A 72,089-nucleotide genomic window follows, 5' to 3' on the forward strand; every position below is an offset into this window, starting at 1 on the left:
CCTGCTCTGACATACTTGCACATAATTCTTACATTTGGGTGACTGAATTGTGACATTGCCTATCTCATTTTTTCATGCAAAATATCTTGTTTCTTCAGCGTAGGATGTTAGCTCAGATGAGCAAATTTGAAAAATAATATTATTGTAGCTTTGCCTGAGCACCTCTAAACACGGAAAGCAACAACACCGCCTCCAGCCCTTTTATTCTGGGAAATATGATTTAACCAAGCCCATGTTTAGCATAGCATAAGACGGAGAAACAATTAGAGATGTCACATGTATTTGCATTTTTGATAACATTTGCAATGTAAATGGCGGAATAATGGAAGACTTTGGGAGAAGCATTTGTTCCCTTCTGCGCCCCCTGTACTTTCCACAGAGGACACTGATTTGATGAAAGTAGAGGCGAAACAGAATAGATAATAGAGGTGAGAATGTTATTTTAATTTTGGATTAATGCATTCCAGTTTTATTGGATGAGCTAGGAAGGCACAGAATAAATGTCACCCAAGTGACAGGTGCTAAGTGACTTTCACATATGTGCATGTATTTGTCTGAGAGTGTGTTAGTTGTAGGGAAGGAGTGTGTCTTCAGAGGGATATTCATGTTCTGGGTGTTTGTGTCTGGTTTTGGTCTTTGAATGCACATCTCTGGTGTCTGGTGACAGTAGAGTGGCCTTTGGGGATGTCTGGGTGAAATCTTTCTAGGATATCTATGGCAATGGCATTTCTTGTGTATATATTTGTTCTCTGTGGGTGTATGAGTGGGTGTTTACTGGGAATGAGGATTTAAAATCATAATCTCTTCTAATTAGAAAGGCCTTTACAGGTCATTGACTACCACCTCCTGAAGTCATAATCTCCTGACTGTTGGGAGAATGAAAGACGAAGCTGGAATACATAGCAAAAGTGAGAGCTCCTTGGTAAAGATGGAGTAGAAAAGTGCCACCAGACTCCTTACAGGGTTCTAGACCAGAGGTTCAGTGATGGATAAGGCATTTGCTTCCCTGGGAAAGCTTTGTCCTCAGGAAGGCTTGGTGTAGGGACGAGGACAGCCATTCAATAAAATCTCAATGATTTAACTTTGTTGGCCGAGTAGTGTGGAGGAAAATACAGGATTCATGGGAAGCATAAAACAGGAAAGCCATGATAGATGGAGGGTTTAGTAAGGGCTGTAGTAGGAAGTGGTATTTGAATAGAAAGTTCCAGTCATCTTGCACAACAGCACTGTTGGGTGCTGCACACACCTCCTGTGAACAGTGATCAATGCTGTTCTCCAGTGCACAAGGGAGTGGATTCTGCTTCAGTGCCCCACTTTGCACAAGGGTGGTAATTAACAGCACCCACCTCCCCCTGCAGTGGTGCTTAAGGCCACCCTACCCCACTCCCCCACCAAACCACACAGTGACAACATTCATGTGAAGCCCACAAGTATCTTTTGCTTCTCTAATCATTCATATAAAGCCTACTCTGGTAGTCTGAACAAATCTTTGTGTTTTAGGGTAAACTAATAGCCAGAGCAAAGGTGTACAATACTTCACCCCAGAAACTTTTGATTTGGGGAGTAAATAATAATAGTAATAATAATAATAATAATAATAATAATAATGATAATAGTAATAAATACTCTCAGGTAGCCATATTATTGGACAGCTCTGTCATGATGAATATCTGCTATGTATAGGGCCTCAGAGTTCTTTGCTTGTCTTCTGGACAGAGGATCCAGAATCTGAGATGGTGTTATACACTGGGCCTTGGACTGGCATATCACACTGCTCCTCGAGTATTCCAGCACATGCCTGTTCAACTTCAGGGAAGAATGGGGAACACAGTCTAGCTGTCTGCTAAGAAGGAAGGCAGAATGCATCCAGGAGAGTACTTGGCAGTCTCCACACATACCTGTCCTTTTGCAATGCCCACAGGAGATCACAGCAGTGCCTTGAGTTTGACACAGGGAGCGAGCTACAGTTTTGTTTTAAGAAAGGGAATTGGATGACATAGGATATTGCAGATGGGAAAAACAACTTCTTTTGCACTAAGATGTGAACTAATTGCTATGACAGTACAGATGTCTTAAATTTCAGAGAATTTTCATTCTGTTCTATATCTTGTAAACACTAAAAATCATTGAGAGGAAAAATTCCGCAATCATTTGTATTTCAAAACTGTGATATACTGTGAACCAGATGGGAAGAAATTCCAGTAAGGATAAAGGTTGGTGCTAACATTATTCTAGTTATGTGTAAGTCTTTTCACAAATCTGTACTTAACACCTTTCCTTTTTCTCATCCTGAATGTTGGCCTGTATCCTAACCATTCCCCCAGTCTCTGGTTTATGAAGTTTCTCTGGCAGATAATGAGGTGATAACGTTGGCGACCTTGAGAAAACAATGTCTTCTGCTGATGAACAGAATTTCCATTAGGTGGGGCAGCCCTCGTGGTTTATTGTGTCAAATAGTGACAATAATACTACAAAGAGAGAAAATGTATTCCTGCTCATCTCCCTGGACAAAAGATTCTCATTTTGTAAGAATCCACTTATAGTTTCTTGGTCAAACATTCTCTGACCCACTTGGACAGAACTGAGCATTCCTTCCTTTGTGTCCACATTGTCCCTGGAAAATATCCAATTTCAACAATATATTTTTATATCCATCTTCACTCTCTGTTGACAATGAAAATATGCTTGTTTTTCATTTACTATTTTTGAATACCTCTTTCAAATTCTCCCTTTCCCCTTTCAAACATTCAGGAAGTACTTGCTGAAGAAATGAACAGGCTGATGAATGAAGTCCAGTAGCTCATATGTGGTGTTCATTGGAGAAAGGAAGCATTCTGGAGGGTTCAGCCCCTCTCCTGTTCTTGGCTTGGCTTCCTCTTTCCTTTGGGTACCAGACCTTGGAGACCCATGGTTTCCTGATGCAGCTACGTAGGTCTGCATTCAAATCTGCCTCACCTGTGCAAACAAACACACTTGCAGTGTCTCTGCATGCATTTGTACTGTCCTTCCTGGCAAATGATGTTCAAGAGGCTTGGCATTGCTAGAGAGAAGCCCAGCAAAGAAAAATGCAAGGAGCATGGCCTACTTTCAGGAGATTTTTCTTTCATGACAGTCTGAGGTGTTGCCAGATTTGGATGACCTCTAGCATAAAAATAGTAACTCCAGAGGAGGATGCCTGAAAGGATGAATATATATAAAGGGTTTAGCATAAAACTTGGCACAGAGTCGGTACTCCATCAAGACTGGCCAGTCTTCCTAAGTGGCCACTACTGCCTGTCATGCCATTTTGATGCAGGCTGTGTGCCAAGACCCTTTCTAATGTGGTCCACCCACGTTCTGGAGGACAGAAAGAATGACGTCAAGTTCATACCTTGCATTACATCAAAATTTATCAGCATTAGTTGTTGACCCCAGTACCATTCGCTACCTATAGCAGTGAGTCTTTTAAATAACAGTCTGAAGAAAAAAACCCAAGTCTCAGCTTGCCTATAGCCATTGGCTGGCTTCCTTATGGAGCATTTGGAAATGAGAAGTTGGCCTTTTCAAAATCTCACAAAATGATTGTTTCTGTGTAGCTTGTGACTGTGTTGAAATCTAGAAATTGTAGCTAGCCCCAAAGTTAATAAAATAGCATGACACGGGAAGCCCTATGATGGATGGCAATGGACAGCCCAACGCTGTTTTATTCTCTCTAATACACTGTTTCTCCGCAAAGGCCAAGAAATTAGAGATGAGTTTTCTTTTCCCCTTCCAGCCTGCACAGGGTAATTATGTATTATTAATAATGCAGCAGCACAAATGATATTAAATGAACTACATTTGTTAATGCAGATCTTATCTAACTGCTTTCTCCATCAGTGGGCTGCTTCTCATCAGGGGGTACTAATTAGCTGTAATATGTAGAAAGATGGGACAGAAATCCAATCAGATAAATGGGATCTATTTGGAGAGATCCAGGAAGGAGGAGGAAAGGCATTCATGATTCTGGGAGAGTTACGACAAAGAGAGAAGAGGAAGATTTTGACATTTTCAACTCCACTTACATTTTGTGGCCGTGAACGTAAGAACTGTTCCTAGATCACCCAAGCTGCAATGGCCTGCAGAACCTTGTATTCATCACCACTGTAATAGCATTGAGCTCTGCAGTAATAACAGTACACATGGCTCTATAAAAACCCCAAATTGTTCACACGGCCTTTACAAACACTGAAGCCCATGTAGGGTACAAAGTGATGTCATCCAGATTTCCTCAGCTAGTGTGGAGTTGTAGGGAACACTTGGGTACTCAATGTTCTTGGAGAAAGAGTCACCAGAAACCCTTCAGTGATTTTCATCTGGTAAACTCCAGGCTGCCAGTATATAGGACCTGCCCTTAGGAACTTCTCAAATCTTCATGTTGGAAGGTAGATGAGTCAAATCCTTCTCAAATAGCCCATTAACTATGCTGGATGTATGTATCCCAACACCAAACATAGCAATACCATGCACCTCGCCCTGGTCACCTTAGCTGGTCTTAAAATGATCCATTCACAAAAAAAGTGGCTTACCTATCTAGGGCACATTGCTTGTGGCTCTTGAGGGAGGGAATGAGTGAGAAAGCCACCCAGTCTCTTTGAGAAGGCAAGTATGAAAGTGAAGGATTTTATTTTGGCCAGTTCAATTCTTGGGAGGTGAAGGACTTGCCATACACTGCTCAAAAGCTTGTAAATACATGTACTGGTCATTGCTGTTGATTTCTTTTCTTTTTTTTTTTTTTTTTTTTTTTTTTTGGTTTTTCAAGACAGGGTTTCTCTGTGTAGCTTTGCGCCTTTCCTGGAACTCACTTGGTAGCCCAGGCTGGCCTCGAACTCACAGAGATCCACCTGCCTCTGCCTCCCGAGTGCTGGGATTAAAGGCGTGCGCCACCATTTTCTTTTCTTTTTTTGCCTGCCCCTTTATAGAGGTGATGACACACTAATCTGATGTGCATGGGTGAAGTTGACTTCTACAAATCAGAGAAAGAGATTTCTGGTAAATGCCATCTCCATCAAGCACACACAATCAACATCTGAAATTCCTGGTGAAACGGAAACATATTTGAACTTCTGAGAATTTGAAATTATATTACAAATCCTTAACCAGGATCATGAAAACAATTACTATTTAGCAGCACTATTTTGAAATATTTGAGCGCATGCTTTGCTTTTTAAAAGGTCACTCATCGTTAACTGATAGAGGTTTGGCATGGCCTCAAAAGATGACACCAGCTGTGACCCCCCACTGCTCTCCGGAAACTAGAGCAAGGAGACCTGCTAGGATAGAAGATCCAGTGCCTCAGCAACCTGAAAATATTCAACACGTTTTTCCCACAAAGTAATGATGAAAACTCAGGAAGCATCATTATAATATAAAATCATGCAGACATCCAGGGAAATATATTTGTATGCCTCCTGACAAAAGTTGAGAGGAAGCTCAGGAGTACTATTTACATTTATATGTACTTATATCATGTAATTAAAGCCAACAGATAAACACATCAATATGTTAAAACAGATGTAAAAATACATAGATAGACGTCTTGCACGGAAGCCTTGATATTGCATCCAAATGAAATCCTATATTCCAAATATGCCCCATAGGAGTTTTGCTCAAGGCTATGCTTAGGTATACTTGAAAATTCCCGATAGCGAGTCACCAGGGAAAACATGTTCTTTTACAGATAATTGCTACTGGCAGCCAGAGACCTAGAGAATTTGATGTGCAGTAATGTGACCTGACTATGTATTAAACTTTTTTGAAGGACATGTGTAAAGTAATTTTTATGTCTCTCACACACCTTACCTTTTTCCTCCCTACTTTATAGCACATTTAAAACAACTTTCCTATTTTTTAATATATGCGCTCCGTTTTATTCTAGTAGCTTTTAATCACAAAATGTATCCGTATTCTTCTTCTTCTTCTTCTTCAAAAAAAAGGGCAAAATAATCCAGACGTAGAGGAAAATCCCATCTGTATTGTAAGCAACATGTAAACAAAGCAAAGTTCTATTACTGGTAATGAACTTCAGGAAAAATGTGAGAAATAATAGTTGCTTGTTCACAGATAAGAGAAATTAGGCATTAACTGATTCCTCTAAGGTTGGAAGGCATCACTGCTGCTATTTAAGGCAATAATTACCAGCTTTTCATTAAATCTGGGAATGCTTAGAAGATGGTTCCTGAGGTATCTTAAATATTCTGCCTCAGAAGCTGTAATTAATAACTTGAAAAAATTATAAATTGGCAAGGACACATATGTGCAATGATACAATTCAATGAACAAGCATCATCACTGCTAATTACTTTGGTTCTATTTTTTCAGTGTTACTATGCTGTCCTCATTTTATTGTTTGGTATTAACATGTAAACTTTAATTAAGCACAATGTCAGAAGGTTCTGAGAACATTACTAAAGATTTCACAAGGTAATTCAGAGGCTTGTCTAGAAAGAATGTCCAGATCAACTGGGGAGTATAATCTCCAAATAATAAGCTTTTGTGCTGAGAGTTTCCAGAACTATTATAGACTGACATTGGAAATTAGCTTTTAAGAACAAAAATCCAAAGGTGGGGGAAGATGAAATTAAGTTGGAATGTAGTACAGAAATTTGATGTGGGAACAGGCTGCTAAAACCGGGAATGTCACTTCAGTGTCTTTGGTGACAGGCAGCAGTTCCTAGATTTACATGCTTGTATTCTAGTGTCAGGAAGATGAACGTGCATAATGACAACTTATCAGGAAAATGATACATTTCTGGTTTCCATTAAGATCATTAAAAGCTACATTCCTTCTTCAGATATGCAAATGGGTTGTCTATAGAAATCCATGAACAAGGAATGAAATTTGGCTTGTGTTCGTTAAGCTGTTGCAAAGAAAGTAAGCACAAAAAAGGTCTCAGTATTTTATGACTATGTAAGGCACGTCTTCATACCAATTCCTCCTTATATCTCAGTTATTCTAGGGACAGTTAGCACAAGGAAAATGGTATAGCAGAAGAGAATGGTTGTGTCAAGTGTTCATTTCCAGCAAAAGATGAGGTGGGAAAAAAATCATTGTGAAAGTGACATCATTTAGAGGATTAGACCTTCCAATTAAAGTGTTATAGACACAGCGAAGTTATCATGAGTCATCTGAGCCATGACAAACAACAAACAAACAAACAAAGTATGAGGCTGAAGTTTCAAGGCAGCTGTGGAGAGAACACTTGAGCAGGATCCTTGAGCCTTTCAAGTTCTCATATGCAAAGAATCCAGGATATCTGGCACTCGCCATGGCAGTGCTCACTGTTAGTGTTTTTCCAGTTCTGGAAACTTCTTTCAGGATCTCACTCACTTGTGATTTATGCCAAAGACAAGTTTTATGCTCCACACTGAAATCATTCTGTTCCTTTTGGTTAAACTTTATTAGAGAAATCACTCTTAAAAACACATACAAAACACGATGAAAAAATAATCTATACCACACCCCTGTCTTGGTGCAAGCACATCTTGCTCAACTAAAATTCAGTAAAAAGAAGTTTGGCTTGGTCAATTTGTGTTCGTTTAGAATATGTTCTCCTTGAGGGAAGGGAAGAGATTATTTTATAAGTTTTTGAACAAATGGGGGCACCTCGTAAATGTTAAACTAATCTTAAGACAGATTGAATTTATCAGATAAAAAGAAGTATATAAAGTGTATAAAGAAAAGAAGTCAGCCTTTATTAAAGACAATTTGCTTTGTAAAAATGAAAAACAGGCTTTTTAAAACATGCTAACTAAATTCCTGTTTGGAAAAAAAAACACATGTATAAATTTTATTAAAAACTCTGCTACTGGTCACCCAAATCATTTGAAATATCCCACAAAACAAAACAGAAGAAGATCAAAAAGCCGAATGGGCAACCAGACAAACAAGGCAAAAACAAACTAAAATAAATATAAAAACATGATAAGGTATTTTAAAACTATATTCCAGTACAGGACAGAAACAAAATCCCAATGTTATTCTTTACTAATTTCTACAGCTTCGCAATATAATAGAAAAACAATGTAAGCCATTATTTTTTGTCCACTATTTTTCTGAGACAAGGTCTTACTCTGTATCTCAGGCTGTCGTTGTACTTGCTATTTAGCCCAGCCTGGTGTTGAACTCTCAGGTATCCTCTTGACTTATCTTCCCAAGCGCTGGGATCATGTGCAAGAGCTGCCATCCCCAGCTCAACCTACACAGATTAACTGCTTCTGTTAGTGGTGCCAGGAAGAGTAAAAAGAAACAGGTGACATTAATTTTAAATAACATTCTATTTTATCCATATATCCATAATATTTTCATTTCACTTAGAATCTCTATAAAAAGCTATCCATGAAATAATTCACACCTATTTTTTCCCATGCTAAGTCTTTGAGATTGGGTGTGCCTCTTGCAATTAGTGTGGATTGGCTACATTTCAAATGTTTCAGAACCTCATGTGGCAAGGGGATACCAGAGTTGCCATACAGTTCCAGAATGAGAGATGTGGGGGGCTTTGGAAACTCGGCAGGGCAGTGTCTATTGGCCTCAATAAGGATCTGGGCTTTGAGCCTCTACTTCAAAAGAGATTTTACTAGGGCCTTTGACTTTCCGGTCATCGGCACTGGATGCATCGCCATTCCTGTTTGTTAATTTTTCTCTTAAGTGTGCTTGTGGACCTGTGTGCCTTTCTGATGCCTTGTCATGGGGTCTGTTCTGTCAGAACAAATGGAAATTGGCTTTGGAATTTGTGTGCCTGAAGAAAACTCGTCTTGACAGCTGCAGGGGCAGATTCAGGCACGCACAAGGTGAAAGGCGGTCGCCTGGGATGTTTTTTAATACTAGAAGTAGAAAAAAGGAGAGGGAGGAATGCCTCCTCAGAGTGCCAGATGAGACAAACAGGTGGCATAAGGAAGAAACAAATAAAGATGAAGGAAGGAACAGCAGGCTAAGGCCTCAGGCAGGGCAAATACAAGATTCAGTGGCTGCAGGTTCAAGCCTGAGGCAGGATAACAGAGCTGACGGCTGCATGAAGAAAATCAGATCTGTCAAGAGCACAGTTCATCCATGAATGTATACAACGGGGGCCTGTAGAAAGCCCTGCCTTGTCTGTACCATTCTTCATCTTCACCGCCCGTGATAGCCACACCAGTCCTGGGACAAGCTCGGAGGGGGGGGGGGGGGCTCCATTATTGATCAGATGATTCCTGTGCACACCCCATCTTCATAAGCACCATGGAATTTTCTATTGTTTAAATATTTCTTTCCTAACTTTGCACACTGAAGGGACACAGGCAGTCAACCCCCAAAGCAAGCAAATATACCACTACTGGAGAAAATACGGAGAGTTATAAAAAATGTTCCTAAAAATATCTCCCTGTGAGGGGCCCTACATATAAATGAGGAAAAACCAATAACCTCCCTCTTCAGCACAAATAAATCATCACAGGGCCCTACCCCTCTGCCTTCTGAAATGAAGCTTGACATAAAAAAATACATGTGCAAAACCCATCATATATCCGAGAGAAAAGCGTGTTTTTCTTTCTCTTCCAGTACTAATGTTTCCATATTCTCACACACTCAAGGGATAGAGTCACACAGAGTGAAAAAAAGAGATCTAACTTACACTGAGGTGCCTTCTGGCAGATGTGGACGGCTTCTAAGAGCTTTGGTGCCTTACTTTCCTTTAAGGAAATCAAACAACATGGAGGAGTCACACTGATGTCCTTCTGAATTGCTCTCACCAAATGTGATTGACAGTTACTCCAAATTGTTGGAGACACATATGAATGGAGTAACACTTAGAGAAATCACATGGTCAGGAAGTAAAGAAAGAATGAATGGCATTGAATTTTATAACAATTCTGGAAATTCTTCATGAAATTAGTTTTATTCTCATTGGTGTTACCTGCACAGAGAGACAGACAGACAGGGGTAGGAGGGGATTAGGAGAGGTGTGGCTAACCAGCTGCCTCTTACACTTCACTTTATCTCCTTTTTTTAGACTTCTTCCAGTTTAATTATGGCCTCTGAGGAGTGTCTTCAACTTAACGCATAAATCCCCCAAAAGAGGAATTCATCCTTAGACATTTTATCACAGCCACTGGAAACTGCACACAACCTTAAGGAAGAAATCTCCTTATCCGTCCATGCTGGAGGAGAATAGGCCTCCTTACCCACACTGCAACCATTCCTACCCTTACTGAAAGGCCAGTCAGCGCAGTATGAGCAAACAAAACAATAACCTTGAGCAGAAAGAGTGTCATTATTACTGGTGGTAGGAGGGACCAATGAGTGGCTGACATCTGTACACCCATTCCAGTGCCCTAGAGACCCGCCAGCCCGATGTGTTCCTCTTCTCCATCTTTGTGAGAAATTAGGGTATATTTCACCTTTCCTTACCTATAATCTTAATCTTTTAAACATAGGTTTTATTTTTAGTATTAATCTCTTTATGGATTTTAATTTTTTAAAGTCAAGCCTCATTGGAAGAACATGGGCTGATGTAATGTCATCAGAGTTAGCTGATAATTTCACAACCAGGAACCAGGTTTCAGGAACTCTTAGTTCTCATGGTTCCCTCAAAGCATATGAAGGGCCTGCCCTGTCAGAGCACAACATTCTTGGGTGTAGGGATGGGCTGCTGCCAAGTAAGGAGGAAGATCAAGTAAAATAGCCTAGGCATACAGAGGAGGGTCCTGTGTGTGTCCTGTGCCCAAGAATGTTACCCCACATGGCAAAGGGATTCACAGTGTAGTTAAAGTTAAGCATCCTAAGATGAGATTTTCCTGAATTTTGCCGGTGGGTTGGGTCTTATCACATAAATTCTTAAAGAGAAACTTTCCAGGCTGCACAGACCTGGGAAAACGGTAGCATGAAAGAGATTTTGCCATTGATTTTGAGGATGTGGGAAGGGAAGTGGTGCCTGCAAGAAAAAAAAAAAAAGGTGAGGAAACTACCCTCACCATCCCAGACTCCTAGAATCCTGAGAGTTATATTGCTCTTACTAATACCGTGATTATAACCCAGCAAGTGGGATCAGATTTCTATTCTACAGAAATGTGCGTGATAAAAGATCTGTATTGTTTTAAATAACTACCCTGGTTTATTTGTTATAGCAGCAAAGGGAAACTAATGCAGACTATATAATAGCCAAATGTCATTGAGGGCCCTTGTTTCATTAATTTAGTAATTCTAACATTTTTTTGATCATAGTGTCAAATCAGCACTGGATGGGGAAGTGGTGGTGGGGAGTGAGAGGTGGTTAGCAGGGTTGGTGGGACTAGGAGGGAAAGTTCTGGAAGTGTTGGATAGGAAAGCAAAAAAAGATAAGGTCTGTTGAAACTAGTTACCATGGCTTGAGTTGCAAGGGTAAAGGAAGTCATTGGGGTTGTAAGAAACGAGATGTCTTGATGGAGTCTGTTGGGTTTGAGCTGTGGCAGGAGTAGACTCTGGTTCCTTAGGGGGACATGATAACATTTGTCTTGAGAGTGCCATCGAGAGCTGGAGACTCAAGTAGCTTCTTCCACCAGATGGTGAGGACCCCCCTGACAGGAATAACTTGCAACTTGGTTGAAGCAGGTCCTTCCTTCCTTCTTTATCTCCTGTTCATTGGATTCTTCTGCCCCAGCTTATAACAAAACCCACAATCTGGACAGTTTCATCAGCAGGGATTAATTTCCCACATTCTAGGAAATTCAAGACCAAGGTAGACAGGCTTAGTTTCTAGAGATACATATTTTTGCTTGTAGATGGCCAGCTTCTCAGTGTGTGTACTGGCTAGTTTTATGTCACCTTGATAGGAGGTATAGTTATAAGAGAGGAGGGAGCCTCAATTAAGAAAATACCTCTGTAAGATTGGGCTGTAGGCAAGCATGTAGGACATTTTCTTAATTAGTAACTGATAAGGGAGGGCCCAGTCCATTGTGGGTGGTGCCATCCTCAGGCTGGTGGTCCTGGGTTCTATAAGAAAGCAGGATGAGCAAGCCATGAAGAACAAGTCAGTAAGCAGCACCCCTCCATCCGCTCCTGCCTCCAGGCTCCTGCCCTTTTTGAGTGCCTGTCCTGACTTTCTCATCCGATGATGAACAGTGATGTGGAAGTGGAAGTCAAATAAACATCTTCCTCCCCAAGCTGCTTTGGTCATTGTGTCCTGGAGTCTCTCTGTATGTAAAGGTCCCCTCTTACAAAGAGTCTAGTCAGAGTGGATTAGGAATTGACATAGTGACCCCAGTGTAAGCGCATTGCTTCTTTGAAGGCAATGTCTCCAAACCCAGCCTCATTCTGAGGTTCTAGAGGTTGGGGATTTCCCACATGGAATTTGGAGCCACACAATTCAACTACATTTCACTAGAAATGCCTGTTGGTGGGGCCTAGCAGCATACCAGCTGACACAGAGAAACATGGTTTTCAGTATCTTGCCCGTGACACAAGAGCAGAATTAGGAATCTATCATCCAAAACTTAGTAAATGGCCATGGAGGGGATAACAATGAGTAGAATGCCCTTGAGGAGTCCGGCTTTGGGGTGATAGATGGCAATGTAGCTTTGCAGACTTCCAGCGGGATCTGTGTATGTGGTGTGTCCACATGCCGTGTGTGACTGTAGGCATAGCTGCTGCTTGTGTCTACCATGTATATTTACTGCAAGGTAGGCAGGCTCAACTGCCTGGCTAGGTATAGATCTAAGACCCCATGTAGACATGGGGTATTTATCCCTTACTTGTGGTTAGCAGAGGCAGAAGGTGACTGCTGAGGCAGTTTCTGTGGTTGTAGTGAGGAATACCAAAACAAGACATTGAGATCTGAACCTAGCACCATGACACACAGCAACAGGGTCACAGATAGGAAGGACTAGTCTCTTAAAAGATCCAGGATTAATGTGGAAAACCAGGATACTAGGGAAGATACACATGGGAATCTGGTACACATTCTATGGAGGAGGACAGTGGAAATCAGAGAAGAGTATAGACCAAAATCTGTGTTGGTCCAACTTGTCTTCTGCTTCTGGGGTAGGGTGGTGGTATTTACCTAAAGCAGGAGAGTCTTTTATTCTTTCTTCTTCTTCTTCTTCTTCTTCTTCTTCTTCTTCTTCTTCTTCTTCTTCTTATTATTATTATTATTATTATTATTATTAACTTATTTTGGCTAAGGAGAAACTGCAGGAGGATGAAGAAAGCCTAAGATAACCAGACTGTTGACAAGTCTGAAGAAGCTTGGACTTAGATCCTATGAAGCTCCAAACAAGATGTATCAATCTGGGGCCTGGGATCCTTTCCCCAACACTCTTCATTATTGCTTCTATGTGAACTATGAACTCTTTACCTATAGCTTGGGGTTGTTGGGAATATTAAGTATACAATTTTGGAATACATTGTTTAAAAGAGAACTTTTATTTTTATTTATTTTATTTTACTTTATTTTAAAATAAAAACAAACCCAGGAGCCAGATATTGGGGTGAACACTGAGAGGTCAGAGAAACAAAACAAGCCACAGCCAACCTCACCTCGCCAATTCCTCAGCTAATCCTGTTTCCTCAAACTGGAAGCCTCTGAGTCATCACCTGAACGGATCTCAGCTGAACTGCTGCTAAAAGCCTAGAAGCTTAAAAAGACCTCTAGTTCCTGGTCCTCTTGCCTTATATACCTTTCTGCTTCCTGCCATCACTTCCTGGGATTAAAGGCATGTTTCTTTCCCAAGCAAGACATGAGATCTCAAATCCTGGGATTAAAGGCATGAGTGCCACCATGCCTGGCTTCTATGTCTATCTAGTGGCTGTTCTGTTCTCTGACCCCAGATAAGTTTATTGGGGTACACAATATTATCAACCACAGAAAACAACATTAACTCCATATGTTATGTCTCCCTTCCACAAACTGGGTATCTTGATTACATCCAAAGAAATAAATGCTGACATGAATTTTTTATTTATTATTATTCAATCAATATTTACTGATGATTGTGTGCTGAGTATAGTCAAATTGCCTCTCTCTCCTTTGCTACGTGCCTAACTAGCAGCTATTTTTGTCACATGAACCTAACAGCAGCAGATACTATTATTGAGAATATGCAATGTGCCAGGTTATGTGCTAAGCAAATTTTGTACATGACCTCTTTTTATCTCCAGAATACCCCACGGGAATCAGTTTAGGATTGTGTCCAAACTATTGGCTAAACTCTGTATTATCATCTTATCAAGAATCTCCTAAATAGTCACCTCCATGCACTTTCTGAGTAGACTAAATGTAAGTTTAAGCCCATGAACCAGAAGTAACTGAGGATAGCTTTCATAAAACTGCTAACAGTAAGTGAACAAATCCCAATAAATTCTAGAGGATACATTGCATGAGAACTGATTGGGGTCATGGGAGGGAAGAAAGATAGGATGGGGGAAGTTATAAAGGGTGAATTGGCCCATTTTGCACTGTAAAATTTGTCTGCTTATAGCCAGGTACTTGTAAAAAGGAAAAAAGAGGTTTATTTCTATCGTACTTATGGAGGTTGAGGAGCTTGGTGCCAATTTCTATTTGGCGCTGGTGAAGCCCCGCTAGAAGACAGCATCATGGTGGGGATGTGTGAAAACGACCACACGCAAGACAGGAAACCGGAGAAATTTAAGGGCAGTCTTGCTCTTCTACTCCTAAGGGAACTGCTTCATCCCAGTGACTCAGTCACTCTGCACTAAGCCCTACTTTTTGAAGTTTCTACCACTCCCTGATACAACCACACTGGGCACCAAGTTTCTCACACATGAGCCTTCAGCTGTGAACCATTCACACCACAGCCAAAGGTTAGGAAGAAATATTTGACAATGAATTTTATATTCCATATTCTGGTGGTGGAGCTGATTTCATGGGCATAGTCATCTGTGAACATTTATCCACCTTCTGCTTTATCTGTAGTTGTTGTCCCCAGAAAAGCTGTGAAAGGACAAGATACATGTGCTACATACATATCTGCTACTGTGGCCTGAGACATTGACATACTATGACAATCTTTTATTTGTTTTTCCCCTTCTCACTTTTTGTAGAACATACCTCTCCAAGTTGGCTGGAGTTTTGTTGATCAGGACATTAGTACTTCGTAGTTGGGATATTTTTGCTCTAGCCTCTTTCATCCTTCATCCATGGTTTGCCTAGGCTCTAAAAAAGAACTTATCAAAGTCATGACATAGACACAGGAGTATGAGGAGAAACGATGTAGAATATTTACAGTCTTAGCTTTGACATGTTACTTCCAAATTCATGCCATTTGTCACAAACCAAACTAAAGGCTGAGCCTAATATCAGAGGAGGGGGAGTACTCTCCTAGAAGAGACCAAGGACACGATGTAAGAAGGGATCCAGAGCTGTGTCCCTCAATTAATTCATTACAAAATGTTTAAGACTGATAGCCTCAAAGGCTTGGAGATATATGGATGTCATAATCTAGAGTCAGTGGTTTGTGTTTCTGAAATGTCATGTTTCAGGACATCCCTGACCTTCAGGAAGAGAGCCTTCATATCAAATGAATGTGAGACTACTTATATTAGGGTTGCCTCTCTCCAGTGGAGTGAGAGTGTAGGTATGGTCTGAGAGTATGTGTAGGAGCAGAATACAAGTCCATTCAGGGAGAGCTGAACTGTTATTGTCTCAGAAATGAGAAGAGTGAAGGCATTACCAAAAGCAATTAAAACAACATGGAGGCGCTGACTCCCTTGTTTAATTTACGCCAAGCAAAGAGAAAAATCTCAGAACGGAATTTAGTGTTGGAACCTTTCAAGTAAGTTTGCCTTTCTTGAACTGGATCTAATTTGTATAGTTTGGAATCATCTTGAAAGTTCCTTTTGTCATCAGTGACTTAAAAAATACTGCTACCGGGCAAAAGAAATCAATGATCTCTACATTGCAAGCTGAGTAATTACATCATAATGATTTGCATTAATGAAAGGACAAGTCGGTCCGAGCCCAGATGTGCCTGTGACCACAGTTCTCTGCGACGTTGGAGTGGATTGCTGAGTTCGGAGGAATTTCAGCATCAGTCGTGTGACAAAATGACTGGAAAAAAGAAGTCTCTCCTCATCAACATCACTTAATAGCTCTTTAATGACTGACTCATCATTTTTCTCTGAGTCAAAGTAAATTTAAATTTCAAAATAAAGCAAATTTTACTGATATCGGTGGCACAGAAGCAGATGTTTCCCTGACATGTGCACACAAGCTGTTAACTGTGACCTTGCAGGAGAAAGCAGTTTTGAAAATGAGCTTTTGTCTCCCAATATGGGGAAAACAATGCTGCAGAGAAGATTTAATAAAAAGTCATAGCTCCTCACAGAAGCTTATTTCAGCAAAGTCAACTATTAATTAAAATAACAAATGTCAGCTGTTTCGGGGGCTGACAGCTAAGGCAAGGCAGCATTTGCTTACCTTGACGTACAGGATGCATGGGACACAGGATAGATCCATAATTCATCCTAGGTATGGCTCTCTCATGCCCTGATATAGTGATAACACTGTGATAAATTAGCTTCTGTTCAGCAGTTTCGTTAGCAGCCGTACCTGGGGACTGGGGAAACTCAGCTAGAGAGAGCCTTTTGGCAGACTGGAGGAATATATACTTGAACAGCTTGACGGGAAGTTTCATGGAATTCCTGAACTTGAGTACCAAGAAAAACAGGTGGGGAAAATGTAAAACTAAGTGAGGGAGCGACGAAAACACTGAACTAAAGCAGTGTGTTACAGACTGCCCGTGGCCGTGGTGAGGAAAAGATTATTAAGGAGAGGAAGCGTTGTATCAGTTCTAGGAAACTGAGGGAAAGAGGTAATAGATAAGCAAGGGGGTCCATTTTCAGGGGGACTCATGGGAGGCAGGAAAGGAGGGATGACCCACGAAGGGCATCTTCCACTATTTCTAAAGTCAAAGATGTAAAGAGGTTTGGACCGGATGAGGCAACACGCATGGAGCTGATTCTAGACTGTTTTCTAATGTGCTTATGTAGACGAGAAATTATGAAAACTGACACTGACTCTAGGAGAGACGCTGGTAGCAGAGGAGTCTGCCGGTCTTCGGTTCAGTTCACTTGGTAATGTATTTACTATAAAGCTGAAGGGAGAAGAGAAGGCCTCCACGTGAAGACATTGTAAAAACATGTATTAAAATCCTGAAGGGGTGAGAAGCAGAAAGGAGACCAGGAGGATGTGTCTGATTTAAGGTGCTTTAGAGGAAGGTAGATATGTTGGGTGGTATAAAAAGCAATCGGTTAGAATAGGTGCACTTGGGAAATGGAACATAAGTTTTACTTTGTGTGATATTTCAGAAGGCAGAACAAACACATGGACTCCACAGTTCACTTAGTGTTTGTTTGTTTTGATTTCCATGGAGTTTTCTTTTTGTTGCTTTTTATGGTATTTGGGGTGCAACCCAGTCCCTCCAGAATGCTGGGCAAATGCCCTTCCACTGAGCCACAGCACAATGCCTAGATTTCTTTTCAAAAGGAGAAGAACTAAGTTTTATGATACATGTGTATGACCTCTGCAAGAGAGATCTCAGGGCTGGCAGGATGATGTAGTCCCTGAAGACCACTCTGGGTTGCAGAATGTCTCAAAATGACCTAACAAAATAATAAATAAACAAATAAAAATAAGGAACCAAACAAAAGCCACTTAAAATATACCTGATTCCAAGAGGTACCAACTTTTCGTTTCTTTTCATAAGACCCATCATGGCTTTGTGTACTCTGGACCGGCTTCAAATTTGCTATGCAGCCGAGTTGTCTACTAGTTTTATGTCGATGTGACTCAACTTGAGTCATCTGAGAGGAAGGAACCTCAATTGAGAAAATGCCTCCGTAAGATCTGGCTGTAGTTGCTGACTCCCCATGGGAGGCCTTACCATTTCAGAGGAGGGGATAGGGGATGGGTCAGGAGTAGGGAGGTTGGAGGGGGAGCGGGAGGAGGGATGAGAGGGACATATGTAGTTGGTATGTAAAATGAATAAAAAAATATTAAATAAAAAAAAGATCTGGCTGTAAGCAAGTCTCTAGAGCATTTTATTTACTCAAGTTTGATGTGAGAGGGCCCAGTCCAGTGGGGTTGGTACCACTGCTGGGCTGGTGGTCTTGAGTACTATAAGAAAGCCGTGAGACCAAGACAGTAAGCAGTATTCCTCCATCACTTTTGCATTACTTCCTGCCTCCAAAGATCCTGTCTTGTTTCAGTTCTTTCCTTGCCTTCCTTCAAGGAGGAATTGTGAGATGGACCTGAAAGCCAGATAAGCCCCCTTTCTCCCGTTACTTTTGGTCACAGTCTTTCATCACAGCAATAGAAACTCTAAGATAATCCAGGCTGGTTTTGAACATAGAATCATCCTGGCTCAAATTTCCTGGTGGAGTGTGGGCCACCACACTTGGCTTCCGAGGCTATCTTAACAAGTTGTGCAGGAAGCTTATACACTTGATAATTCATTATTATTTCTAAATGAGTCAAAACTTCATACATCATTAAGTGTGATCCAGTTTACTGGTCCAAAATGAACGAGTAACAGAGTCCAGAGCAGACTTTGAGCATCATTCCTGTTCCTCATTATCTTGTCTTTCTTCATTGGCCTGGGGACTTCTGCTAAGAATTGGGCTGAAGATGAAAAGTAGTTGGCATTCATAAAAATGAAGCACATGCAAGGCATATAGAGGAGTCTTTTGGTCATGGACATCATTTCAATCAAGTTTAAAAGCCTGCCCCAAATTAATGGCTGTAATCAATATGCAAGACAGAAAGGAAGATGAGCCAGTTTGGATGAAATCCTATCTGACCCTTCATTAAAAATACAAAGCAAGCAGATCTTCGAAAAAGTTCCAACAGAATCAGGCTTCATACTCATATTTCTTGTTGGAGGCCAGAACTCTTAGGTAATTGTGTCTTCTGGGCTCTCCATATAAACAGGAAAACGCTTGCTTCAGAGGAAGGTTTTCTAAGCAGCATGTGGATCCAGCAAACAGGGATGTCAACTTTCATGTTCAGGACTTCTCTGGAGCAAGCTTCATGTATATGTAAAAAAGATCTCATCTACTCATATTCCACTGTAGAAAAGCTTTCTTTGAGTGAGTGAGTGAGTGAGTGTGTGTATGTGTGTGTGTGTGTGTGTGTGTTATGTGCAAGTGTTTGTATGTATGGTGTGCGGGCCTGTGCATGTGCAGAGCAAAGGGTTGCATGTCCTCCTCTACCATTCTCCACAATAGTCCTTTGAGGATGAACCTGGAACTCCTTTTTTCAGGTAGGCTAGCAGCCAGAAAGCACAAGCCACCCTCCTGTCCCTGCTCCTCTCAGTGAGAGATTCCAGGTATGTGTGGAACCGCATCAGGCTCCTCATATGGGTGCTGGGATGTGACGTCTGGTTTCCAGGCTTGTGTTGCAAAGAGCTTTTATCCGCGTAGTCATTCTCCAGCTCCCAACAGCCCTTATTTTCTCACTTTCATGTTGCTAAATACCATGAGAGTGTCAGGCAAGTTGAGCCTAGGCATGTTGCTATGAACTCTGAGCACTGGGGAGAAAGCATATTCCTACACGGCTCTCCTGATAGCAACCTAAATAAGGACAGCCAGTATCAGATCATTTCTGTTCCCTCTTTCTTTTTTCTTGCAAAGCTTCTGTAATACTAAGTTGTCCCATTTGATGGGTGATTTGCTTCTGCACTGTGTTGCCATTAGCACTTGTCTCCACAGCGCTTCTTCTCCCTCAAGGGGCTTTTCCACTAGAGTTCAAAGCTATGGCAAAGCACAGGCTGCAACTCTAATGCCTGGTAAAATATGCAGAAGGAAAAACACACACACACACACACACACACACACACACACACACACACACACACAAAGTTGGAATGCCATTGAAAAACTAGGACATGGCTATCTTTGTGTTGAGTTTATTTAAGGAAGAAAACTGAATTCTGTCACTGTTGCAGTTGTGAATACTTTACCCTGGTATAATCGTTGAGGAATTAATGTGATTTAGTAGCTACAACAATAAATATAGCCTTGACAAGGCGATTATCCCATAAGACTAAAAACATGATATAGCATAAATCAATACCAGCCCTAAGTATGTCTTCGAAAGGGGTACATATTTCTACATTCGCTGCTAGACGTTGAACTAATTTTGAAATTAGAAGCTGTATGAAATGCAAAAACTACTTTTCTAAGTGAAAAATTATGGAATATGTATGATGACTGCTCAGAATATATACTGCTCATAAAATGAGCACTGGAGAAGTAGTCCAGCTTTGAAAGCTGGTTGAAGTAAAAAATCTATGTTCTTCAGAACAAACATCTCTTTAGTCCGAACAGAACAGAGTTCCTCCATGCTCTGCCTGTGTCTGCCTCCCTGAGAGCCTAAATTGGCCTTCTTGTAGTCACTAGCCCTTTTCAGCCCTTTCTGTTAAGACAAATTGACTCTTTGCCCCACCAGAGAGAGTCCTGCTTAGTGGGAAGGCCCCCTTAGAGTCTTTGTGGCTGAAACTGAGTCACGCAGAAAAAAGAGGAGTATTGATCAACAATCTGGCTTCACTTTCCTTAGGGATGTTTTCCTGGGGACATAGATACTTCTTGACTTTTCAAGGTCAATATTAGTGACTCTTAGTAGTCCTTTAAACAAGCAAATCCCATTTGAGCCGGCTTTTCTGGAAGTCCTCTTGTGTACTTTTCAATGCCCTCATGCCCCTTGAGGAATCACGTGGGAAAATACTCGGTGTTGGAAGTGAACCAATGCTTAGCACTCACTGTCACACCTGGAGCAGTCCAAGGACACCGCTCTGTGCCTGGTGCTAGTGCTCTGCCACCTCTAAGCTGAGTGGCTCTGAGGAGGTGAGACCCCTCTCAGCCCCCAGAAAAGTTCTTGCTTAGTGAAGAGGGCCCCAGAAAATTATTTCAGGTCTTGATGTATGAAGTGCCTTCTCTCAGACTTGAATTTCCCACTGAGATAAGTGATGCCTTGACTCCATCTTTGTGAAGTGCTGCTGTTTCATGAGGCAGCTGATTATATCACTCCTTTAGGACATTCCAGAAAATACGCACAGTGACTTTCTATAGGAGTGTCAGCCAAGTTGGGCACAGGCGTCTACCACCTGGCAGTCCTCCTAAACTACACGCTCTCAGCGTATCTCCTAACATGCATTTAGTTTTCAATATTGTACATTTTTGCCTCTTGCTCCTCTCTTCTGTAGAGGGTACACAGATTTCCTTATCCAGAGTGGATGGAATAATTCATTCTTATATGAAGAATCCTTTAAAACATCAGCTCCTGTTATGAAGATTGTTTCCCCTCCCTGCCTCCCCCCACCCTCCAACAGAACAAAGGAACGTGTTAATCTTTTAATAATTGACTCTGTTTCTACTGGAATTTCTCTGCAGATTACTGAATACATCTCCAGTCAATTCCAAACAGTAACTGTTTTTAGTACATACCTTGAACCAAAGACAAGTCATCCAAGCAGGGGAGCTCAGGAGGGCTGATTTGGTGGAAACAAAACTCCAACACAAAAAAATGGATATAGCTCAAGTCTACTGCTGGAAAATGAAATTAACATTACTTATTTAGACAAAGAGACAAAAGTACATGTAGCTTCATTTACCAGACAGAGTTCTCACGGGCACACACAGAACTTCCTACTCTGATGGGCGTATCAGTAGTGATTTTATTTGCGTCTTTCTGTAAGTGCAAGGCCAGTCTATTGATGACTTTAATTCTACAGGCACCAGTGGTTTGCACTTAGCCTGAGAAACAGCATTAAGTGAGCTTCTCTGATGGGCTCAGTGTGTTTTGCAGTGCAGTGGACAGAGTCAGGCATTCTTTTGGAACCTTTTCCCTTTCTGCTTCCACTTTTCATAAATGTAAAGAATTCAACTTATGTAAGCGCTTCCTTCATTGTTTGGGCTAATCCGCGTGCTATTGATTTGGCTGGTGCTGCTGAGGATGTCAGAGTCTATATTAACACGTGGGTTAAATGGAAAAATATTTATTTAATGCTTTTGTTTACTCTCCCTCCTGCTCCTGACCCAGGGAAACACACAGGAGAACTGGAGAAGCCCAAGCCCTCTCTGTCAGGCTCCTTCCTGAGTTAAGCACTTTTCACACATCCACATTTCTGGCAGAAGTAGCGCCTGACCTCCCCTTTGTCCCTGTCTGGATAAAAGTGTGAGGCTCAGTAAATTTCCCTCAGGCACAAAAACAGTTTGCTTTCGGGCAGGAGGTAAAGCTGACCAGGGGAGAAGGCACAGCTGGGGCTTTATCTGCCCTGTAGCCACCACACGAGGCTGATCTCTTTCACTTTGCATGAAAATAAAGACGGGGTGGGAGCTAGGATATTCAGATCTTCACACACCCGAAGGGCAGGGGTGGGTGATAAGAACCTTGGGGGCTGGCAGTGTAGGAACTGGGTTGGGCCATCTAGCGGCGCTCCAGGGTTAGCGGGTGGCAAGTGCTCTGGTCAGGAGCGGCGCTGAGCTGCTGTACCTACTTCAGCGAAGGAACCTAGCTCCGCAGCAAACCAAGTGTTGGCACAGCTGTGAGAGTCGCGGGGGCCCAGAGGAGGGTAGGAGGTGGAAGGGGCAGGTCTGTCATAGCAACCTGCACCTCTCATCCTGGACAGCTCCGCGCTTTATCTGAGAGGCATTTCTGTCCCTTCTTCCTTCCCACTGTTTTAAACATTCAGTAGCTGGCTGAACCTTGTTCTCCGTGGGTCAACCCCGCTGTGAGGCTCGTGGCCATTCTCTGTGGGACTGCAGTCAGCGGATCCATTAGGTTGACTCACGGTGATGGAAAGCTCAGTGGCCATTTGAGTTAGGGTGACATTTACATTTGGACACCTTGTTATTACTGGAAGGCCCCTGGGTTTTGTGGGCAATGTTCTGGGAGCAGGGCTGAGGAGTGCTTCCCTGAAAGGACGACGGCAGGGATGAGGGGAGAACCCTGACAGGCCAGGAGCCCAGGCGTCAGCCTCACACTAGAGACAGTGCCCAGTGGCAGCCTCTCAGCGGCGCCTAGCAGCGGAAGGCCTTGTCCTAAGGTGTTCTACCCACATTTACCAGAGCAGCTGGCGCCCGGTGGAAGGCAGATGGTGTTGGATCCCCCAAGTGTCGCTGTCTAGCAAGATGCCATGTCCACTGATTAAAAATAATTAAACATTCCTTTCTCCAGTAAAAGAGGATGGCACGCATGCCAGGCAGGGAAGTTGACAATGGCTTTACCCAGCAAGACATGGCAGCAGCAGTCAGTGCCCAGGGTAGCAGGTGGGTCTGGCTTGCAGAAGGCGGGGTGGGAGTGGGGAGGAATAGTTAGTTATGTGAGGATGTATATGCATGAGGGATGTGTGAGTGGGATCACATTGGAAGACTTTCCACTGCTCAGCCTGGCTTATGAAGAACATTTTCCGAAATCTGAATGGAACAGACACATTTTATGTTTATGGCCTAATCCATATGTACTGATAAGCTAATACATATCTGTATGTGCTGTAGATAAAATATATTCATTGATGGTGTCCAGGCCTTCATCATATATTTTTGTTTAATTTAGCCACTTTGTTAATTCTATCTATATGCATAGCTCAATGTTAAGAGATCCTGATAAAGATTTAATGAGATAATTGAACATACTGACAATTCTCACTCATATTTTAATCAATAACTCAATATTTTTCCTACACTATTTTCAAAATCTTCCCTGGCTTAAAAAAAAATCTTTGAACTATTATCATGAACTTACTGAAAAAAGCAATCAGTTTGCTTTGTATTTGTCAATTATTTCAAATTTATAGATGACTTGCCTATTTTTTACAAATTTAATGCACATGGAAGATGTCAGTCTGGAGTGATAATTTGATTTCCTGTTAAATGGGTCTAATTTCGCACATGCCCTAACAGCAAGTGTCCTCTTCCTTTACTGGATCATCATTAGTATTTACTTGGCAAGTCCCTATACACATGCGTCCACCATGAGAGCAAAAGGAACTTGTAGAGGGAACACTAAGCAGCTTGGGATGGACAGAGTGCTGTGCATGGTGGCATTCCTTAGGCAAGGCAACAAATTGCAGTCAGGAGTGGGTGAGGTGGCTCTTCAGGTACACATATTTATACTAAAGAATGGGGAGTTTCTCAGGAAAGAAGAAAAATCGCAGTGGAGACTCAGAGAGGGGGTGGAGATGGAGACTCAGAGAGGGGGTGGAGATGGAGACTCAGGGAGGGGGTGGAGATGGAGACTCAGGGAGGGGGTGGAGATGGAGACTCAGGGAGGGGATGGAGATGGAGACTCAGAGAGGGGGTGGAGATAGAGACTCAGGGAGGGGGTGGAGATGGAGACTCACTCAGAGAGGGGGTGGCACAGACCAGAATTTTAACTTGGCTGATAAAGACAGTCCACATTTTATAAAGAGGAAATCAACAAGGAAGTATTTCCCAGAGTGTCACCCAAATAAGGGCACTCTTTAGGCACCAGGACTTGCCTCATTCTGTTCTCCAAGGGCTGAATGAGAGACAGGGGAATGCTGAAATGTGGTGGTCTGTTTTCCTCTTTCAGCACCCATTTGAACCATTGCGTAGCTTGATTTGTAAAGCATAGAGGCTTGAAAACACATGGAATACATTATCTCAAATCCTTTGCAGAGAAGGTTTTACACATCATCTGATTTCTGCCAATAGATGCTGTTTGATGCTTTCAGTCTGCTCTAATGGGAAACCACAGATGTAGTGATTTCAACACCAAACACACACCTATTTCTTATCTTCCTACAGGTTAGGAGTTTAGGTCAAGTGTCATGTGGGTGGTGCAGAGGGTCCTCTTCCTAGTTTCTAAACAACCTGTGTGCCTTTTATCCTTAAGTGACAGAAAGAAAGCTAGTCAGGTCTCTTAGTTGTTCTCTGGGCACTAATCCCACTTATGAGGGCCCCACTCTTACATCCCAATTCCTCCCAAAGAATTAACCTCCAAATGCCACCATACTGGGATTAGTGTTCCAGCACAGGAATTTGAGGAGGACAGAAATATTCAATTAATTGCATATACTCACTCTCTTGAGAGACTTAGAAATGAAAGTGAGTGCCTCTGAGGAAGCAGATGCTAGGATATGAGACCCAGTCACCATGCAAGCCAAGAATGGAAGCACCTGCTCCTTTAATGGAACTGAGGTAGATGTTCTGAAATAAGTATGAAGTACTTCAGGCACCAGACCACTGGTTTTGCAAAGGAGTTTCTCTAGGACATTCTTGAGTTATTAGGTCAATTTTCTTTCAGGTTTTTTCTAATGGCGTATTATCCACCTGCTTTTCCCCCCTTAGATTTTATAAACTAAAATCCTTTTACTAAAACTTTTTATAAACTTTAAGTACATCTTATTATATACAAATAAGAATATTAACTACCCCTGATTTCTTTGAATATATTTGTTACATGACTCCGTTTTAGGAGGGATTGTGAGATGATCTTTTCCAAAGTGAACAATACAGAGTTAGATCAAGGGAAAGAACATTGGTTGATTGACAGGGAGTATACGAATGACACGGAAAAAAACTTTTGCCAATAAATAAAAAACTGGTTTTCCTTTTTAATCAGTATTTTTACCATAACCATGGGAAAAGCCAACAGAAAAGAAATGAAATAAGAAAACAAGAAACAAAGTAGAGAGTCAGCTGGATAGACAATGGTATCCAAGTTTGATAAGAAACTGTGAATATATGTAGAACACCCTGCTCTTCTGTTAGCAGAGTTACACGCTACACTTTTTTCTCTTTTTCTTCTTTCTTTATTTCTCTCTCTCTCTCTCTCTCTCTCTCTCTCTCTCTCTCTCTCTCTCTCTCCCTTCCTTCCTTCCTTCTTTTTTTTTTTTTTAAAACAAGGTTTCTCTGAGTAGCACTGACTGTCCTAGAACTCACTCTGTAGACCAGGCTGGCCTCAAACTTAGAGATTCACCTCCTGAGTGCTGGGATCAAGGTGTACACCATCACTGCCTGGCTCATGGGATACTCTTATTCAAAGTCAAAACATGTATATTCAATGATGGCCCCATCTTATTACAAGACAGTTAATGCCACTTAGTGATAACATAGTCACTAAACTGTAATGCGTTACTAATGTGTTTGCAGAGGTACTGGTATAGACAAAGGTACTGTGCTGTCAAGCATAGAAAAGTAGAGACCATGCAACTTATGCTCACTATACAGAGTGATGACAATAACTGATGGAACTTGAGTCTTGCATTTATCACACTACACTTTTTAAATGCTGTAAAATACAAATGAAACACAAATGTTTGCTATGAAATTGTGTGCCATCTTAGTAAAGCAATAACCTTGAAACTGTTGTATTTAAGGCCTGTCTTTGGTTACATTGTACTTTCTTTTTCTTGATTTGACCTTGAAGTGACTTACTCATTATGGTCCTAGGCTCAGTACACTATACTGCAGACACACACACACACACCAATGATGCATGTAATATCCTAATATCCATGTTTGGGTAAGTATATAAGTATACTTTGCAATGTTTTATAACTATCACCTAATAAAAAGTTTTGATTGTATTAATAATATCTTCATCCATAAACAATTCCTGATTGTTTAAGAAGATTAGTGTTGGTGGTTTTACCAGCAAGTTAAACGTAATATCTGGAAGACTCTCCCTCATTCCTAGTCCCCCTTTTCAGAATCATTGTGACCTATTTGGGGGACAGCCCCCGAAATGACCAGTAACATCATCTGTAGATTGGCAAGATCCTTGGTATGAAAGTCAGTAACTCAGAGTAATATTACCCAAGTCAAACACGGCAGCTAACTTTTGGATAGGACGACTTGTCAGTAGTGAAAGAAGAGTGGGGAAGACACAAAGATAACCAGAGATCCACGAGAAGGAAAAGGTGAGCCAGGCTGATGTGTAAAGCAGCCTCAAGTTGGCATGTCTTCTCCATCGCAGTGCATGAATATCTTCAAGACAGGGCAGTCAGTCTGCGGCTAAGGGTACTAAGAGAAGGCCTGTTTCAGTTCAGTGGGGCTTCTGAGAACATTATATAATTAGAATACCTGAGGAGACAACAGGTTTCTAGAGTGTCCTTGGATCCTGAGTGATCATCCACTTCCAGACTTGCCGGACTCATTAGGATCAGCCTCATGATTTCCCATTTATTGATACCTATTTTTTTCTGCTTCATATGAGTTTTTTGAGACTTGGCTACCCAACTTCTTGGCCTGATATGAAAACATGTGAAAATTTACTCCCACTTGGCCCACAGCACTTAAGACGTCTTGGACATTTGCTGTATCCAGATTAACCCAGGAAATATCGGACATGTATCCTGCTTTCCTTTTCTTTTCACAAGTCATCTTTGGGGCTGGAGAAATAGCTCAGCAGTTAAGAGCACACAAAGCTCTTGCAGAGGACCCAAATTTGGTTTCCAGATTCCATGTTAGGCAGCCTATGATAAACTATAACTCCAACTCCTGGGGGATCTGACACTCTCTTTCATCTTCTCTGGGTACCCACAGTCATAAGTACATACCCACAAAACATACACACAATCAAAAAAAGTCAACATTTTTTTTTCTTACTTTCCTCTCTTGAAAATTTCAAAAGTGGAAAAGATGAAGGCAAAGTCCCTTGACTAAAACTTAGAAAAAAATGAAATGATGCAGTTTTAGTTCTTTAGAATTTAAATACAAGTGAATACTTCTCAGAAAGAGAATGCTGCCCAACTGATACATAGGCCACTATTTAAGTCACTCTTTAAATGTAGTATTTGATTGCCATGCCCACTGAATGAGAGCTCACAACTGGAATTAACATAAATAGAAGGCACATGACCAGGTCTCTATACGAGTGATAATATACCCTTAAATTAAACTATTTTGGCCTTTTTGAAAGTCAAATCATTTTGGTAAGTGCCTTCAGAAGCCTCATTATTATTATGACTATTATTAATTTATATATATATATATATATATACATATATAGTGCATTCAGCTTTATTGTATTCTGAAAATTATATTCAGAATTACTTTACTCACCTGGAGAGAGCTTAACAGCTATTTCATAATAGTCAGCAATGTCTCAGGCCTGATGACGAGCAGAAATGCTGTAATATGTCACTTACTCCAGGGAGGTGGCACATTTTTAAAAAGAGTTCAACTTTGACAAGTGGGTTGATGAAGTATTGGGAACTTCATGGAGTTGTACTTTTCTTCCTCTCTACCTGTCACTCCTCACAGGCTGATTGGATACTTTAATATGTTTTATATTGATAAATTGCTATGTGTTGTTTGAGCTCACAGAAAAGCTGGCCCTGGAAGTGGGGATCGTTCCACCCTCTCTTCACTCCAGGCATGTCTATCTCACAGTGCCCTCCAGGGTCCATTGTCTGGGGATGGGCTGTCTCCTAACTGTGAGAGGAGAGGGAAGAGAGCAGCAAAACAACCCAAGACTGGAAACATGAGGTCCTTGAGAGCAGCTAAAAGGTAAAACATTTCCAACAGAGGTTAGAAGTGCCTACAATAGGAGAGAAAAGCAAGCTCAACCACAGGAAGCTCATCTTTGGGGAGAGGCTTGGAAAGTCCACTTGGCAACTTTACCAGTGGTTTCTGCTGGACTTGTAAGGCCCTGATCTGATGGTCATCCCTTCCTGCCCTTCTGCTGCCTTTGCTCTTTTACATGTAAGTCTCACCTGGAGAGACACTCTGATCTGCCCAGGAGTCTATCAAGAACTTTAGTTCATTGCCTCAATGAGACTTCCACAGCTGATCTTGATTCCTGCCCGATATTTTGAACACCCACATTGATGTTTTTGTTATCTGTCTATCTATCTATCATCTATCTATCTATCTATCTATCTATCTATCTATCTATCTATCTATCTTTATCTATCTATCTATCTATCTATCTATCATCTAATATATCTAATATATGTATCTAGCATTTATTGTTTCTGTTATTCTTTTATTCTTTTACCTTTTATTGCCATACTTAATGCACTCAACTCATTCAAAACCAAAAATATGACTATTATAAATAATTCCCCAGATTAAAAAAAAAAGATACAGAAAAATACCCATTGGTTAAATTTCATCTTTAATTGAACATTAGAATCTTCTGGGTGAACTTTGAAATATATACATAATGCTGTGGAATATTCCTTTATACTGTGTGAATATATGTTGCTGTGATTGGTTTAATAAACAAGCTGACTGTCCAATAGCCAAACAGGATAAAATTAGGTGGGAAAGTCAAACTTAGAATAACGGGATGAGGAAGGGCGGAGTCAGAGAGTTGCCAGCTGATGTAGAGGGAGCAGAAGATGAATGTGCCATGCTGAAAGAAGCTACCACCATGTGGCTGAGGGTAGATAAGAAATATGGGTTAATTAAAACTGTAAGACTGAGCTAGTAACAAGCCTAAGCTATTGGCCAAGCATTTATAATTAACAAAAGCCTCTGTGTGGTAGTTTGGGAGTGAGCTGCTGGGACAGTAAAACTCCTGCTACAAATGGAGCTCAAGGTGGGGCACAGATTCACATAAGACCTGAAAAGCTTTAAACAGGTTACAAACACACAAAAATAGAGCCAAACTCAGTTTCCTACTCTCATGTCTCTCATGTACACATGTCTCACAGTACAGAGTTGCATATCCTGGCAGTGGCCAGCATGCCAGGAGCTAAGCCTCATGGTGGCTTTCCGCAGTCTCTTACATGGACTGCAATACTGAGAGGAATCTCCCAGCCACTGACTGCAGGTTCGAGCCATCAACATGAGCTCTGCCAGCAGGCTGCATGACAGGTTTGGGGTTTTGCTCATGTAGACAGAAAAGATTATAGATGTTCAGTAAAGACAGATCCAGACAGAAAAAAAAAACTCTAAATGGGTTACAGTGTGTTAACAAATATACATAGGCTTGAGAGAGAAGAGAAAAGGTATAGACAGTCATAAAAAAGAAATATACTGTTTTAAAATAATAAAATAAAGTCATTAAAAAGGAACTAAGGAATTATAAAAGAAACAAGCCATGTAAAGATGAGAAATACATAGAGAGTCTGGATTCTATATGTTAATTTGTTGTCTTTAAATTTTTTGGCTACTAAGAGACACTGGATTATGGAAATTGTTAGATTAAAGCAACCAATATATTTTAAAAAATATGTTGACTTCAAAATTTAAGTCAAAAGATATGTTACTTTGGGGGAGAGGTTATGCTTTTATTTCCACAGGAAAAGAGAGGCTGTGGATTCACTCTAGGTTAAAGATGATCAGGTTTGATTGAGGAAGACCCCCCTGAAATCCTGGCTATAAACATAAATAAACCTAGAAGAACTACAAGACACATGACAAATATTTTGACTGCTCAAACATAAAACAAAAAATCATCTTTGGCTGACTTGTGTACAATACATGGTCTATACTTTATCAGTGTGGATATGTGTGTTACCTTTAAAATTTTATGAATTTTCAGAGGAAGGGAACCAGACACCAATGACAACAAATGGCACAGGTGATCCGGGATCTCAAAATGCCTGTTACAGTCTCTTCAGAGTCCTGCATCCAAAACAGCTTCAAGACTACTGATTGAGATGATCCAGCCTCACAGAATACTCCAGCCAAGACCTAACAATTGTTCTGCTTTTCTCAGGGTTCCTGCAGGGATTTCCAGTTCCCCAAAACAACAGGAAATGGTCTAAATAATGACACGCACATTCCCCAAAGAGGGGTTATGAGTATTTGTCATTGTTTAGTGGGGTTGATTACAAATTGTTAATGGTAAAAAAAAAAAAAAGCTACACTAAAATTAGATCCAGAGATCTTGTTTTAAAAAGAGAAAAGGAGGATATAGAACTGATAGACACATTATTTGTCTTTTTTTAAAAAAGCTTTTTGTTTCATTTTACATACAAATCCCAGTTCCCCCTCCCTCCCCTTCTTCCACCCCCTCCCTCATCCCCCCCCCCCATCCACTCCTCAGAGAGGGTGAGGCCTCCCTTGGGGAGTCAATAAATTCTGGCATACTAAGTTCAGGCAGAAAATGGAAAGATCTCCCATTCTCTTAGATAGGTAGGCTCAACATAGTAAATCTACTTTTAAACCAAACCAACCAACCAACCAAACAAACAAACAAACAAAAAACAGCTACTGGTTTTAAATATTTCACATTGGTATGGATTTTGCTATATTGATACAAATTTAAAGTTAATTTTGTTATACTGTGTAGCAAGGTCCTTGCTGTTGTTCCCTTTGGGGATGGGGCCCCAGTAGGCGCAGAGTGAAACCACACAGACTCCAGGAGAATGTCGAAACAACAAGCTCAGTTTATTCAGGAAGAGGCAAGCCTTATATACCCTCCACCCCACCCTGGGGGGAGGTCTGATGAATATGCATCTGCTGGTGTGACATGGCTGCCTCTCATTGGTCCAGGTCATCTCCAGATCATGTTTCAGCTACTGTTGCTAAGACCATCAGCCAGACCCAGGCTGGCTGTCAGAAAGTGTCTTTTTTACTGGTTTGAGCAGTATAACTCTCAACCCGGTTAGGGATGAGTCATCCCACAATACTGTATGTATATTTCTACTCTTGTTTGGGGTATTGTGTTTATGCAGCTCATTTAAAAATATAATGTATAATTAAGAAGTACAGGTTAGTAGTTAGTAATCTCTAATAGTCAAATTTATATTAGGTATGTTTTCCAGGTCATACACAGGTATATTTAGATAGATAGATGGTCTTCAAATACTTTGAAGACCTACAGAATATGGCATTTAATATATTTAATAACCTAAGGCTTTTCTGACAGTGAGACATGTCTGCTCCTCGCAGGATCAATCTAATTCAGAGAAGATGATGGGCATCAAAAAAACCTCTGTATGAAATTTGCTCTCTTTATGGCCGAAGCTAGCCATGTGGACAAAGAAACTGTTCTTGTCTCAATTGCTGACAGATACTGTCCAAACTGGACCAGCAGGACTGCCAAACTTTGTCAAGACAAGGTAGAACAGTCCTTCAGAATTCCCTGCTTCTCAGAAATGTCTGTTAGATATATCAGGCTTGTAGGCCATAGTTTAATGTCCCAATGTCACAGAAGAGCCTAGGGTGACAGTTCAGGTGACCTGATGTCTCTGTCATTAGGTAACATTTAACCCTTCTGGGATCTTTGATAGAGTTGAAGACAAGATGGTTATAATTATAGTTTTCCTTAGTTTTTATAAAAAGGTAAATTAGATATAAAATTTTAGACTCACCAACATAAGATAGATAATAGAGTATTTTCTCTAATTTCGTCAAACACAACTGGACTGGGTATTGTAACTGTAATTTTTACTTAATAACTTTTTTTTGTTGTATATAATTGTTGTATATATTTTGTTGTATATAAATGTTAAAGTTAAAATTTTCCTTTGTTATTTAGACAAAAAAAGAGAAATTCTGTGGAATATTCCTTTACATTGTGTGAATATATGTCAGTGTAATTGGTTTAATAAAAAAACTGACTGGCCAATTGTTGAACAGAGTGAGGTTAGGCAGGAGAGCCAAACTGAGAATGCTGGGAAGGAGAAGGGCGGAGTCAGGAGTCACCAGCCAGACATAGAAAGAGCAGGAGATGAACACACCATACTAATAAAGGTACTGCCACGTGGCAGAGCACAAATAATGGATATGGGTTAACTTAAAGCATAAGAGCTTGTTAGTAACAAGCCTGAGTTATTGGCTGAGTATTTATAATTAATACAAGCTTCAGTGTGTTTATTTGAGAGTGGCTGCAGGACAGAAACTTCCACAAACAACTTAAGACCAATTGCTACACTTCAGTGTTTTAACATTTCACAGATGACTTCAGTGGTCAGCTAGAACTGTGCACTACTGATCCACAGCAGCAACATTTACATTTTAATTTACATTATAATTACTTGGGGATGATCCTACTCAGATCTACTGAATCAGATGATAAATGCAACAAAAAATAATTGAATAGTTAAGTTTGAAAATCACTGAAGTGTAAGCTATGGGTGAACTGTTGTTTCTTTCTGTTCCTACTTTGTACTCTATTTCCCTCAGTGTCCTGCTCTAGTCCCATCATTTATACAGTTAAAATGCAGCACTGTCTATCAGAAGGAAAGCATATCAAATTAGCCAGCCACTGTGAGAGTGTTCTTAGCTGAGAGCAAGGCTACAAATGAGTAGATAAAGATAGGTAAATTTTACAGATAATAAGAAAATCTAGATGCCCTCTGTTAGTCTCCATCAGACTCCTAACACATCCACTGATTACTAAGTGCCACAGCCCAATGCCCAATCATGTCATTTTTCCTCATGGCAAGAGCCATGAGGAAAAAATGATGTTACTGATTAAGTGCTAACTGTAATAATGCAGTCCTGCTGATACTATCTCACTTTATTTTATTTTTTTTTACAATAACCTTATGAGGTACATAAATTATTTTTAGATTCCAGATAATTAACCTAAAATTCAGAGGAACTTAGCATTTATTTGAAGACCCACAGCTGATAAAAGTCTTAATGAATATCAGACCTCAAATTCTCTGGACTCGAGCTATTCCCCTGATGCCTAGATTATCCTGTATCTCCCAGACTTAATGAAACAGAAAACTCTGGTTTCACAGATTTGAATGGCTACTATGCAGAAAAAGTAGATACATTCTGTATTGCTGCAGAAGTCAGGGCACGGCTTAGTTTATATAAATTCAAGAGTGGTGTATATCATGTTAATGTAGTATGACTAAAATTAATTAAAATGCTGGTCGCTGTTTGCTGAACACTAAGATGACTGCTTATATTAATATGTCTCATGCGTATTTACAACACCCTATGACTGGAGGAATTGTGCTGTTTCAGAGAGGTTAAGGAACCTGCCCAAGATGATAGGACCCTACAATGGTGGCTATAGTGGTAAAATCAGATGAAGTGTGTAGGAAACGAAGTGCTCAGATCAAGTACAACCAAAACAACTCCAAATCTCTTATCCCTGACACCAAGATAGAATTTACTAACATAAAAATTACAAGAGTCTGGAGAGATGACTCAACAGGTGGGAGCCTGTATTCCTCTTGCAGAGGATCCATGTTCAGTTCTAAGTACCCATTTTAGGAGGCTCAAAGCTTCCTATTAACTCCAGCTCCACAAGATCTCACATCATCTTCTCTGAGCACCTGTGTTCACATACACTACCCCTCATATATACAGAATTGAAAAATGAAATATATCTTAATAAAAGAATTATCAAATAATATGATGATTACTTTGTATAATTATGGATTTCATGTCAGTCTCTAGGAAATGATGAATGATATGAGTCAGCTGGCTTCCGATCCTTGACTGGCTAATGGTAGATACCTATCTTACAGATGTGACATTCATATTGACGTGAATTAGCCCCTTTGGAATGAATGCATTTGGCTTCAGTGCCTGCTTTTTTTCCCAATTACCATGTAGATTGGGTGCTTCTGTAGGCAATTTCCCGTTTTTAGCTGTAGCTTTCTCAATAATGTTTTAAAAGCACAGACAACCATAGTAAAAGTAAACAAGCGGGACAATATCAAAGTGAAAACAGACACACAAAAAGCTCCCCCCAAACAATCAACAACACGAAAAAGAAACCTAAAAAGCAGGAGAAATCACTAAATCATCACATGCATTAGAAAGGATTAAAATTCAAAATTCTATCAGGAATTCACACAATGTAACAGCAGAAAATGAAACACCCTGAGAACAAAAATGAGCCCAAGACTTAAACAGACATATAAATGGCTAACAAGTACACGAAAATGTGCTCACCACCACAAGTCATCAGGGAAATGCAAATCAAATCCCAGAGAGATGCCACTCACACGTGTTAGGATGGCTATGACTTTCAAAGGCAGTACCAATGACGATGGAGTGTTCAGGGAACCCTTTGCAAGCTGTAGGTGGGGATGTAAATTAGCACAGCCATTATGGAAAGCAGTATGGATAGTTCTCAAAAAATTAAACATAGAACTATCATGTGATCTAGCAATTCTACCTCTAGGAATATATCTGAATTAAATGAAGTCATTATCTCCAAGAAATATCCATTTCATGTTTACTGCAGTGTGACTGCAGTGTGATTTGCAATATAGTCAATACAATTGAGATGGCCAAGTGTTCATAAATGGATGAATGAATAAAGAAAATCTGTATGTACACACACACACACACACACACACACACACACACAAACTCACACTCATACACATGATGAGATGTTATTCATCCATGAAAAGAAGGGAATCCTACTATTTGGAACAACATGGATGAACCCTGAAGGCATTAAAATAAGTGAAATCAAAAAGGCTAACTGCTATGTGACCTCATTTATATGTTGAATCGTAAAATGTTGAATTCAAAAGCAAAAGAAAAAAACCAAAAATCAAACAAACCAAAGACCAACTGCCAAGGCCTGGGAGGTAGTGTATGGGCTGGGAAGATACCTGTCGAGGGATATGAACTTGTGTTAGGTGATAAGTTCTGAGGAACTAATACAGAACATGGTGCCTACAGTAACTAATATTGTCTTGTACACTTGAAATTTGCAAAAAGTCAATCTTAAATGTTCTATACACCATGATCAGAGAAATGGGAATTATGTGAAATGACAGGTTAATTAATTAGACTATGGCAATCATTTCAAAATATGCATCCCATTGCACTCCTTAAATATGTAGAATTTTATCTATTGAGCATATCTCAGTAAAATTGTAAACAACAACAACAACAACAAAAGTCTAGTGATTTTAATGTGGTTCCTATTTGAAACAGTTCATGGAATATGGCTACTTTAAAATAAAATTCTTAAAGCTGGATGCATAAATGATAATGCTGTGGCAAGTGAGTTGGCTGGACTCTTATTTGCTTTGATCAGGTAGAAGTCATAATCAGGTAAAGCGTAGCTTTTCTTCTGTTGGTAGTCATGAGGTGCACTGCACAGAAGGCTCATAAACAGGGCTAAAAGACTTCAAAGTTTGTATCTCCAAGCCTTGAAAAAAAACTACAGACTTGGAGCCTTAGACCTTAGAAGCCAGAGACTCGTAGGTCTAGATGGTGCAGTAAGTTGAAGAGCTTACAGTTCTGCCTGTTGCCCAGCACTGGACAGCTAACACAATTTGGAGTTCTAAGCAGCAGCTAGCAGAAGCAGAAGTGTACAGCAGTTGGCACAGCTACCCTGGCAACTCATGACGCTTGGGTGTTTGGAACTTAGGCCCTCAAGGCTTGTCAGCTCCCAGGACTGTTTCCAGTGACCTGGGTCTGCATCTCTCACTCTCGGCTCTCCATTGTCTTCCACCTTCTGCAACCTTGGGTCTCTGTCTTCTCTATGCTCCTAATATCCTTTCAGTTTCTAGTGCCTTTAGTACTTTCTATCCCTGGCTGCCCTCTGGAACCTTTAGTTGTCCTTTTGCCACTGTTGCTGATGTTGCTATGCTACAGCTACCAAGGAGGCAGCTGCTATTGTACTCCAAGGTACCTTTGTGGAGATGCTGTTATTGGCTGCCCTATCAGGAGGTACTGCTGTTGACACATGACTGTTTCTCACAATAACCTCTGTATCTTCAAATCCATGGAGACACGCTTGTTTTTTTGGATACACTGTCCAACTTAGACATTTCCTATTGACTTTCTACAACTATAGTTAAGTATTTGGCTCACATATATTCCTTACGTCTTCTGAAAATTATATTGCTCTTTGGTTCCTCTGTTGATTGCTTTCATAACTCCATTTCTTGTTCCATTTATTATAAATATTTTTTTGACTTTCTGCTTTGTAAGATTAAGACGTCATCATTGTCTCTGTATCTTTTTTGTAACTGTTCCCCTCTTCATCTGAATTCTCCATTCTTTCATTGTCCAAGCTGACAACATTCCAATATGGTCATTTAGGCAAATATAAATTCATATTTAACTTACAGGGTTGCTTAGGGTTGAAGGTCACTTGGTAGCCATTGGTATATTGCTTAGGTATTTGTTTATGACCTGCCCCTCTGGGTAAAACAAAAACAAAACAGCAGTGTGCCTTGATTTCAGTGTCTGATTATTCCATTTTCTTGTTCCCTTTGTAATTTTCCCTTTTTCACTCTCTATTTTTTCTTTTTTTACCACAGCAGATTCACTAAAGCCATGCCCTTCCCTAGAATCCTGTCTTCTTGAATCATCCATCCTCTGCTTCACAGTAGACTCTACCCATACGTACATCACACTCTGTGTGAAGGAGAATTCAGGATACTAACACGAGCTCCAACTTTTAAAGGGGCTGGAGAATATGCTCCTACGAATGACTGGAGAGTAGTGACCAGTGGTGCAGGTCATACATGATTGTGCCTCTTAGAATCTGTAGACCACAAGTGCTCGAATGAGCTCTCCTGATTGTTACTGCTCTATGCCTACTGTCACATATGTCTGGAGGGAATTAATAGTGGTCATGATTTCCTAAGAAGACACCCACTGCAAGCTGTAAGTCTGGAGAGCTGTGGCAGTCTTTCCAGGACTCATTTCTATCCTGTATCTTTCTCTCACAATGAAAAGAGACAGTGAAGAAGTAAGCTGAGTAGCTTTGTGTCAGCCCTTTGGGCCTTTCCAGTGGCTTATCGTAACTGACAGGGGTTTGAGGAAGTTCCAAGACTTGCAATTTGTGTCAGAAGAGATGGTAGTTTTGAAGACTATGTCTCAAACACTCCAAAGGTGAACACCACTAGATCATGCTTTCTGTTGGGTGCAGGTGTGGTGTAGTCCATGTCAAGTCTACTACAGCATTAAAACTGTTAACACAGCATTTGGAGTGGTTCACATTCCTTCTTCCTCTGCATGAGTGTGTCATCTGGCTATGTGTACTTATTGCAGGCATCTTGTAATTGTGAGAAAGCCTACCAGGGAGGGCAGGGTGGAACTCGGGAAAGCACAGTTCGAGCTCTGAGCCACAGCTCAACCTAGTTACCTTTACCCCGATTCTGACCTTTTCAATCACACAAAGTCATGAATCAGCTTTATCACCTCTATGCTAATTTGTCATCTGTTTAGTGTCCTTTGTTATTGAAAGCATCTTGACAAAGTCACCAACCTGAATCACATAAAGACTCAGGTACATGTCCTAGGAAAGGGCTCATATGAGCCCTTTATGTGCTGGGAGCTTTTTTTAATATTCATTTGCAATGAATTCCGTTTTAAGTCCTCTCATGATGATTCTCTTAGTCCTAACACAATCACGGAACTAGGGGCTACTTATGCTCTTCCTTGTACAAAAAAAGAAACTGAGGCATACTGGAAATTAAATGATTTGCCTAGAATCAGATTAGAACTCCAACACTGGGCCCCAGAGTCAGGGCTCTCTTCTCCACTCAGTGGCTGAATTGTCTTCACTTTGAACCTTGCTTGGAAGCTAGTGTTGCTGCTGAAGTCTGATTGCTAATCTTTATCAATGTACTTTTCTCTATTTCCTCCCCACAGTTATTTGGCATATCATCTTTATTGATAGTATTCTGAAATATCAAAATAATTAGTTTCTTTTTCATTTACCCTGGTCATTATTCATTAAGTCCTTTGAGTGTAACTATATGACTCTGGATAATAATTCTCTAATCCTTCCACTGAATATTTCTTCCCTGTCATTTTATTTCATATCTCTTCCTGAAATTTCTACTAATCAACTGTCCAATACTCCATAACTTCACACTTTACACCTCTTATTTTTCACCACACTGACTCCTTCTAGTTCCATTTATTTCAACTACAAAAATTCATACAGAGCAACTTGCGTAGTTGTGAGAGACGAAGAAAATAGAGCAGTAAATAATGTGATACAGAAAGAAGTAGTTGTATAAAGGACAAGGAATATGGAGTTCAGTGATGCTGTAACAGCATTTTGCCAAGAGGGATACCAATACCAATTGGCCAATACTGTATCCATTAATTTGTGACAGGTTTTATCTTGACAATCACCATTTTAGTTTTCAAAAGCTCCTTCTTGTTCCTTCTGCCACCCTACCTAGTTTTGCTTTGTGAATATTTCACACTCTTGAGTGCTACTAGAATATATTGAAAATTTGTATCCTCTCCCCATTCATGTGTTGAAGCACTGATCTTCAGTATGATGGTGTGTGGAGATGGGGGAGCATAGAGAGATAACTAGGTCATAAGGATGAAGTCCTCCTGATAGAGTTAGTGTCTGCCTAAAAATATGTCTCTTCTCCCTCTGCCTCTCTTCCCCCTCCTAATATAAGAAGCCACCAACCCATCTATAATCAACCACAGAGCCGTCGCCAGTGATAAGGTATACCACTACTCTAATCTTGGACTTCTAGATTAAAAAACTATGAAAAATTAATTTCTATTGATTTAGTTATCCAGTTTATGGTACTGGTTTGTTTTTGTTGTTGCTATTATTTGTTTAATTTTTTTTTCAAGACAGGGTTTCTCTGTGTAACTTTGGCTGTCCTTAAACTCACTTTGAAGACCAGGCTGGCCTCAAGTTTACAGAGATCCACCTGTCTCTGCCTCCCAAGTGCTGGGATTAAAGACATGCGGTACCATCACTGCTTGACAAGTTTATGGTATTGTTAAAGCAGTCCCAGTGACTAAGAAAATTATGTCACTAAATATCTGCAATAAAAATGAAGGCATCAAGGAGCATCCCTTTAACTTCTAAGTCCTTCCTTTTTCTCTTTCTCCTCCTTTTTTTCTATTCTTCTGCCTCCCCCTTTCCTCTCTTTCTCCTCTTTTTCTTTCTCCTTCTTCCTGTTGGGCACATTATGGCAGGGTTCTGACTGCATCTTTGGATGCTTTTCTATTCACATCCAGGAGCCTGAAACTTTACTGTTTTATTCCATAATTCCAGTTTCCAGAATTGGTAAAATTTCTCATCAATTTAGGTTCATCTATCTGTATTTCTTACCATCTCTTTGTCATAAATTTATTAAGCTATTAGGAATGATAGAAAAAAATATAAATATTTAGCTTACCATTAAGTTTCTTTTTTTTTTTTTTTTTTTTTTTTGGTTTTTCGAGACAGGGTTTCTCTGTGTAGCTTTGCGCCTTTCCTGGAACTCACTTGGTAGCCCAGGCTGGCCTCGAACTCACAGAGATCCGCCTGGCTCTGCCTCCCGAGTGCTGGGATTAAAGGCGTGCGCCACCACCGCCCGGCTACCATTAAGTTTCTATAAATATTTTTAGAAAATAATATTTTAAGAACTACTTTTCTGAATATAGGAGCTTAGGGGGATAGTCATGGACAAGCAATTTGGATGAGGAAGGCTAGAAGGCCGGAGCTGAAGAAAAAAATGTCTCTGGGCAAGGTAAGTAGGGTTTAAGAGGTTTGTGGTTCTTAAGAAGTAAATTGCTGTGGATTGATTATGGATTCCTGCCTTTCCCCACTCACAGGGTGAAGACTTCACTCACAGTGTTGCTTGCTGTGTTTTTGTTACATCCAGTTTAAAGAAAGATTCCATGTGAAGGAAGGGGGAAAGCTCTTAAACTCATGAAATTACAAGACACCATAATCACAAGGCTCAGGAAAATGACAAGACTCAGGCCCCCTCCCCCAACCACAAAGTTAGAAAACAGTGAACAGTGGCTGAGAGACAAGAAACTCAGCAGCAGCATAGTTGATTGCAAGTTGCCCAGGGACTCCAGTGATGTACATTTTGTGGGCTGGTATCCATGCTGGTAGTTAAATCATCTATCTATGTATCTATCTACCTGTCTATTACCTATCTATGTATGTATTGATGTATCTATCTGTATATCTGTCAATGTATCTTTGTATCTCTCTACCTATCTATGAGCTATGTATCTATGTATGAGCTATGTATCCTATGTATCTACCTATGTAATTGCCTATGTATGTATATATGTATCTATCTATCTATTTATCTATCTATCTATGATCTGTAACATGAATCTTTTTTTTATTTTGTTTTTGTTTTGTTTTTTTCAAGACAGGGTTTCTCTGTGTAGCTTTGTGCCTTTCCTGGAACTCACTTGGTAGCCCAGGCTGGCCTTGAACTCACAGAGATCCACCTGGCTCTGCCTCCCGAGTGCTGGGATTAAAGGCATGCCCCACCACTGCCCGGCTATAACATGAATCTTAAAAGGTCTTTCAATAAAAAACCCAGAGCCAGATGTTGGGGTGAAAGATGAAAGATCAGAGAAGCAGAACAGCTAGCTACTAGCTTATCTCTATGAAATTCTCAGCCTGAAGAGAGCAAGTTCCTGTTTCCTCATGCCTTATATACCTTTCTGGGTCCTGCCATGTTACTTCCTGGGATTAAAGGCATGTATTACCACTGGTTCTGTTTCTCTCATGTAGTCCAGTGTGGCCTTGAACTCATAGAGATACAGATAGAACTCTGCCTCCCAAGTGATAGGATTAAAAATGTGTGCCACTACTGCCAGATCTCTATGTCTAATTTGGTGGCTAGCTCTGTCCTCTGATCCCCAGGTAAGCTTTATTGGAGTACACAATATATTACAACATATATCTATCATCTATCTATCTATTATCTATCTATTTTTGAGACAAGGTCTCACTATATAGCTCTGGCTGGCAGATGAAGCTTGTCTCAAACTCACAGATATTCACCTGTTTCAGCCTCCTCAGTGCTGAGATTGAAGGCAAGGATGGCACCATATGATAGGTTTTCTACAATGACAAGGTTACTGGATGACTCATGCTCTTGCAACTGACTCCCAGTATACTTATTGGTTCCCTACAATGGACTTGGATGAAACCAATCATTTATTTGGCTTTCCTCCCTGCCTTGGGTGAATAGAGGTAGACTTCCTAGGAAAGTCATGCAACATGACTGCATCTAAAATAGGGTCTTTAGAAAGCACTTAAGGTTAGATGAGGTCATGAGGAAAAAGCTCTACTTTTGGTAACTTTTGAGGTCCAGCCTCTTAGTTTCCTTCCCAAGGGCCCAGAAAAGACACTACTAATGGCAGGGGTATTCTGCAGGAAAATAATCTAAGAACACTGTGTTCTTACATCCATCCACTTTATTCCTCTAAGACAAAATTCTGTCCACACAGCTTCAGTTCTGTTCTCACACTCAGCTCCTTTCTGTCCCTTTTCTTCCTGTCCTCTCATTGTCCTAGTTCTAACTAAGCTCTTTTGCTCTCGACCTCATCTTCATCCTCTAATCCTCTGTTCATTTTGTTCCTTTTTTTCCTACCCTCCTCACCCAATTCAACTCACCTACAATGTGCCAAAACTCTGCCTTGCCTCTTCCTGGTCAGGTGGGGCAACTCTGCTAGAGCTAGGAATTCTGCCTCAATATTTCGCTGCACTTGGTATGCAAAAAATCCCTTTGTTTTGAGTCAAATACTCTGGAATGCCACTTGGCCTGTGAGAGGAAGGAGGGTCTGAGCTTCATTCGCACAAGAAATAAAGCTATGCACCTACCTGTCCCCTAGGCAGTGTCTCCAGAAGGGTGTTTACCTTAAGTCAGGAGACTGTTTGCCCTTATGGCCTAGAATGCTTGAGAAATATTTCAGATTAATATGCTGTTAGGAGGTCTTGGAAGCATACATAGCATATGAGAAAATCATTGCAGGAACTGGATATATATATATATATATATATACACAAAAGCTAAAATATCACCAAGACTCCTTAAGCCATGGCTTGACCTTCAGAAAAGTTCTTGACCTTCCAAGTAGTAGGTTTTGTCATAGTAGCTGAATTCCATTTCATTTTCCTGTGGCTTGTAGCACTCTACTTTTGCAGGACTGTGGCCATCTAGGAAAAAAAAATGTTCCTGTCAACCATGTGAGGACCTAAGGCTGCCAGCTTCCAAAACTATGAGAACATGAACTCCTATTGTCTTAGATTCAGCCTGTGTTATTTGGCTTTGACAACTAAAGGAAACAAAGGAGCTAAAAATAAGCTTGGAGAGAAGTTGATTGTTTGCTATGGGGTAGAGTTCTTTCAATGAAAACATTCTGAACTTGAGTCAAGGGACCTACTGAATGAAGTTCTGTCTCTGCTCTTAACCTCATTCGCTTTTTTTGGACAGATACTTATGACATTGGGCTATAATTTTCTACTCTGTAGAATGGTACAAATTCTATTTCCTGAGTCTTGATGTCTAAAACAAGTTATATTATACCATAATTACTGGTAACATGCTACTTATTTAATTGCAATTGGTTTCCTCAACTGATCTATAACATTGGTTGTTGAGTCTGTGAGCTAGAAAAGATAAATAAGTACTAATGGCTATGGCCAGCATGGTGCTTGGCACTCAGCATGTGCCCTCTAAATTCAAATATAAAGTCAGTATGTAACCAGATGGCTATAAAAATCTATGGCTTTCAGTTGGTGGTCCCCACAGGGAAGCTCATGGAGATCTTGGCAGCAGCATCCTTCGAAGGGCTGAAAATCCATGTTTCTGGATTTCCCTCAGTCAGCCTAAGACAGTGTCCCCAGCATCGTCTCTGCTAGGAGTCTTAACTTCCTGCAAGGCTCAGAATCTTTGTCTCTATATGGCAACTAGCACTTAATTATTTTTATGTGCATATGTGTGTTTGTGTGTCTGTGTAGCTGTGTGTCTCTGTGTGAGCTCTGTGCAGAGGGCATCTGGATTAGTTGGAGATAGAATTACAGACATTTGCTTTGGGTGTTAGGAACTGAACTCAGGTCCCCTGGAAGAGCACCAAGCACTCTTAAATGCTGACCCATCTTTACAGCACAATGACTAATATTTTTAATAAAAAAGATTTGACTAGTATTTTACCTTTGTTTACAGACAAATCTTCTCCAGTGAATTAACTATATTGGAATCTTTATTATTGCCAGCCTTTAGTCCTTTGCCCATGAACAGTAGTCATGTTACTGGAAAGTTTTTTTGCACAGGGGCATTAGGACTTCTGCCTTTGTTCAAGTAGTTCTTCAGGACCTTTTGAGGTCTTTCTTGCATATCTGTCTTTCTGCATGCATCTCAGACACAAGGTCTCATTTCTATTTTCACTTAATTGAATGAGATCAGACTCTCACTCTAGGGCTGTGGGGCTGCCATTTTCAACTTTATATTTGATGTGAATAATGGCACAAGAGGGATTCCTGATGAGATTGTTGAAGAGGCTATATGCTCCATCTGTGGGAGCATCCAGTCCCATTGTCAGAGTCCATGTTGAACACAAGCTGTATGTTCTTGACCTTTAACTGAGCCTGGAGATGAAAGACGCTCTGACGCTAAGCTTTGTCAGCCGTTCCCCCAAAGGGCATCCTGCGCTGCTGATACAATTTTCTATTTTGAATGTAACACATAATCTTCCATTGCTCTCTCTTAGAAGTGAGAGTGGTAACAATTTAATTCTCTATTCCTAGCAATGATATTGGGTTTCCTTGGTGCCAGATGAACATTATGTTAGTTCCTTCAATACTTTGACTTTGACACTTTACATTCTGCAAGGTAACTTAGAACTTTTCTAGCCTGCCTGTCATTTTTATGTTTTGTAGCATTGCCGATAACTGCAATAAATTATTTTTCTTCCATCTGAATTCTTCTATTTGTTTATCCATTGAATATTTATCAGGGACCTTCTCTTTAAAGTTTTAGCTTCTAACCTTTCAAAAATTAGCTGATGATATCCATGATGTTTTCAAGCCACTGAGCTGAAAAAGTAGAACAACATGCAACTAGGTTTAAAAATTAATTCTTTGCTTATGTCTCTGTGTAGCTTTGTGCGTGTGAGTGTACTGCCTTCCATAATCCAGAAGAGGGTGTTGATACTGTAGAGCTGGAGTTATAGGCAACTGTGACCTGTCTGATGCAGGTGCTGGGAAACAAACTCTGGTCCTCTGAGAGAGTAGTGATGCACTCTTAGTTCCTGAGCCATCTCTCTAGCACCAGTTGACTAATTTAACACTAGCTTCCAGGTAGACTGTTCAGATTTCATCTATCTAAGTAAGTGCACATACTAGATATGTGTATAATTATATAAATATATGTAGTCCTGTATCTATATGAGGCAGATAGTATTAGCAGCTTTCTCTCTATACTGCTAACACTAATATATCACAAAAATGCAAAACTTTTTGATTAGTAAAGTACTCCAACACTTCTTAAAAAGTAGCTGGATCCACAGAAACTCTCAGAGGTCTTCAGGATATATGTGATATTTCCACATATCTAAAATATGTTTCAAGTAAATTGCCCAAGGGTACTGCATAAATAAGTGGCAGAGCTAGGCTACGTTGATTCTTAATATGGTATTCTTTTGACTGCAGACCCTTGCCCTCAAGGAGTTTATGATTTAGAAGTTATTAAGACATGCACACGCACATTAATCAGTTAAACACAGCATGACAGTGTGCAATTATGTGCTCTTTATGATATAAATGCAGCAGATTTCCAGAGACAAGGCATCAGCATCGACCTGAATAACTGAAGAGCTTCTTGGAAAAGAGGTAAGTCTTGAATAAGGGATATAATCAGGGTGAGGAACGAAAATTCACAATTCTGCCAGGGAAGAAAGCAAAGTCTTGACTGTCAGCCTGAGAACCAGGTGGCTTTATTCTGTCATTAGGAGGAGCATTGGTACAGTTAAGTAGCTTGCTACAATAAGCAGCTTCACTGTGGGCAATTTGTAAAGGATTAAAGTAAGACGATTCTGCAGATTTCAAGTAGCATCATTTCGGAGAGCGGGGCAATGTTGTGCAGGCCATTCACTGCTTTTGTCGTCTTCCATTCAGAGTGGAGAGCTGGTGGGGCCTGCTCTGTCTGCTCGGCTTGTCCCTTTGCAACAGGAGGCTGTGGCTGGGCCTCCACCCTGTGACTACCTGTTCCAGGGCAGCAAACCAGGGCAGTCACGTCTGTCTGACGGGGCGTGTGTGGCCCACTCTCCGCCAATTCGAAGGCTGCTTCACATCCTGGGGTCCTGTGAAAACTGCTCAGAGCATCCAGGCTGATTTACCAGCTGATAGATTCTGAGTCTATCAGTACTGACAAATATGACAAACACACAAACTGAAGCACATGTTTGGTGGGTCTTGATGAAAATGAATCCTAGCAGGATCTTTTAAAAATTTAATATTGCAGGATTTTCCCGATATTACTACAGCCAGCTTAATTTTGTCCCCTTAAAGATAGCAATCTAATACCCTCAAGCTCCAGAAGTATCTGGGATGTGCTTGCTCATTTGTTAGAGAAACATATGAGCATATACTGAAGTAATCTGTCCCAGTTTTTCATCTTTTCATTTATTTTTTTGCGGGGAGCCTCAGTCTGCAGAGATCATTTGTACCATATGGAGATGTGGTGAGGGCGGATGGATACTGAAGTGAGCAACTGCATTAGTACCATCCTGAAGAAAAGCTTGAATTTGAATCGTGTAGGGCTTGTGGAGGGGCTTCAAATGAGGAATGAGGTTTAATTTACACTGGTAAGGGGTGTAGTGGAATTTGCAGAGGTGGTAGAGGACCACTCACAAGTGTTAAAGGATGTCCAGACGATTGGAGATGGTGCTTTAGATGCATACTCCCTCTGACCTGGGTGAATGGTGGGTCCCGTGGGAGAAATGGAGGAAGGACAGACATTAGCAACAGCCTACTATGGTAGACATACATTATCAGAGTTCTCTAGAAAAAGTGGACCACCTCTGAGGGAGCGCAAGAGCATGTATGAGGGTGCGAGTAGGTGGGATGGAGAGAGGGGCAGAGACTGGTTGCTTTGCTTACCCTAAGAAACAGAGAGGACCAGCAAGTGGGATTCAGGGAAGAGCTGAGTTCAAAGGCAGACTGGGAGCAGATTCCCTGTCACTTGGAGGAACCACAGTCACAATCTTTCTTTTTTTTTTTTTCTCTTAGAGCCCTGGTCACATCGGATGGATCTATGGCATGATGGGGGGTAAACTGTTTTACTTGAAGGCTACTTATTTTGTAAACTTAACTTCTTATTAAAAGTTTTTCTGCAACCACAGCAAGGCTGGTGTTTCACCCAACAACTAGAGTCTTCACTCGATCAAGCTGACATATAAATGAGATGTCACAGGAGCTAGTAAAGACACTTGGATGATATCTTAACAATGTGTCTCTGTGTGGACTTGTTGAGAGGACTGGATGAAGGTTTGTATAACATGTTATAACACATGTGTATACTTGTAGAATGAATTCTAACTTGATTCTTTGTGATACTAAGGCTTTCTAGGAGCTGAGGGCAAGCACAAAAACAAAATGAAAAAATAAACAAAGAATTTCCATCTCATCTACAGTGTTTCTCCACCACATTTCTTTAGTTCCTGTGTGGATTTTGCCCCTCTTTAGCCGGACACTTGTTAGGCCCACACAGGCTCATGGCCCACAGAGAACCCCCAGGTGGCATTTGTCTAATTTTTGCTTCTTCATACCCCTAAAGAGGCGTTCTGGCTTAAACATGGGTCCCAGCAGGGGATTTTCTGCTTTTCATATAAAAATCGAGTCTCCATAAACTCTCTTGTCCTGGTCCCTAAGTAGCTTGCCAAAGTTACAGTCAGAATGGCAAGAAAAAGAGCTAAGAAAAAGGAAAAACAAAAAACCATGAAGCTTCTTTGGGGAAAGATATACTTTAAAACATTGAACATGATGTTATATGGGATTCCACATCTGGTTTTTCTACATTTATTATACCAATAAAGCATGCACCTGTTAGTTTTTCATCACAAGCCAGATTTCTCATCCGTCTTTCCTGACCTTGTCACAAGACATTTTCTCTTTAGCACTCACTTGGATTTTTGTACTGAGTAGAAGTTGGAAGTGGCTGCAAAAGAAAACAATTTCTTCTGACATCTTGTGGATGAGCCATTTATCTCCCTGTAGAACACAGGGAAGTATTGAAGGGGCAAATTGGAGAGCCAAACATATTTCCAAAAGTGTCTAAGACTTCTTTTTCATCCCCATGATCATGCACATTGTATATGTGTTTGTACATATATATCTAATATTTGTCAAAAATATACCTTTGTTGTTATTACAGGAATGGTTTTCCCTTCTGAAGATCTATGCCTTGTAGGAGAGACAGATCTAGAGGGAACACATGTCCCACATGTCCCAGGTACTGGTTTCTTTTTAGTCTTTCATTGATTTTTATTATGGAAAACTTCCAAATTTCCAACATACAGATTCAACACAGGAACTGGATTGTTTTGTCTGTACTTTCTCAAGTACCCCCCCCCCCGCCCCCTTGCTAGAAATTGAACCCAGGGCCTTTGATATGCTAGACAAGCGCTGCACTGATCTAGATCCCCAAGACCCCTGTTATTTTTTATTTTGGGACAGGATCTCACTAAGTTGTCCAGGCTGACCTTGAACTCACTTAGTAGTAAGAAGTCACTGAAACTCTGGTCTTCTTGCTTTGCCTTTTAAGGAGCTGAGAACAGGGACCTGCAGGTCCAGGCCCAGGTTCGTTTGTACCTTTTGAAGAAATTTGTAGGAAAATGCTCATAGAATGTTAAGAACTCATTTTCACCACATAACATAAAACACTATCAAAACTCAAACACTGTGCTTTAGTGGGATTACATTTCAGTTGTTACTCCAACTTTGATATATAGTGTCATTCCAATCAGAACCCAAACAAGGTTCACGTACTGCATATGGTTAGACCCTTTAAAACTATCTTTATTTAATGTGGCTGTGCATGAAGAGCAGAAGACAATCTATGGAAGTCAGTTCTCTCCTTCCACCACATGGGTCCTGGGATTAACCTCAGGTCACCATGTCTGTACCAGCTGAGATACTGTACTGTCTCATGAAGGAGATTTTTTCTTTTAAATTATCTTTAAGTCTACCACCAGTCCATTCTTAAGTTCTGCATTTGGAGGAATAGTGCTGACTTACTCTACTTCCTGTTGCTGTAGCTGAATACTACGACTGAGTTGTTGCTATAGAATAAATGTACATTTGGCTCATGGTTATGAGGACTAAGAAGTCCACAGTGAGAAAACTAAATCTCCTTCTTGCTGGTGGGGGCCCTATAGAGTCCCAAGCTAGGGTAGAGAATCACATAAGGAGTAAGAAAACTGCTAGCTTAAGTTTTTCTTTTTATAAAGAAAAGTTTTATAAAGTTTTATTTTTATAAAGTTATTAACGCAACCAAAAGACCTTAATGTTTATAGATTTTCAAAACTTACCCATCTTTTAGACATCTAACTTGGTCTCACCCCTTAACACTTTAAAAATGGGAATTAAATTTCAACAAAAGATTTTACTTAGGGTGATTCATTTGTCTTAGAGAAGTATTCTTTTTCATGACTGCTGATTAAATCCTGAAATGTCGCATTGTATAGTTCTTTGCTGCTTCGTCTTCTTCTCCCTCCTTCAATCTGTAATTTTGGAAACTGAACTTCTCGATATGTGATGAGCTTTAGGTTAGATGCTCTGGCATAAATACTTCATAGATCATGTGGCACATTCTTTTCTCTTACATCAGTAGCATTTACAGCCTCTCTAGCCCCCTTTAGCTTGTGTTAACTCTGACCTGTGGGTTCACATGTTGTCAAGCTTGTCTGCCTTTATAATTTTTCCATTAAGCAACTGTCGATGACTGTTAAGCAACTGTTGATGATTTTTAAGAAATTGTTTTCACAATGTGATGATACAGTGTGTCTATCATCCCTTGTTTGTTTAGTGGGAGATGTTGATGGATTCTTACATTTGATGTAGCCAACTTTTTAACCTAAAAATAAAGGATTAAGTGTTTGCAGAACAGAATACATTCAATATTGTAACACTGAAAGGAGGATTCAACCACAGTCATTGTTTCAGTTTGACTCACCAGGACATCAGGAAAAACTTCTGCTGGTGAATTCTCATTCTGAAAGGAAATACAAGAATAGAAAAAATGGGAAAGAAGGTTATCCACTGGTATTCACTAAATCTGAGTGGAGTAGTAAGGCAAAGTGCTAAGAAACACAGTCACTAAATTAAAAACCATCATCAAAACCAGGAATGACTACAATTCAAACTGCTCTACCATGACCAATTTCAAACTGTAAAGCTGGTTAGAAAGATGAGTGTAAAATTATCCTGACTTTTTACCTTTCTTTAGCTTCATCACTGCTTATGATAACTCTAAAACAAAGGCATGTTTTATTTTAAAATTTTTTAAATGGAGGGCTAACATGCATGTATTTACGTGTCAGAGTGTGTGATATTCATACGGTTTGTGTGGAAATCATCTGCCTGAATGGTTTTGATAACTGCCCTTCCTAAACATTTAATACTTAAGAATGGCCTCCTAATTTTCATTTTCTTGATCTTGTTAGATTTTCCTTTGGCTGTGGCAGCTGTTCATAATGTCTGTCTTTGTGAACTTTTACTGAAAGTGAATCAAACTTGAACTGAGTGCTCCTCTTTCCACCTGTAATTTATCAGATGCAGGGAGGCACTTCATAGTGCAACTTAATTTGTGAGGCACTGGGGTTTACATCTGTGGCGTTAGAGAACTTGGCTTGTCACCCTCATTCTACACAAGATGGGAAGTAGAAAGAGAAAGTGCAAAGCAGAAAAACTCTCTAGCTCCTCTGAAATCCCACGACGGTTGCATTCACATTTCTAGTATTTAATTGTCTCAAGTCTGCATGGCTGGAAGACACACATGATAACCTTTAGCAAGTACTCTGAGGTCCAATTCTTGATAGAGACATCACGTGGGCTGAGTTGTTACATCATCATAGAACTGCCTTTGCTAACTCTCATCACAATTATTTTCGAGTCAAGGAGATTGAAGTTCAGAGTAGGGATCTCTGCAAATCTGAGCAACAAGGTCAGAGCCCAAATTTCCACTCAGACATCTGTCCAACTCACAAACCTGCTTGTCCTCGCCAGACATCCTGCCAGCTTGCCTTATTATTATTATTATTATTATTATTATTATTATTTGTTTTTGTTTTGTTTTTCGAGACAGGGTTTCTCTGTGTAGCTTTGCGCCTTTCCTGGGACTCACTCTGTAGACCAGGCTGGCCTCGAACTCACAGAGATCCGCCTGCCTCTGCCTCCCGAGTGCTGGGATTAAAGGCGTGCGCTGCTGCTGCCGCCGCCGCCGCCGCCGCCGCCGCCGCCGCCGCCACCACCACCACCCGGCTTATTATTATTATTATTATTATTAAACTGAGCACATTATCTCAGTTTTCATGGAATGTGCTCTTACCTTCATTAAGCTATGTTTTGTGACGGCAGAATACTGCTACCATAGTCTCTTTTCTGTTTGAAGAATCCATTTCTATAGAAGACATGTCTGACAAGCAGGTGCGCACTGCCCTTTTCGTCCTCTCACTGGAAGCTTCACAGTGAAGAATTGTATAAAATAGAGGTAACTTGGTATGGTGCTAGGTGAAGCGGAGTTCTTCCAGCTCTGGCCCAAGCAGAAAGTCAATACATTAAAAGCCAGAAACCACCAAGGAGCAATGTGCTTAGAAATTCAATACTGTAATAAGTAACTCAGCACTCTGTCCATGAAAGATCCCTCATTGTCCCCCCAAAATGTTAATGCACTGCCCCTTGGTGTCAGTCACTCCTGCCTCTTAAAACACACACATGGCAGAAATCAATAAGGGGGAATTTTTTCTTCCTTGAAGTTTGCTACATAGTCTCTGAGATATTATCAAGGAAGAAATGCTATGAGATTATTTAACTACATTGGATGCCTTTGTTGTGAAATTGAAATTAAATTGAGTACTCTTCGAATGTGCATTTTGTATGAGGCTTGTAATTATATATATAATTAAAAATTAAACTTAAATGGTCTCGTTCTCTTTATGAAGCCCTCTTTCTCTCGTATTGAATTACCATATTAGTGGGGTTTATGAACTCCATTAATGAGACGAGGCTTTCTGCATTACTTTCACTTCATAGCTCTGTATAGATAGGTACCACAACCTCTGATCACAATCTGTCCTGCATTCAAGATGTGCTAGGGAAGCGATGGTGCAGAGCTTGTGGGAGTGGCCAACCAATGTCTGATTTAACTTGAGGCCCACTCTTCAAGAGGGAACCTGTGCCCTACATTGCTTGGATGGCCAGGAATCAGAGACTTAATAGCCCAGAGAGCTAGGGTAGAAACAAACCAACTGGTCTTAAAAAAAAGAAAAAAAGGATTCTTAATGATATTCTGTTATGCTTATAGATCAGTGCCTTGTCCAGTCGTCATCAGAAAGGCTTCCCCCAGCAGTAAATGGGAGTGGATTTGAAGACCCACAGCCAGACATTACACAGAGAAGAAGGAGAGTCTAAATTGGAGATCTCCTTCATGCCCCTCCCCTCGAAGCTAAGAGGACTGCTGGGAAAGGGAAATAAAGACTGTAGGAGTCAGAGTGTATGGAGAACACCAGGAGAATATAGCCCACTGGATCAACTCACCAGGGCTCAGATGGGCTCACAGAGACTGAGTGGCAAGCATAGGGCCTGCAGAGGTCTGCACCAGGCCCTCTGTGTGTATGTTGTGGGTATTCACTTGGTGTTTTTGTGGGACTCCTGACAGTGGGAGTGGTGTGTCTTTGGCTCATTTGCTGCTCTTGGGTCTCTTTTCCTCCTGTTGGGTTGCTTTGTCTAGCCTCAGTGTAAAGGGTTTTGTCTTGTCCTATTGTATTCTTTTTTTTTTTTTCAATCATGTTTTGGTTGTCTCTTAGAGATCTGGTCTTTTCTGAAGGGAGAAGGAGGGAGGCAGAGTGGATCCAGGGGAAGGGGAAGGTGGGGAGAAGCCAGGAGGGGTGGAGGGAGGTGAAGCTGCAGGGGGAATGTATTGTATGAGAAAAAAAAACTATTTTTAATAACAAAGAAGACTTGATATCATCATTGCTTACTGAATGGCTTACTCTATCTTGGGCTCTTGTTACACAAAGAAAAACCAAGAATAAGACAAATGCCTTTGTTACTGTGGATTATATGTTATTAGGAAACACAGAAACATGAACAGTCCATTATAATACTGTGTGTCTAGTATTTTGATGCTTGTAACAGTCGTCCATTAATCTGGGATGGCAGTAAAAATGGATTCCTTAGCAAATCAGCACCATTAGTGACATTAAACTGATGCAAGGGCAGTTTACTCAGGTGGAGGCCAGACTGGGCCCAGACTAGAGGCTTGGGAGGGAAGGAGAGAGTCCTTGCACATTTCAGACAAAGGAAGGTCTTCCAGAGGCTGGAGAAGCCTGGAGGACCTGAAAACTCTGAGACAGCCAAGAAGTCAGGAGTGAGGACAATGTGAAATATAAGGAGCTGTTTCTAAAATTGTCAGTAAAGAATCTAGAGGAATTAGAAAGATAACTGAAAACTGTGATCATGTGATTGGAAGCGAGAGTATAATATGATCCCATTGATATTTCAAAAGGGGCCATTTGGATGCTGGTTGTAGTAGATGGAGGGAAACCTTTAAAATAATCTAGATTGATTCGACTGGCAACTTCATTTGGAGATCTTCGTGATAGAAAACATGAACTGAAATTTGTATTCTTGACAGGCAGTTGACAGGACTCGGTGATTTCTTTTGTCTTCAGTGATGTGGAGAGATGGGCAGAATCCAACATGATGCCCAGCTTCTAGCTCAGTGTGAGTTCATTTCTGGACATACTGGGTTTGAAGTGCCAGTATTTTCCCAAGAGCAGGCACATATTCCTTGAGTCAGGGGTTTCTACATGATTTAATTGTCTTCCCCCAAGGTGCATGTGGTAAAGGCTCGATTCCCATAGTGATGCAATTGGAGGTGGTGGAACTTTGAAAAGGTTGCCTGGTAGGAAGACCTTAGGGAACTGGGGATCTGTAGTCATTCTGGGTTATCCATTGGTATTTCTTGCAAGAGTATAGCTATAAAAGGAACATATGTGGCTCTGCCCACCCCTCTCTGCTCCTGGTTTGAGATATGTTCATATCACTGTTCCCACCCACACTCCCTTCATTGCTATCCACATGTTGAAGTGATGAACCAAGGAACAGCACTCATTCTGTGAACTCCCTGAAGGAAGGGTCAGGTTTGTTCTAAAGATAGCTTTATTAAGATATAATTCACATACTGTAATAATCACATATGAAAGAACAAAATTCAGAGACTGGGGAGATGGCTCAGTGTTAGATCACTTGATGCTCTTGCAGTGGACCTGGATTCAATTGCTCATGTCCACATGGCAGCTCACAACCATCTGTCACTCCAGTTCTAAGGAACTGACAATCTTTTATGGCCTGCAGGAGCATCCAGCAAAGTACTGGTACACATAAAAATTAAAGCAGACAAATCTTTCAAAGAACATTTAAGGTATAGAATTAAATGATTTGTATTCACAGATTTGTGAAACCAGCATTGTGGTAAATTATGGAACATTTTTATCACTTTTAAATGAAATCTCTTTGATATTACTCCCCGTCCCCAAACAATTGCTAATGTGTTTTCTATGTGTATAGAGTTCTCTGTTGTTCTCTCTCTCTCTCTCTCTCTCTCTCTCTCTCTCTCTCTCTCTCTCTCTCTCTCTCTCTCTCTCTCTCTCTCTCTCTGTCTCTCTCTTTCTGTGTTGAATGAAATGTGGTGTATATGTACATGAATGGTTGTGTATGCTTGTGCTTGCCTGCCTGGGCTAGAAGTATATATCATATGTCCTCAACCTTATTCCCCCAAGACAGCTTTCCACTGAACCTAGAGCTATGCTGGTTGCCAGTGAGACGTGGTGCTCCTTCTTTCCCTACTCCCCACAGTGTTGGGATTCCAAATGTGTGGGTGATGACATCCAGGTCTTCATGCTTGTAAAGCAAGTGCTCTTACTTGCTGGGTCATCTCCCTCACCTTATTCTGGACTTCCATATCAACTGAATTATAGAGTATGTGGTGCTTTGTGACTGGCTTCTTTCCCTTAATATAGCATCTGGGAGGCTCATTTATGTTACAGCACAGATCAGGTCTTACCATGAGTGTGTGCAGCATCATTCTGTGAGCCGGGGCTCTGGACTGAATGAAACAGAGAAAGCTGAGCACAAGCATTCATCTCTCACTGTTACCTGACTATGGACACAATCAGACCATTTGCCCCAATCTCCTGCTGCCCTGCCCCACCATGATGTACTTACTGTACACTTGAACAGTGAGACAAACCAAGTTGTTTTTCTCAGATACTTTGTCACAGCAACAAGAAAGGTGACTAATATAAGGGACCACTGAGAATCCAGAATGATCTCTGTATTTCAGGATCTGATGTTTGCAAAGAATCTTTCTTCAAATAAGATGTACAGATTCTAATGATCAAAACCTGTTATCTGTAGCCATTTGCAATCCAAGAGAGTAATCAAAAACCCTTTGGGAGTGATAAGAGCAGGTGGGCATCATCACGTTCACGTTGAAAGAATTGGGTTTCAGAGAACGTTCTGAACCAGAATGAGCCTGTTCTGAGGTGACAAGGAATTGGTAATATGGTGCAATTCCCAGTTTCACTCCAGGGGCTGCAGGATAGAAGTGGTGTGAGTCATCTTCTTGCCATCCAAGACAATATGCTCCCAAAGCAGAATTTCATACTTGGAGCTGACTGGAGATGGAAGGCTCAGCTTGACTAGAACTTTCCTGGCATATTAGGAATCAGGAAAAAGCCTGGTGTGGGACTCTGAATCCAGCCAGTGATGAGCTGTGTGAGCTGGGGAAAATTTCCGTGACTTGGTACTACTCAGATGGTTCATCCTTTAAGACAAGGGATTGGGCCAGGAGACGATGTGTTAAAATGTATGTGCCATTTATCGAATGCCCACAGATGCTAAAATGTGTATGCTATGCTAAGAATTTGGATTACAATTTCATATACTCCTTAAACACAAGCCAAGGAAGGAAACTTGTAATGGCCCCATTTTATCAAACAGACTTAGACTTAGTCAAGGCCAGATAAAGGACACACTCTAAGGTAGTAGTAGACTCCAAATGAGGTCAGTGTTTGTTTGACTTTGATTATCTATCCCCCAGCTCTCTCCACAGTATCCCTCTCTAGTGTGTTGATATCTCATACAAGGCTGAACAGCACATGACCTGACCCTTGTCACTATTACTATATTAGTTACTTCTCTTGCTCCCAAATTCTGCTCCCAAAGCAGAATTTCATACTTGGAGCTGACTGGAGATGGAAGGCTCAGCTTGACTAGAACTTTCCTGGCATATTAGGAATCAGGAAAAAGCCTGGTGTGGGACTCTGAATCCAGCCAGTGATGAGCTGTGTGAGCTGGGGAAAATTTCCGTGACTTGGTACTACTCAGATGGTTCATCCTTTAAGACAAGGGATTGGGCCAGGAGACGATGTGTTAAAATGTATGTGCCATTTATCGAATGCCCACAGATGCTAAAATGTGTATGCTATGCTAAGAATTTGGATTACAATTTCATATACTCCTTAAACACAAGCCAAGGAAGGAAACTTGTAATGGCCCCATTTTATCAAACAGACTTAGACTTAGTCAAGGCCAGATAAAGGACACACTCTAAGGTAGTAGTAGACTCCAAATGAGGTCAGTGTTTGTTTGACTTTGATTATCTATCCCCCAGCTCTCTCCACAGCATCCCTCTCTAGTGTGTTGATATCTCATACAAGGCTGAACAGCACATGACCTGACCCTTGTCACTATTACTATATTAGTTACTTCTCTTGCTGCCATGACAAAATATGAAACAAATGCAACCCAAGGAAGTAGATTTTATTTGGGCTTATAGTGGGAGAGAAAGTCTACCTTGGCAGGAAAGGCATGGTGGCAGGGCCATGAAACATCTTGCTACACATGTCAACCAAAGCAGAGAGAGATGAATGGTGATGTTCACCTCATTTAACTTTTGTTTTTCAGTTTAATACCCAAGCCTAGGAAATGTTGCCACCCACATGCAGGGTGGTTCTTATAACCATAATTCACTCATCCTAGAACCACCACCCACCATCGATATTCCCAGAGGCTGGTGTTCTAGGTCCTGTCTAGTTGACAGTTAACATTAACCTTCATAACTGGTTTCTGAGACATATGCCAGATGCAGAATAATTTTTAAACAATTATCTATTTATTGTGTGGGAGTGGGCACACATGCCAGGGAGTATATGTGAAAATCAGTGGATACCGTGAAAGAGTCTATTTTCTAGTTTCACTTTGTGGGTCTTGGGGACAGAGTTCACAGGTCACTGGGCTTGGTGGCAAGTCCTCACTGAGCTGTTTTCACCAATCCAAAGCTAGTTTTCATTGGAAATGTCATTTGGGAAAGATGTGTTTTTTATTGAAGTCAGGAATTCTTAGGGAAAATTCTGACTTGGCAGTGAAGCAGAAAGGAAGAAGTATGAAACAGCAGTAGAAAGTGGTTTGATGATGTAAGTTCAGACTGCTGTGCTCAACATCTGTGTCTTTTTTCAATTTATAAATGTTAAGTTCCTGTCTCCGTAACTTTGAGAGGGCTTTATAGACTTCTAATGTATCAGGGTTAGAAGAAGCCTTGGAGACAGGTGGTGTTGACATTATGTTCTTCATTTGGAACACTGATGTAATTAAATGAATTCATTTATTCAACATTTAGTGAGAGCCTACCATGTTTCAGATATGGTGCCAAAGGCCAAGGTACAGAAATGAAGCAGTATGGCTCTTGAATTAAGATCTTCATGCCTAGTGGATGCAATTTCAATAAACATGGCAAATGCTGATTGTGTTGGGAATTCTAGGAGATGCTGAGTGAGTCAGCAATGACTGATGTTTGAGCTGGAAGGAAGAAGTGGGAGGAGACTTATCAAGCAAAGAACACAGCATCCCCTGGGATGGGCTAAGCATATCCAGGGACAAATACTTCAAAATTATGGGAGTCTGGAACCTGACGTGAAAGAAGGTCACAGAGGCCGGTGTGAGGCTTCTGGTCCCAAATCCAATGACGTCTGACTGAGTGAGATGCAAACTTTGCATTCTGTAACCTTACATTTTAATGCCAGTTCCCTTTTTATTACATCTGTTTTATAAAACCTAGTGTTACTGAGTATCCTACCCTTGGGACATGGGATGATTTTCACATGCTTTTGAACTTCTGAGGGCAGCTCAGAGGTCTGTAGACCATGTGAAATGGTTTTGTGATGTGTATGAACCAGCCCTGGCTCTCCTACCTGAGTTTGTTTCTGTTTGCAGCACGTAGTTCAGCTATAGAACCCACCCAGCATGGGGGCCTCCAGTCACACTGGCTGCCGACAGTGTCTGTAACATCTATGCATGCACATGGTTGAAAATTCCTTCTGAATAAAGTCATTGTTCCCCAAGCACAAAAAAAGAGTAACTAAAATCTCAGACACTGGAGAATGTTCCATGTTCCATGGAAAAGAGAAGAGGAAAGAGAAATTGCTCACCAGGTTTCCAGATTGGTTATTTCTATCAGCTTCTTGACTTTTCCTCCAAATTCATTAACCTCTGGTTTGTGTCCTGCCTCCATGGTGCTGCATGTTTGATGTATTTTTCCAAACTGGATGAGCAATATGTAGAAGTGCAGAAGAAGATCCTCCATTACACCACCTCACAGCATTTTCTTGTCTCTTTCCTTTGGAGGCTTCTACCAAATTCCTTTCCATTAATTATAGTAAGAGTAAAACACAGCTTTTGGAGGGTCCCCTTTCCACTTTTGTCTCCTGCATCCCTTGGGGGATATTTTGGACTGTAGTGCAGCAATATGCAATTTGCCCTTGTGGCTCCTTTTCTGGCTTGGATGGAGTTGGAAAATGATTACCTAGAGATGGTGCTTTGGTATGTTTACTGTTGACTGGAGACTGGAGGGCTTTGGAGGAGGAACTCTCTGATCTGCCCTGTTCTCCTGTTTTCTACCTCCCTTTCATATCTCAAAGTGGTCATAGAAACCAGAATAATTATTCTTCAAGCCAAGTCATAGATGCTAGAATCCCTCTTCTACAAAATAGGTGATAAAATCCAAAAAGGTCACTCTTTTCCCTCTTACTTGAGGATCTACCTGCTAGAGTGGTTCTGCCTGTATCTGTGAGGAAGACAAACAAAACAAAGAGGCCAAGAACAACTAGAGCTGATCTGCCTTACTGATTCTGCCCCCTGCAGTCTACTATTTAACCACACCTTTCACACAAGCACACTTCTAGACTGTGTCTGCTAGTCATCAAAACAAAGGACCTGTATAGACACCTGGGTTTGGAATCTCCAATCTGAAGTGTCCTCTTTCATTTAAATGAAGATTCATTTTGACTAAATGAATTTGCTTTTTTTTTCTCTTATTAATTTGTCTTTTGTTTTAGGAATGTCAGCCATGAGCCTTATGACAAGTGAAAAGAGACATCACATTTGCCCATCTCTGTGGCTGTCCTGGTTTGGTTTCTGTTGCTATGACAAAGACCATGGTCAGAAGAAACTCATGGAGGAAAGGGTGTATTTTATTTTATACTTTCACATCAGAGTTCATGGTTGAGGGTAGCTAGGGTAGGAACTTAAGGCAGGAATTACGAGGCATGTAGGACTACTGCTTAATGGTTTACTCAACCTGCTTTCTTTCATAACCCAGGGCTACCTGTCCAGGGATGGCACCACCAACAGAGGGCCAGGTCTCCTCATATCACTAATCAAATAAATGTTCCCACAGATTTTCCTGTGGGCCAATTTGTTGGAGGCAGCTCCTCAACTGAGATTCTGTTTTTCAAGACATGTCTAGGTTTGTGTCAAGTTGACATAAATCCAAACAAAACAAAGCAACAGCAGCAAGAAAACCGCACAAGCTCTATGAACTTTTGGAATCTACAAAGACCCTACAGGTCTTCCTTACAGATCCCAAGTCTCATGTTCCAGAAAATAAATTGTTAAGGAAGGGATGGTAATACTGAGACCAAAAATGTTAATTCTTAAAAATATTTTCCTTCTTTAACACTTGGAGATAGCATATTAACAGTTGTACTGGGCTGTGGAGGATATAAGAGTACATCAGTATGTCTTTGCAAGCAAGTAAACAAACCATCGGGGCAATCGGGTGAACAGCACCAGATACAAGTCTAAAAGGCTCAGTGGGGGCAGGAATGCTTGCATGGTAGAAAACAAAGAGAATACATTTGCAGAAATAAGCTAAGTTGGTTCACAGAGTAGGAGTAAAACAGTCTCTGAGAGGAAAGATTGTAGAAAGAGACAGAGAGAACAGAAGGAGAGAGAGAAGACACAATAGTTGGACGGGGTCATTTGTAAAGAAATGGTCAGAGGCTGCATGACATGTAAAAACATGCATAATCTGTTAAGGAGAAAAAAAAAAATTAACTGTATCATTGAGGCCTGGTAAATACTCTTGTGTAACATAACCTAACAAATACTAACTGAACAGATGACTGTGATGACACTATTGTATCTAGGTAAGACTCTAGGCTGAGGAAGGTAAGTCATTTTTCAAAGACTTGAGGCTGACTGCCAAGTGGACGAGTTGGGATTTTTGATTCCACTCTCAGGCTTGGGTGCTCTGCGGCTGCCTCAACTGGATTTGCAGAAGCCCTTGGTAGGCATCCTATTTGAAACGAAGGCTCTGAAACATCACAGGATTAACCATATATTCTCTAGGACTTTGAGGAGACTTCTGTCACTTGCATGGCTGTGAGTGTGAAGCCGAGGAACTATAAAATATGGCTGTGTAGAGAGGGTACAGGAGGAGTTACAAGGAACAACCAGGCATGAAAGGTAAGTACCAACAAAGAAAAGGAGGAAAGTAATCATAGCTCAGTGAGCTAAAAATAAAAATATTTTTGGAGGAAGGAGCCAAAGTGGGGATGGAAAAGATTAGGTTACAAGGTTTCCAAGGGCTAGCAAAAGCTTTTTGGTTAAATCAAAAGCCTGTTACAAATTTGATGGGATTTTATATTATTTTAGGAAATCTAAAAAAAAAAAAAAAAAAAAAAAAAAAAAAAAAAAGCCTATTAGATGTAAAGCCAAGGATGAAGTGTAAAGCTAAAGTGTAACACAGAATTTTGGAGATTCATGTACCTAAGTGTCTGGGTCTAGGACCATGTGGGCAGGAGAAGAGTTTCCAAGCTGACGCTTATGACCTTAATTATTAGCTGAGGGAACTGAGGCCAGGGAAACTGCATTATATCACCATGTGACTGAGTCTACTGCAAAGCAGGGGTTGAGAGTATGAGATTCTGTCACCCCAGTCAGCTCTTCATGCAGAAGGTGACGTGGGTCAGGTACAGAGTGCTCATGTCAGGGAAGAACTCCGTCCAAGACTACCCATGGGACATGTGGCCAGAATCAGGACTAGATCTCAAAGGACGATGGAAGATAAAGAGAAGTGTGACCTGGGAAGCTGAACGCTAGGAGAAAATGAAACTCCTGTAGACTGGAGGTTGAGGAAGTTCTGCTGGAGGTTAGGAAGAGGTGGAGAAGCAGAGAGGCAGGAAGGGGTGGCCAGAGCTGCCAGCACTCTTCTAGAAAAGCATTTGAATTCAGAGTGTCTTTGGGATGGTTAATCTTGATTGTTTATTTAGCATCTCCATGGAAACAAACCCTGGGATGGGTCTGTTTAACTAGGTTAATTGAGGTAAGAAGGATCACTTGAAATATAAGTAGAGTCCTGTACTGAATAAAAAGAAGGCGGCTAGCCACCCACCAGCATTCATCTCTCTCCCCCGCTGTTTTACTTTGGATACAGTGTGGCCAAGAATTCGCTGCCATAGTGGACTGTGCTCCGGAATCATCAACCACAATTAAACACTTCCCTCTTCACACTGCTCTGTCATTTTGGTTCCGTTCACTCAAGGCTGAGGTTGAATGGATACTTGTTGTTTTCCATCTTGAATCTAAGCCACTCAGACTGACGTGGGTGTCATTCAGAAACTTACCCCTGCCTCCGGTGTTGTGTTAACACTTACCTATGGGTCTAGAAAGACATTGTTCTATTCCCCCCTTTTGTTTTGTTTTTTAAGAATGTGGAAGACTGGAAGTATACACTGTGTAGAAGACCTCATTAAGGAAAATAAAACAAACAAACAAACTCCCCAGAAAGACAAGTCCTCCTTCTTTTTATTTCAAAACAGTGTTTTGTAAAAGACAGTTGTGTGGTGTCCACAGGAAACTTTCTGGGCTACTCAGAATGTTTTCATGAGGAGACGGTTAGCTGCAGGTGTAGTTTTCTGAATGGCTATTTTAGGGCTGATGTGGGGATGAGGAAATCGAAGAAAAATTGACCCAGAGTCAGGGAAGTGCTGACATGGTCACCTGTACTTTATTCTTCTAACTTCCATTGAAAACACACCTCTCCCATTTCTTCCTACCCTTCCGGAACACCAGTGCCATAAATGGAGTGTCTTGCAACTGGCATAGTATTTCTATTTCACAAATAATCACCATTTAAGGTAAGTCCTGAAGTTCGAGTCTGTATCTTTTAAATTCCCACCTCATTTAAGCAACCTCGGATTTATATTTAATCCACAGTTACATTATCCTGAGCTCCATGTCCTTGGGCAGAATACAGTTGCTCTAGAACTAGAGAAACTTACATTTAAGAAAAAAGGTTTGAATATGAGCTTTGAGAAGTTGGAGACTATTTAAGGACCTTGATGGTGCAGTTCTTGGCCATTCGCATGCTGTAGCTCTTTCTTCAAACCCCTTTGGGTGCAGGAGCTGTGTTGTAGCTCTATCATGTGGAACTGGACCCCACAACTCTGCGTTTTGATTGGTGTGACTTTCGGCAATGGTCTCAGTTTGTTGAAAAGGGAGGTTTCCCTGACGAGGAGTGAGGGCTACATTTATTTGTGGGCATAAGGATAAATACTTAGAATGTAGTTAGGAACTACTTTGTTTTATTAAAGTGATGGTTGTAGGTACTTCTCTGAGATCCAAGACTTTCCTAGCCCTGGGTGGTTGTCTGGGTTTCCAGTATCAGGCATGTTTTTCCTCTTGTTGAGTGTGTCTTAAGTTCAATCAGAGCTATTGGTAACCACCCAGGTATGTGTGGCACTACTATATCCTTAGGGTTATCATGCCATGCTGGTCATTATTTGGATTTGTAGGCATCATAGCTGAGTAGGACTCTTGGTTGCTTTCCTTCTTTGAAGGCTTAGATGATACCTTCTGCCTTCTGGTAACATGAAAGTTAATCCTCAGGGAAGAGCCTTTCAGGTCAGGCTTACCTCAAGTCCTCTGGGCCCCATGACAATTAAGATGCTTGTTAGATTGAAGGTGCCACATGTCCATTGTTGTTTCTGTTTAAAGACTAGGTAAGTCCTGAAAAGTGAAACATATAGTGTGCCTTCAGACTATCAGACACATTGGGATATGGATGCATAGAAACCCGGGCCTGTCTCTGGAGGGTCCATATTCAAGTGGCTGTGATAAAAATCAAGGCTGAAAATGAGACAATACACCAAAATGAGAAAATGTATTTGGCACTTAATATGTTTATAAAGTAAACAAAGGTAGGTTCTAGCTTTAGAAACAATCAGGCTCATTTCAACTAGTTCCTAAGAAACCTCTAACAGACAGCTATGATTAAAATTAAAATATCACCCTAAATAAGTTAAAAGTAAAAAATCAACACAGCTATATTATTTCCTTAGTTGTAAGAAATACCTAACAAAAGCAACTTGCGAAAGGAAGGGCTAGTTTCAGTGCACAGTTTAAGTGTAATCCATCAGGGCAGGGAAATCAAGGTGTCAGAAGCTTGAGGAAGCTGGCCTCATGGATGGCAGAGTCAGGAAGCAGAGGGAGAGGGGTCGGAACACTCCAGTTGCTTTCTCTCTTTTATTCAGTCAGGGAAGTCAGCCCAAGGGATGGCTCAACTCACAGTTAAGGTAGGTTTTCCAATCCAATCAAGAGAATTCCTTGCAGACATGACCTAAGGTTTGTCTACTGGGTGATTCTAGATCATACGAAGTTGACAATCAATATTAATCAACACAAAAGTAATATTAAAAATAAAAACAACCAACGAATTAAAAATCTCCTTAAATAACAAAAGAATCATCTTTATATCATTTTTTGAATACTTCTTGTAAATCCCTGGATAAACATTACATCAGATCTGTCACCAGTTCTTGGAGGACAATTCCTGTCATTCTCCTTGGCATAGATCAAAATGCTACCTTGAAATGGTTCTGGGATCGAACATGGGTAAGTTAAAAGTTCTTTTGATCAGTTTTCATTGATTGCATTTCAGAAACATTTTCATCTTGTCATTTTCACTCAAGGACCAGAAGTGGTTTCCTATTGATCCTTCAACTCCATGCAAGCATCTTTACCACCTACTGATGGTTTAGCCCCCTCTTCAACATCATAGTCATCAAAACTCAGTATTAACATCTAATTTTTCAAGTTACCTTGCTGTTCTTAAAATCTAACTACAACATTATGGAGCTCATTGTGTTTTGAAAGGTCATCAGTTTCTTCCTCTTGTTTCCAGACAAAGGCAGGTGCATGAGTCAGGTGATAAGTCACTGACTGGCTGTGTTTAGTTCCGGGCACCCACTTGTCCTTCTTCTAGACTCTGATGCCTTGTGACTAAATCCTTGTACCTTTGAGTTGCTAATTAAGAATGGCTCTGACTGAAATGTCATCTTATTTCCTCTTAAAATTGAAATGGTAAACCCAGCCTCACAACTCACTTCTTTGTAAAACCTGACCTTTAGCTCCTGTTTTAGTTATTTTTCTTGTTGCTGTGACAAAATACTTAAGAAAAAGCAACTTGAGTTGGGGAAGAGCTTTTCCTTTTTGTTTTTAGATCACAGTTTCAGGGGACACAATCCACCATGGCCAAAAAGGCACGCAGTCAGAGCAAGGCATCTGGGCATGCTGTATCTATGTCTGCAGTCAGGAAAGCAGAGAGGTGTGGACACTGGCGCTCAGATGATTTTCTTCTTTTTGCTCAGTTTAGGATCCCAGTTCATGAGATGGTGCCATCCACATGCAGAGTATGTCTTCCCTTATCATTTAAACCTTTCAGGAAGCACTTTCAGAGACGTCCCAGAGACAGGTTTCCATGGTGATCTAAACACAGTCAAGTTGACAATGAAGATCAACCGTTGCACCCAGCAGACGCTGATCTATCCGCATTGCACCTAGTGTTAAAATCTCTCCCCACATCCAGCATAACTTTGATAGACCCTTTCCTCGTAGCATTATATATCTTTGTTCCTTTTTTTTTTTTTTTTTTTTTGGTTTCTTTTTTTTGGTTTTTTGAGACAGGGTTTCTCTGTGTAGCTTTGCGCCTTTTCCTAGAACTCACTTGGTAGCCCAGGCTGGCCTCGAACTCACAGAGATCCGCCTGCCTCTGCCTCCTGAGTGCTGGGATTAAAGGTGCGCCACCACCGCCCGGCCCTCTTTGTTCCTCTTGCATAAACTCCTTGAAAGAGTTTCTGCCATCATTTCCCCACTTGGCCTGGTGCTTTACACAGATCATGTATAGTTTATATCTATTGCCAGAACAACCATGTAAAGGTAGGAGTTAAAGCTGCTTCTGCTTTGGTACACCTTCCTGCTTTGAAGACAAACACAATTCTCCTTCTGTTGATGTAATGACTGGTTCAAAGCTGCCCACCCTGGCCAGGGCCAGGCATATCCTACATTAATTCCCCTTGGCTTTGGAGGTGCGGTGTGACTGGGAGACTTCCACAAGGAAAGTGGCACTGACAGGAGTGGAGGGCCTGAGTTTGGAGATGGTTTGCATTGTTGCTAAGAATTGAGACCGGGCTTTCCCTGAGGAGCCACCCTCAACACTTAGGTGCCTTAGAGATTAGATAAGGGCAGAGTTGCAATTTAGCCATTCTCTTTGTGAGGTACTCTTGCACAGCCTTGTTCGATGTGGTGATATTTTATTTGATGTTGTGATATTTTATTTGATGTTGTGATATTTTATTTGTGCTGAAATGTGGTGATATTTCATTTGTATGTTAATAAATAAAGTTTGCCTGGAGATCAGAAGTCATAGCCAGCTGTAAACAAAAGTCAGGCGGTGGTAGCACATGCCCTTAATCCGCCCACATGGCAGGCAGGGCTCTGTGTGTTCAAGGACACACTGGGGAACAGCCAAGCTTGGTGACACACGCCTTTAATTCCAGTACCAACCATAGAAACCTGGATGTCTGTATAGGCAGGCAGTGATGAGGAAGTGATGTGGCTGAGCTTAGAGCCAATGAGAAGGCAGAAGAGCAAGGCAATAAAGGTGCAGGTTAGACAGGAAGAAGCTGGTTCGATTTTCTTGGGAAGCAACAGCAGTGTGGTGAGCTAAGGTTAATTTTGTGGCTATCACTATTTCCCTGATCTCTCTGGCTTGCACCCCTGTATTTGGCTCTGTGTTTCTTATTTAATAAGACTGTTTAGAAATTCGTCTACAGTTCAACTTTACCATACTTTCACTTGTAGAGCACGGTTTATTTCCAGAGTTTTCCATTTTAACAGAGATGTATCATGTAAAGAATGGGGAAGGCTGAGATTGTACCTTCCTCCCATTTACCAGGTTAGCCTGCCAGTTTCATGGATGTTGGCAAGAGAATAGAGACCATGCAACGCAGAGACAGAGAGAGTGGTTACAGCACTAGCAGTATCAAGCAGTTAACATTTACACTAGTTTCTAAACCTTACTGTCCACAGAACCACATGACAGAGAGGCCCAAAGACACCTGCAGTACAAAGTGTTATGTGACCAGGAAATCACAACTATAGCAACCCTACTCCTTTATGATAGACTGCAGTTACTTCTGCCCAACCTGTGTCCTCAACTTGTGCCTTCTATTACTATAAAAATATCATCAAATAAAGGCACCTCACAGCAAAGGCTCACTGTTGCCTTTGTTCAGAAGACATGGGGATATGGACACATGGAGAATTGTGTCCCCCCATAGTTCATGGTCACCTTGCACTGAATACATGCCTTGTATTCATAGATAAGAACAATGATGATGACTGGGATAGGTCATAGAAGCCAGATGACAAGGTGGTGACGGTTTGAATGCACATCACTGCATCTGCCTTTTTTACGTGGGTGCTGGAAATCTAGATCTCCGTGCTTGCATATTGAGCATGTCACTAACTGAACCATCTCCCTAGCCCCTGTTTCCTCCCTCTTGACTGTAGAAGTTTACATTATTAAACTCAATTGGGGGAGTATAAATATAATTCTAAATAATTTCTCCTGTGCATCTAATAAGTCAGATATGGTAACAGAAGTTTGCACAGAACTGTGCGTAACTGAAAGGCAGAGGTGAAACCACAGCCCTTATTCTTGGACTTTGTGATTAGATGCACTGATAGATGTAATTAAAAGTGTTCACTGTTCCAAGCTCCGCTCCCCTCTCTCCGCCTCTCAGCCACTTAGTTCTTTCATGGTGACTCACAGAAACCAGTCTTCCTTAGGCGATCCTAGCCTCCTGTTTATGCTAGTCTTCTTCCTTATCTGAATACCCCCTGACTCCTTCTATGAAGTCAGGCATTTGGGGGTGATTCTTTTCTGAGTTCCAGCTTTCCTCATATCCCCCTTCCCCTGCAACTCTCACAATTGTTCCGGCTTTTGTACTTGCCATAAATCCTTCATCCTGAGCACACAGTCATTCTGTGTCTAACCTCTTCCCACTAGTCTCTGAAAAAGAAAACCCGCCTTCTTTCCCATGGCGAGTAGGGTCTCCTGGGGCCAACACCCTGACTCTAGCTTCATTTGTGGCTCAGAGCTTCAAATCCAGTTTCATTCCAGAGTGTCCTGGTCTATGTACTTGAGTCAAATTCATACTTCCATGATTTTGTTTATTCTATGTTTCTCTTTAAATCATCTTGCTCTTTGGTGTGGTGACTGTCCATCCATCAAGCTTTTGGCTACATCTTATCTTCTGGAGGCGTTTAGCCGTCATCATGGCCTAGACTAAGTTCTCCTCTGTGCATTCATTATCCCCCCCTGTCTCCAATATCCTTTATCTAGACTGATGTCATCAGTATACATCTTCCATACATACTTCTGACTTCTATTTTTTCTTCCTTAGTCTAAAAACCACTTAGAGCTAGAGACAATGTCACATTTTTATTTTCATCTCCAGTACCATCAGAGTCAAGCACACAGTGGTCTTTGGAAATATTTGCTGAGTGAAAAGAACTGATCATTCAAAATGAGCTTATAGCCAACCCTTGACTTTATGAATTAAATTTTAATAACCTGACAAAAACCTCACTTATCAAATAATTAAATAAACTATTGGTACACCCCTATATACAATAAATAATAAGAACAAACAAATGAAGAAAAATACAGCTGCATTTTAAAAAATGAATGTGGTGTATTTTCCTAAACTCCAGAGATACGTGAGTATAACAGAAAAGGTATAGCATAGATTGTTAAGGTTTTGGATTTTATGATTCTAATAGATAAAGAAACCCTGGTCACCAATAACCAGCATCTCATCCCAAGAAAGCCTCTGTTGGTTCACATTGTCTCCAGGGCTGATTGGACGGACAGGCCACTGCTCTTACCCCTGCAGTGTTTGCTGGTCTAGTGGGATGATTACATCATAACGTCCTCTTAACACATAACTTCAATAGACGAGCTTATGAGTTACACGAGACTATACCCTAAGCTGATAGCTAAAACGCAAGTGTTTTATCTGGAGATGTTTAAAGTTTATGGTCTGCATCATAACAATAGAAATTTATTATACTGGTGCCTGAATTAAAATTTGGAGGTAGAGTAAAGATGATAAGCAACACATTGTTTGTTGCCAACAAAGACTTTGTACACAATGCTACCAGGTAGAAGCTACAGATTTCAAATTAACCCGGTAAAGTCCCCATCGAGAATTGAAAAAACGACTCTAGGCAGTCCTTCACTGCTCTCAAGATGTTTCACAACAGAGGCCCACGGCTAACTGTCAGAGCTTACATGGAGGCATTCCTTTCTCAGTGCGAAGGGATGCCAGTCCACGACAGAACCCGGAGAGGGGAACCTGCCAGCCCAAGTGGCAGATGACTCATGGGACGGTGGAGGAGGCTTCCAGTAGCAAGGAAAGCACTTAGCCCTGGGAGCCAGGACAAAGTTGTTTTCTCAGGAGCCATGTTTAGCTTAGACCCCAAGAGCTTAGAGTGAAACAAAAGCAGCAGAAAAGGCTTCTGAGACTGTTGTTGGGTGTGAAATGATCCCACAAGCATATTGTGCATGAATGTCGGTAGCAGCGCTATGTTGTACTTTGTTCATGTTTTTGTGTCTTAATTATTTATTTGTTTATTATCTATTTATTCACTTATTTTTGTGGACTAACTTAAAGAGGTCACTGCAGTCCTTCACTAGACTCTCCAAAGGCCTGACCCTGGCCATGACGAGGCCTGGACTCTACCTTTAGCTCTCTATATGTTGGGGTTCATCTTCCTTGTCTTTCAAGGCAGGAGTATGACTGTGTAATCATTCTGTCATTCTGCAGTAACGGCCTAAGTTGCTTTGTGTTTTCCCTCTTCCAGAATCAGCGTGATAATAGTCCATGTTCTATTCTTCCCCGTTCTATTCCACGTGTGCCAGTTAGTAGGCCTGGGCCCAATGCCTCCTGCCTGTGGCAGGGAGAAGCGGGCTGGCCTGATTCTGCCAAGTCTGTAGGCTACACTAGACATTTTTGTTCATATTAAAAAATAAATCTGGAGCTGTTTAACATTCCCAAGCTGGTGGTGGGTGTACATTTGTGTTTATGCGTGTGTGTGCAACAGGCAAAACTTGAAAGCAGAGTTTCAGCTGGCCCAGAACCTACCATTTCTATCCAGCTGTTGGCCTTGTGCCGTATGACAAGCTTGCAGCCTATATTAATAGCTCCTGTAAAATATGCCCTGTTATTTTACTCAGGCAATAAGACTCCCAGCAGCTGTGGGGAACATCTTTTGACCCAATAACAGACAAATAATATTCTTCATTTGGTTGGAGCCTGGGGGCCAGGGTGAGGAAAACAATACTAAGATTTTTGTAGAGTCAATGCCACTTGATTACTAGAAAATAAAGTACGATTCTGCATAAGATATAAACATTTTTATTCGGTGCAGCATCCCTCAGTTACGACAGTCCTTTGCCATGAAATTCACTGATTTACTCAGATGATAACTTGAAGGAAGGGGGTAGGATTTTCAGGCACCACTTTCCAGCTTCCAGAATGTCACTTTGGGTAAACAAGAAATATTTTCTGTTGGATTGCTGTTATGAAGTTTTCAGTTGGAAATGATGACTAAGGCGTTGTGGGAGGCAGCAGGAAGAAGTAGAATTTTTATCTCTGCTGTTGTTCCATTGCTGTCTCTGTGTTGTTAGAAAAGGCGCTTCAGGGCTGCGGAGACAGCTCACTTGGTAGAGTGTTTGTGGTGCAAGCCAAACGTTCTGAGTTCAGTCCTTGACATGTGTGAAAGAGTCAGACATGGTGGCGTGCACTTTTAATTCCAGTGCTGCGGAGGTGACACGTGAGGTTGTGCTCTGCCCTCTACACACATACACACACTATGAACTCATGCATTGGTACACATATGTGAATACACACACACACACACACACACACACACACACACACACACACACACACTTAAAAAAATCCTTCATTATTTGGCTTATTTGTTTATCAAGATGCCTAAGACAGATGATTAGCTTTATTTTGCCAAGGGCCTTGTGTCCCAGCAGCTTTCATTTCAGAAGAGCATTTACCTCTTGGCCCAGGGTTTGGTAGCTAGCTGATGGCTTGCAGCTTTTTTTCCACATCCACATTTTCTGCCTCACCCACATTTTGGAAGATTGAGTTGAGTGAAATGTTTGTACTTGCTGACGATCTGAACTCAAACAGGGTGTCAGGATTTTCTGATTGAGACCAGAGACTGTCAAGTTAATTTGATAGGGTGCTATTTGAAAAATGGAAATACGTTTGAGCAAGTATTTTTAGATCTTCATCGGAGACTTCTCTCATCTTTCTTTAAGACTCTTGATTCAATTAACAAACGCAAAACCCTAAAGAAACTTCACCTGGCTCCTTGTCTGTCAGAAACAGATTTATGGTTACTCTAAAATATTATGGTATGGATTGGTTATTTCTTAGTTTCCAAACTGTTCAGCATCTGAATGTAGAAATCATTGTTTGACTCACACACCTGCCCCTTTTGAATCTGGAAGACCAGAGGGCGACAAAGTGTGCGCATGTACTTTAACTTCATTGTCTACCATTTTTGTCAGATTCAAAATAATGCCAAAATGAATCTCAAATGATACAATCAGGAGCTTGTTATTTGGAATCACATGCTATATTTCAGCAATTATGCAAATTAATAATGTAACACAATCTTATTTAGAAGCAATTCACATGATAAATGGAAAATAAAATGCGAGAACAGAGTAAAACTCAATTCCTATTTTTACAAGCTGTGTCTTATCATATTACTGAACCGAAACACAGTTAGGCTTTCATTGTGAAACACTGTATTTGTAACAAGTAAGATTATTATAAAAATTAAGCATTAAAGGGTATATTCTTTGCTCGTTCTTTCCACAGCTCGAGAGTATAATATGTTCCTCAAATTGTTACCATATTGTTTCAGAAATGCTTATCAATGTGAAGTGTCATTCAATTTCACGGAGTCCTCTGTTTCCATTGCCTCAATTGTGAACCAAACAAGAAAACAGATGCGTGATTGCAGCTCTTTTGAACTATCAGCTCTCAAAAAGATCTGCCTTTTCCTAGGATTCCAAGTACTTTTGATAATTATTATTTTGATAAAATTATCCTTCTTGTTCCAGTTAACTGTTTTCATTGACTAGCAGAGGAAATAGTCAAAACCAGACAGAAAATGTGTCCTCCTCTGAATTCTGTCTTCTTTTGCCTTTTAGAAACTTTCTTCTCACTTTCTCTCACTCTACAGGATCTCCATGTATCCCCTCTTCCCCCATTAATAAAGCCATGCCTAAGAATTGAGCTGACTTTCACTAGTTTCCTCACGGAAGCCATCTCCCCAGAAGCATTTGCATTGACTACACAGAGAACTAGAAAGTCTCCAGTTGGAAGGATTCCTAGGCACTGGGAACATCTTGCTTTTGTCAAAGAAAGCGGGTTCCTTGAGCTCCCACTAATCCTCTACGTGTCCTGGAAATTTCTTTGGGAGAGCTTGAATCTGTTTCACTCTACTTTTTAATAACTGACCTTAGTTTGCCTTCCAGGGTAGTGCCGAACAAATCCAGCTACCTTT

Source organism: Peromyscus eremicus, chromosome 6 (assembly GCF_949786415.1).
Source record: "Peromyscus eremicus chromosome 6, PerEre_H2_v1, whole genome shotgun sequence".
In the NCBI taxonomy this organism is placed as follows: domain Eukaryota; kingdom Metazoa; phylum Chordata; class Mammalia; order Rodentia; family Cricetidae; genus Peromyscus; species Peromyscus eremicus.